Source organism: Oenanthe melanoleuca, unplaced genomic scaffold (genome assembly GCF_029582105.1).
Source record: "Oenanthe melanoleuca isolate GR-GAL-2019-014 unplaced genomic scaffold, OMel1.0 S012, whole genome shotgun sequence".
Taxonomy (NCBI): domain Eukaryota; kingdom Metazoa; phylum Chordata; class Aves; order Passeriformes; family Muscicapidae; genus Oenanthe; species Oenanthe melanoleuca.
Window position 1 is genome coordinate 1 of NW_026612661.1, and position 69,731 is coordinate 69,731.

The window sequence follows — 69,731 nt, forward strand, 5'->3', positions numbered from 1 at the left end:
CAGGCAGGGCCCCTTATTAATACTCCAGATGGCAGTGACAAATAATTACCTTGATTGACCATTACATGCCTACTCTGGAGTACTAATGAAGTAGAGAGTTAACTACTGCCACACCTTGTTAGTTAGTTGGGAAGTTAATTCAATATTTAGCTAACTAGCCAATTTCTCGGTGCACCACCACGCCTGTCACTCACCCAAAGATCCACTTCTCACACAAGCCCAGCCCGTCACAACCCCAGCCCCGGTCCCTCGACACGTGGGTCCCCCCAGGTGTCACCTGCACATCACGGCATCTCCTGTTCCCAAGTGCCTCCGGAGGGACCCTGACCCTGAGGCCATCCCCAGCACTGACCTCTCGTGTCCGTCCCCCTGGGACTCTCCCCCGGCACCGCCCCTGCCCCGCGCTCCAGCCCTGGCTGCGCACCTGCCGCTAACGCCGCCCGCACATCGCCGCCTTGTGGGCACAGCGCGGTACTGCAGCCGCTGCCGAGCACTGCCAGAGCGCCGGCTCGGGGGTGGCTGCAGTACCGCGCTGTGCCCACAAGGCGGCAGCACTGCCGCCCTTCCCGCGCTCGCTGCCGCGGCCGCTCTCGCAGCCCGAGCTCGGCGTCACCCTCCCCTCTATTCACACACACCCCCCGCTCCCCGCTCGATCCGGGCAGCGGCGGGGATGCCGCTGCAATCCGGATCTCCAGCGAGGAGAACAGCATTGCTGCCCTGTCGGATTGAGAAATCCGATTCCTTGCAGAGATTGTGGGGATAGGGAGCTCAGCCTTAGGCTGGGTTTTGGCAGCGGCAATCGGGTGAGGAGGGGAGAGGGGAGATTCCCCCGGATCCGTTAAAGCCAGCTCTGCTGGGTTTGGGTAACCCTCCCCAAAAACTGATCGCACTGAAGGGGGCTTGAGGAAGCAGCGGCATGCCCTGGGGGCTGTGCTGGAACCTCCAGCCCCGGTGAGGAATGCTGGGCAGCGCCGGCTTCGAGGGGCCCCGGAGCCGGGAACAGCCCCGGTTCGGCCCCAGGAGAGGGGGCCGGGCCGCGAGCGATGGTCCCGCCCCAGCCCGGGCAGGTCGGGGCGCCGGGGAGGGAGCGGGCGGGGATTGAGGGGCGGGGCCGAGCGGGGATTGAGGGGCGGGACCGGGCCCGGCTCAGGTGCGCCGGGCCCCAGTGCGGCTGCGCGGGCCGGGGCCTCTTTCAAAGCGGCCGAGCCGCTCCCGGCCCGCTCCATTCGGGAACACTCGTGCTGGGATGCGGCGGGATCCTCGTCCGAGCGCTGTGCTGAGCGCGACCCAGGGACCGCTCCCGGTGCTGCCCAAATGCTGAGGCGGTCAGGTGGGACCAGTGTCGGGTTTGGGTTTTGGCGGTGCTGGCTGGGGGTTCCGGGCGGTGCCGCCTCTCCCCGGGCCGGCAGGGTGCGGGTAGCGGGGCCGGGACCGGGATGGCCGCGGGCAGCAGCAGCAGCCGCCCCGGACGGGCGCTGGGGCTGAGCCCGGCGCTGCCGCTCCCATTCCGTTCCGGCGGCCGCGGCACTCCTGGCACGGTCCCGCTGCGGCCGCGGGGAGCCGGGGCTCTGCCGGTAACCGCGCCCGGAAGAACGGCGGCGGGATCTCCCCGTGTAGACGCTGCATCGCGGCTGGAGCCGGCCGCGGCGCGGGGGGCGCCGTGCCAGCCCTGGAGCCCCAAATCCCGCCGCTCCCGGTGCCCCCGTCCCGCGGAGGCCCCGCAGCCCTGAGCGCGGAGCAGCGCCCGGCTCCCCGTTCCCGTGCGCGCACAGCCCCGGGGCTGCTGCCCGCGCACCCCTGCGGAACGAGCGGGGCTGGGGCGCGGGAGGAGCCGCTCGGCGGGGCCGGGCACGGTTCTGCTCGGGCTGCTTCTCCATCACCTGCCGGCTGGCATGCTCCCCCTCTCCCTTGCTTTGCAACTCCAAAAAGCTCTGCAATAGCAAAACCTCTTTTATTAAAACTCAGCTGCGGCACCAGAACTTAATTTCACTAGTTGGGAAGCATGGTGAGGGGTGCAGGAGGAGCAGGAATAGGGGAGGGAAGCCTTGAGCACTGCAGGCTACAAAGATATGCATTTATCAATTTGATTTAGTCCTGCTGTGTTAAGGATACATAAATAGGCAAAATCCAAGGCACAGGGGAAAGTTCCTGTGACAATGCTACCAAGTGTTTATCTTGAATTACTCAGTGTGCCCCATTTCCCTTTAATAACTGCTCTGATACCCCTGTAGAAACAAACACAACATGGGTGGGACAATGCACCTCACAACTCCACAAAGAGTGGCACCTCTACCTCGTATGGCAATGCCATTTTAGTACAGCCCAACTGTATCACAGCAGAGGGCTGAAGGCCCCTGGGAAAACAATTCTGGCACGACCCTGAGCCCTTCCCCGGCTCTGTGGGGTGACCCTGAGCCCTTCCCTGGCTCTGTGTGCCTCAGCTGCCCTGTCACCTCACCCCATGGACACACTGCTCCCTGCAGCACACACACACTGCTGCCTTCCTGGCAGCTCCCAGGCACCTACCAGCCACGTGTTGGACGGGATCAGGAGGGAAACAGCCCTTCTGCAGCCATTTTCTGGGCAGCTGGCAGTGATTCACGCACAAGGGGCATGGATACCATCAGTGGGTTCCCCTCAAAGTCTGTCCACATCCAGCAGCACACGGTGCTATTCACCATCTGCATCAGTGACACACACAGGGAGTTAGGGAGGAGAACTCCTTAGTTCAGCAGGAAGCAGCAGGGCAGGAGAGGGGAGAGGGGCTCGATGGGATGGGAAGTCACAGTGAGCCTGGCAAATGGCCCCTGCAGTGTGCAGGGAGAGGCTGTGCAAGGAGAATGGCAAAGTGTAACTCAGAATGGCAATTATTAGTAGAGTTTTGGTTGGAAAGGGCATGAAAAATACTCTCACCTGGACAAGAGTTATTTCACTCTGTGATGTATTGACAGGAGTGCCCAAATCCCAGCTGGAGTAACCCTTGTGATGCCATCAGCATTGGGAATGTCTGGCTCTGAGAGTGCTCTATGTGGCAGGGGGTCCCAACTTCAGGGAAATAGTGGGGCCCTTGGAAAGGCAGGAGAGGGAATCCTCAAAGGCCTGAGAGCCTGGTTTCTGACAGAGAACTGTAGTGGTGGGAAGACTCAAAGTTCTGAAACTTTTGAAGGTGTTGAGACTTTTGAAAATACTCTTCAAAAAGAATGAATTTGTTATCCATGTGCACTTGGGATCAGGCAGAGAATCCTGAGCTGCAGTTCCAGGTGGAGTGGTTCATGCCAGACCCTTGTAGCCCTGGAACAGCATTTTTGACGTGAAGTCCCTGTAAGACTCTGAGAAGAAACTCAGACTGAGATTTGTTGGTGTCGCTGCACACTCTGAGGTAGAGAGGGCCAAGAGCTGACCCACTGTCAGTCATTTCCAGCTGTGTTACCTGTGATTTCACACAGAACTGGCGCTGTGATTTGTGGCTGCTGGTGTCAAGGTGACCAAGAACTCTGTAGAAGGGGATTCCAGTGGAGGGGTTGGAAAGGCAAAGGGCTGTGCTGGGTGCCCCACCTTGGCAGCAGCTCTGGGGTCTCAGGCTGGCAGCCCTCCTCAGCTTTTCCACAAGGGATAAATCACTTTAATGTGTGAAGGGAAATAAAGTAGTATTTTACTGTTAAATTAACTAATAGATCAAATGTCTTGCAATGTGCTCGCAGTCCTTCAGAATTTTCTCCAGGTAACATTTGCTGAAGGACACCTTTCAGATCCCAGTCCCCCTTAAAGCAGCTTGGGATGCTCAAACTTAGAGGGCTTTTCCAGTTGTAGGAACAAGGAAAATGCAGTCTGACTGCTGCCCAGCTCCTGACCCAGAGGAGTGTCCGTAGCAGCAGAGGGTGGCAGCCCAGGGTGACCAGCACCTTGCCATTGCAGGTGGCACCCGGGTGGGTCTGGAGCGTTGTCTTCTGGTTGCAACCCCGTTGTTTTGTTGTGATCCCGTGTTCAGGATCCTGGGAGGAGCAGCTGTCTGGAGGCAGGGAAGGGCAGTCCCAGCATGGTCCTGTAGAAGCTTTCCTGTCATCCTCCTGGTGCTCCTCAGAGCTGTAGATGGAAAGAAGTGGGCTGTGCTGTGCCACTGCCAGCATCTCCACTGCTCCTTGCTGGGTGATTCTCTTGCACCAAAACAGGACAGTTCTGCCCCCTTCACCTTCTCATTAAATCAGAGTCTAGGAAAAATGTTACTCCCTCCAGATTTAGAAGTGTGATACCTCAGCTGTCTGTGCAGAATTTCCAGACAGTAACTTGGGGTGTCATTGCCAAAAACTTTGGGTTCCTTTACCCACCAGGCCGTGTCTCCAATCCCAGCCCACGTTCCAATGAACGTGTCACTCACTCCTGCAGACGTTGCCATCAAAGCAGTGCAGATTCCCTGGGTTCTGGGGTGCTTCTGTGTTTTTGAGTGGATGTTTTCAGCTTAACAGTGTGTTGGGGCTGGGGAGGGTGGGGAGACACAAGCCTTTGCTAACCCTGACAGAGCTGAGCAGTGCTAGGGAGAGAAAAACCAAGAGAAATTCACGGTGTGGTAGCAGAGAAGCCGTGGGATCATTTCTTTTGTTATTTGCAGATAAGAAAATGACCCAGTGGGAAGAGCCCAGGCTGCAGAACCCAGCCATCATCACAGGCCCAGTAAGTAGAGCTGTGGGATCCTGCAGGAAATGCCTGACTGGGGCACAGCTGGAGGAGCAGCAGCCCCTGCCTGCTCCTGGGCTCAGGGGTGGGCAGCCTGGGAAGCAGGAGCTCTCTGCCCACATCTAAGGCAGAGGAAGCTGGGGATGTCACAGCAGGCTCTGGGCAGCCTCCCTGCTTGCTCAGGGTTTGGGGATGCCTAAGGGGAAAGTGCCCCTGTTTGCCTTACCTGGGTCATTCCTGGCAGTAGCATTTCACTGGGCTGGCACATTGTTCTATTTATTTGAGCTGTTTGCACTTGGGAGGAGAGAGGTGGGCCCATGTGGATTCAAAGTGGGGAAAAAAAGGCTCTGTGTGTAAATTCACTTTTAGCAGCGTGTCCATGGAGTGTATCTGTAATTAAATTGGTACCTGTACTTGCCTTTGTACACCTTGCTGTCTTTTGCTGTGAATAAAAGCATTCATTCAATAAAGTTAAGTCGCCCCTAGTCAAGATACCCCACGTCTTCCCCTTGGCTCCTGTCTTTCTTTTTCATATTTGCTGTAGCATTAACTCTACTTCTTTTTCTCTCTATTTCTTTTCTTTTTCTCTGGATTTCTTTTTCTCTCTATTTCTGTCTGACTCTATTTCTCTTTCCCTGTTTCTAGTAGTCTCTAACTCTGGTTTTTTTTCTTTTTCACTCTTTCTTTTTCTTTTTTTTTCTCTCTAACCTTTTTCTAACTTTCTTTTCCTTTCTAGCTGTACAATTTAAAAAACAGCAGTACAAATTTTCAGGCTCCTTGCAAGTAAAAAAAAAAAAAAACCAAAACACCAAAAAACCTTATGTTATTATTTAAATAAAATTATTTACACCTCAGGAGCCTGAAATTTTCTACTGCTGCACCAGACATACATATTTTTTTCTCCTTTTTCATGTATGCCAGGTAGGGCCCCTCATTAATACTCCAGATGGCAGTGACTAATAATTACCTTGATTGAACATTACATGCCTACTCTGGAGTACTAATGAAAGTAGTTATTAGTTAGTTGGGCAGTTAATTCAATATTTAGCTAACTAGCCAATTTCTCGGTGCACCACCACGCCTGTCACTCACCCAAAGATCCACTTCTCACACAAGCCCAGCCCGTCACAACCCCAGCCCCGGTCCCTCGACACGTGGGGGCCCCAGGGTGTCACCTGCACATCACGGCATCTCCTGTGCCCGAGCGCCTCCGGAGGGACCCTGAGGCCATCCCCAGCGCTGATCCCGTCCCTCCCGAGGGACCCTGAGGCCATCCCCAGCGCTGACCCTGTCCCTCCCGTGTCCGTCCCCCTGGGACGCTCCCCCAGCCCCGCGCCCCAGCCCTGGCTGCGCACCCGCCGCTAACGCCGCCTTGTGGGCACAGCGCGGTACTGCAGCCGCTGCCGAGCACTGCCAGAGCGCCGGCTCGGGGGTGGCTGCAGTACCGCGCTCTGCCCACAAGGCGGCAGCACTGCCGCCCTTCCCACGCTCGCAGCCGCGGCCGCTCTCGCAGCCCGAACTCGGCGTCACCCTCCCCTCTATTCACACACACCCCCGCTCCCGCTCCATCCGGGCAGCGCCGGCGGGGACGCCGCTGCAATCCGGATCTCCGGCGAGGAGAACAGCATTGCTGCCCTGCCGGATTGAGAAATCCGATTCCTTGCAGAGATTGAGGGGACAGGGAGCTGATCCTCAGGCTGGCTTTTGGCAGCGGCAATTGGGTGAGATGGGGAGAGGGGATATTCCCCCGGATCCGTTAAAGCCAGCTCTGCTGGGTTTGGGTATCTCTCTCCAACAACTGATCCCGCTGAAGGGGGCTTGAGGAAGCAGCGGGATGCCCTGGGGGCTGTGCTGGAACCCCCAGCCCCGGTGAGGAATGCTGGGCAGTGCCGGCTCCGAGGGGACCCGGAACAGGGAGCAGCCCCGCTTCGGCCCCGGGAGAGGGGGCGGGCCGCGAGCGATGGCCCCGCCCCAGCCCGGGCAGGACGAGGCGCCGGGGAGGGAGCGGGCGGGGCCGGGCGGGGATTGAGGGGCGGGGCCGGGCCCGACTCAGGTGCGCGGGGCCCCAGTGCGGCTGCGCGGGCCGGGGCCTATTTCTATGCGGCCGATCCGCTGCCGGCCCGTTCCATTCGGGAACACTCGTGCTGGGATGCGGTGGGATCCTCGTCGGAGCGCTGTGCCAGGGACAGCTCCCGGTTCTGCGCGAATCCTGGGGCGCTCAGGTAGGACCAGGGTCGGGTCTAGGTTTGGCGGTATTGGCTGGGGGTTCCAGGCGGTGCCGCCTCTCCCCGGGCAGGCAGGGTGCGGGTAGCGGGGCCGGGATCGGGATCGCCGCAGGCAGCAGCAGCAGCCGCCCCGGACGGGCGCTGGGGCTGAGCCCGGCGCTGCCGCTCCCATTCCGTTCCGGCGGCCGCGGCACTCTGGACACGGTCCCGCTGTGGCCGCGGGGAGCCGGGGCTCTGCCGGTAACCGCGCCCGGAAGAACGGCGGCGGGATCTCCCCGTGCAGACGCTGCATCGCGGCTGGAGCCGGCCGGGGCGCGGGGAGCGCCGTGCCAGCCCTGGGAGCCCCAAATCCCGGCCGCTCCCGGTGCCCCCGTCCCGCAGAGGCCCCGCTAGCCCTGAGCGCGGAGCAGCGCCCGGCTCCCCGTTCCCGTGCGCGCACAGCCCCGGGGCTGCTGCCCGCGCACCCCTGCGGAACGAGCGGGGCTGGGGCGCGGGACGAGCCGCTCGGCGGGGCCGGGCACGGTTCTGCTCGGGCTGCTTCTCATTCACCTGCCAGATGGGATGCTCCCCCTCTCCCTTGCTTTGCAACTCCAAGAAGCTCTGCAATGGCAAAGCCTCTTTTATTAAAATTTGGCTGCGGCTTTTCCTCTTTGCTTCCAGGACACAGGATATACTGGGATTGAGAGGGTTCCTAAAATCCGACTCTCGAGGACACGGCCCGTGGGAGAATTGAACTTACAACCTTGGCACTACCTGGACTGTGCTCCGACTGACTGAGCCCTCTGCATCACAGGTATGAAACTCCCAAGGATGGGAATCCTTGGCTCCAGCAAGCTGCACAGAGGCCTCAGTGCCTCCCACTCACTGCCAGCAATACTCCTTGGTGTTTCTGTGTGTCCCAGCTGCGAGGGGGCAGGAGGAGGCCAGGAGTCCCCGAAAGGCATCCAGCACCTCTTGTCCATGGGCCCTCGGGGCAGGGGCTGTGCCTGCAGCGTCCTGCCCGTGCCGAGCACACGGCCCGGGATGGGCGCTGGGTGCCCGGCCGGCGCTGGCACGGACACGGCTCAAGGGCTGCCCGTGGCTCCCGGGCCAGGGGCTGCTCTGAGCAGGCTCCTGGAGATGCTTCAGCCTGGATACAGGCCACTGACAGCCCAAAAGCAGCCCAAGGAGCAGCTGGCGTGTCCTGGTGATGGTGGCACGGGCTGCGTGCAGAGGGGCTCAGACAGCAATTCCTGGTTCCAGCCTCCCAGAGCTCCCAGGCAGCTGCCAGGTATGTCCTGTCCACCCCAATTGCCCTTCCCTTCCCTTCCTGCCTGAGGCCTCGTTCAGCAGCAGCAGCACTAAAGCCAAGGCAAGTCTTCCCTCACAGCTATTAAATGCCAACCGACAGCCTGCAGAGATGCCTTCAAATCAAAGGTTCAGGTGGGATGAAGTTTTGTTTGGACGAAGGTGGGAGTTTCCAGGGAGCCAGCTGGAAGTGCAGAAGGGATGGAAAGCTTTCCCAGGTGGGTCCCACTGGAGGTGTGCTGGAGGCAGGGATGTGCAGCCTTTGCTGAGGGAAAAGAACTTGCAGAGGCCACTGCTGAGGCCCTGAAAGGAGCTGAGCTGCTGCAGGGAGAGATGTCCTCCCGTGGGCACGGGGAGCTGCCTTGGCACGGGACGGGAGTGCCCCCTGGCCCGGCCTTCTCCTGCTTGAAAATATCACCTGGAGCCCCGGCTCAGGGGGGCTAAATCAGCTGGACTCCGGGCAGCTCTGTCAGCTGCCCCCCAGGGACATGGGTGGGGCTGGGGGATGAGGGCTTTAAATAGCCAATTCTTTGGAACAGATGCCTGTCCCTGTCCCGATGCTGCTGAGCTTCCTTGGACGCTCTGCCCGTTCCTGGCACAGCTGGCGTTCAAGGGGCAGCTCTGCACGGGAATATCCACCCTCCGTGAGGCACTGTGAGGGTATGGCAGCAGGAACTGAGCAGGGAATTGGGGGCTGTGGGATAATTCACGGGAACTAGCAAAGCTGACAGTGGGCCCCGAGTCTGGGCGCTGCACAGAGAACAATCTTTGTGCTGCCCTGTCACCATTTTCTTCTCGTTCTTTTTTTTTTTTTTTTTTTTTTTTTCTTTCAGGTGCCGGACTTGCCTCTGTGGATGTGTGCTGAGCTCTCACTGCAGGGGACTGTGAGGCCTGACTGGCTGTGAGTTTGTGTTCTTCTCTCAGGGGAATCAGAAATGATCATTAATTAGACCACAGAAATCTTTTCTGAAACCTTTCCCCTTTCCTGCCCTTTGCTGGTAAGTCTTTTCTTTCTGCCTTTAACTCTACAGCTGTTCCCTGATGTGATTTCCCCTGCCTCACTTCTGTGCAGCTCCTAGCTGGGGAAAACCGGGATAACTTAGAGGGGACAGAGGTGAAACTTTTAGCTGGATTTTTCTAAAATTTTCTAATGATGCTGAAATTATTTCCAATTGCCCCAGTGAGGAGAACACCAACTTGCAGGCATCAAAAGCTCCAAACTTGTTTAATTGAGGTAGGTCCAAGGAAAAATCCAGCCATGCCAGGCTGAGGCTGGAGCCTGCTCATAATTCATTATTGGTGTCTGCTGCAGTCTAGGAATAGCTGTCTCATTTGTCACTTGCTTGATCTGCTTTTATATCCCTGATTCAAATGGAGTTAGGCAAACTTCATGTTTGCTATTAGGCTATGAAGAAGCCTATTGTAACCAGCATATGCTTTTCTTAGATGGAAATGTGCATGCAAAATACAAAGAGCTTTGATACTGAGATTTTTTTCCCCCCCCCCCCGAGGTTCAAGTATTTTATCATTTTAATAGCATTCCATTTTCCTGTTGCACTCATTTTTAGAGTGCATCTTTTGTATTAGCTCTGAGTAGCATAATTCCTTCCAAATTCCTGTGGCACTATTACCATAACTATGCAATTAGCTACAGCTGGATGTAGCAGAGGTGAACACTAAATAGTTTTGTTGGCAGGAGGCCCAGTGTCTTTTAACCCAGACACCTTCTTTACTGATGCCTGGTTTGTTACTCTGCTTTAGGGAGTATGGGGAACTTCAGATACAAAGAAGAGAATTTAAAAGTTATAATTGTACAAGTTTGTTATGCAAAAAGGTGCTGAAGGTGCTGTGGATCTGTTTTGGATTGTTATTTGTGTTTTGTTAGGTTTTTTGTTTTGTTCTGTGGTTTTTTTTTTGTTTTTTTTTTTTTGTTTTTTTTTTTTTGTGTGTGTGTGTGTTGGGTTTTTTTTTTTTCCCACCTATCTTTTCCCTAGCTTGAAGAAACTGGAAGAAGGAATTTGGATATATAAAAACAAGCTGAGAAGAGCATCAGTGTGTTCACTGGCAGCACGGGCTGGGATGAGGGCTGAGCAGGACCCAAGCTGCAGCACATCATCCATTCAGCTTTCACCTCATGTTTTATCACGGCCTTTATGAGACAGATGTGAATCGATGAGTCCCAGGCCGAGCCGTGCCCGTGCCCCGTTCTGTTGGAGCTGGTGCTTTCCTGACACATTCACCAGCCACACTCTGTAAAAAATACTCCTGGGTCTGCTGCTGTTCCTCTTCCTGCTTTATATTCAATTTTCCACCCCTTCTCTCCTCTCTGTCCGCTGTGTCTTTGGTGTTCCTTTCTTGGCCTGTGTGCTCCCCATCCCATTCCCTTTCACTGCTTCACTCTCTCTTGTTCTTCTTTTTCTTTTTTGAAATGAATACTCAATATTTATGTAATATCTCTTACTCAATCCCTCTCCCTGTTCTGTCCTACTTTTTGCCTCTGTCTCACTTGCTGCCTGCATCTTTATTTCTCCTTTCTTCCTCTCCTTGTCCCTCTGTCCTGCACCGTGACTGTGTTTCTTTGTCCCTGTCACTGTCCCTTTGCCTGTACCTGTGTGCACCTGCTGCCCAGTGCTCCTCCCTGACCGTCCCCTCTCTTGGTGAGCCTCTGTCCTGCTGGCCGTGCCTCTCTGTCTCCGTCCCTGTGCTGCTCCTTGGCCGCGTTTGCCCGCCCCGGCACGTGCCGCGGTCGATTCCTCTGCGGGTTCTTGTTTCCCTCTTTGCATCCCTCAGTCCTTGCACCGTGTTTCGTTCTGCGTCCTTCTGCGTGCCTCGCTCGTGTTCCTGTTTTATTCTGTGTGGCTCTGTGGAGCTCCCCGTGCCGGTGGTTCCCACGGGTGTGTCCCATTTGCTGTCCCTGTTCTTTTTTAATCCCTCTCTGTGTGCGGCCCATTCACCATCCCAGGTGTTTTTTGGGTTTTTTTCCATTTCATCCTGCGCCTTGATCTTAGTTTTCTTGCTGTGTCCTCTCTGCTGGCGCTTCCTCTTCTGCCCCTTGTTGCCTGTGTCTGCGGGGCTGAGAAGGAACTTCAGCCCTTCTGGGGGCTGTCCCCCACTTCCTTGCGTGAGCAGAGTCCCTTTTTGGGGGGATGGACCGTGGGAAGGGTTCGAATAAAGTGCCGTGCTCCTGCCCGAGGCAGTTGTAGTTGTTCTGTGCCTTCTTTGGAGGGTGAGGAAAAAAGGCTGAGGGGGACAGGGGGTGGAGACTCGGGGGCTCCCGTGTCCTTTGGGGCACCCCAAGGTCCCGAGGAGAGGGAGCCACGCTGCGGTGAAGGAGCAGGGGAGTGGGGAATGGGGGGGCGGTGCCGGGTGCCGTCCCCCAGAGGGACCCAAGAGTGCCAGAACATTCACAGGGAGGGCTGGGTGTAGAAGGCAGGAAAATATAAATATAAAAAATACCTAACTACAGCTTAAATAAATGTTTTATTTGGTTAGAGAAGGGTTTCTTAATAGATAATCTAAATATAAAATAAAAATAATAGAAAAATAAAAATATATTTATATAAATATAAAATATATACAAATAGAAGTAACAACTTTATATTAAATATATAAATAATGCAAATATATAGCGTATGAATATAAATTATATATATATGAGATTAGAAATACGCAAATAATATAGTTTAAAATAAATGGGTTTTTTTGGTTTTATTTGGTAAAGGCAGGTTTTTTTATAATTAATATAAGCAAAATAAATACACAAATGTACAATAAGTTTATAAAGACATAAAAGTAGAAGTATTTGTGCATACATGAATATATGGAAGTAAATACATAAATATATAGATCAATATAAATGTAGGATATAAATAATATATACTTCTGGTATAATATATTTATAATATAGATACATTGATTGCAGACATACAAATGAAAGATATAAATAGAAACATTTAAATATAGTTTAAAATAAAGGGGTTTTTTGTTTGTATTTGGGTAAAGGTGGGGCTTTTAAATAAAATTTGAAACATACACATATATAATATATAAAGATATATGCATAAAATAGAAATGAATTTTAACAATATAAATATTATGTGTACAATAAATAATAAAAATAATATTGTATGTATGTTATAATGCAACCTTAATTGAAAATATAAAATGTGTATAGATTGTGAATGTGAATATAAATTAAATATTAATAGATTTTTATTCAAAGGGGTTTTTTTATTGTTTGCTTTTAGTTTTGGTCAGGGGTGTTTTGGGGGCATTCTTTTAGGAGGATTTTTTGAAGGGATGGGACTCGTTGCTTTTTGCCTTCGCTTCTCTCTCTGTCCCCAAAGCGCCGCAGCCCCGGGCTGAGCTCGGCGCAGTGCTGCCGCCTTGTGGGCACAGCGCGGTACTGCAGCCAGCCCCCGAGCCGGCAATGGCAGTGCTGCCGCCTTGTGGACACAGCGCGGTACTGCAGCCAGCCCCGAGCCGGCAATGGCAGTGCTGCCGCCTTGTGGACACACCGCGGTACTGCAGCCAGCCCCCGAGCCGGCAATGGCAGTGCTGCCGCCTTGTGGACACAGCGCGGTACTGCAGCCAGCCCCCGAGCCGGCAATGGCAGTGCTGCCGCCTTGTGGGCACAGCGCGGTACTGCAGCCAGCCCCCGAGCCGGCAATGGCAGTGCTGCCGCCTTGTGGGCACAGCGCGGTACTGCAGCCAGCCCCCGAGCCGGCAATGGCAGTGCTGCCGCCTTGTGGGCACAGCGCGGTACTGCAGCCAGCCCCCGAGCCGGCAATGGCAGTGCTGCCGCCTTGTGGGCACAGCGCGGTACTGCTGCCAGCCCCGAGCCGGCCCCTGGCAGTGCTGCCGCCTTGTGGGCACAGCGCGGTACTGCAGCCGCCGCCGCTCCGGCGCCCTGGCAGCGCTGCCGTCCTGTGGGCACAGCGCGGTGCTGCGCGCGTGCCCTTCCGATGATGGGAGCGAGCGCGTGCCGGGACGCTGCCCTGTAGGACTGCCGCCACGCTGCGGAAGTGGCCTCTGCCAGTACTAGAGATGGCGGCCGAGAAGGGCGGAAGTGACGTCTTGCCACTCTCAAGATGGCGGTTTGGCCGGCACTCGCTTGACCTTCTATATATGGCGGCAGTTCCGGGTACCACAACAAAGATGGCAGCCGGGCCGGAAGTGGCCTCTGCCAGTACTAGAGATGGCGGCCGAGAAGGGCGGAAGTGACGTCTTGCCACTCTCAAGATGGCGGTTTGGCCGGCACTCGCTTGACCTTCTATATATGGCGGCAGTTCCGGTTACCACAACAAAGATGGCAGCCGGGCCGGAAGTGGCCTCTGCCAGTACTAGAGATGGCGGCCGAGTAGGGCGGAAGTGACGTCTTGCCACTCTCAAGATGGCGGTTTGGCCGGCACTCGTTTGACCTTCTCTATATGGCGGCAGAAAGGGCGGGAAAATCAAGGACCCCAGGCTGTTTTGTGGGCTGCCTGCCCGCGACGCCGACACCGTTCCCGGCGGCGCGATTTTCTGCGGCGTTTCCGAGAGTGCGGACACGGGCTGTGGGCTCAGCGGCGCCGCGGGCGCGCGGGAAACGGGCAGGCGCCGACAGGCGGCTGCGGGCAGACGCCTTTCTCTGCCGGGGTCCTGTACTGCCGGGGGCGGCACCGAAGGCGGTCCCGGGGGCGGTACCAAGGGCGGAACCAGGGGCGGTACCAAGGGCGGCACCGACGGCGGTACCGGGCGGGGATCCAGGTGCGGGGCCGTGAGGTGATCCAGGGGCGGGGCCGGGCCCGGCACAGGTGCGCGGGGTCTCGGTGCGGCTGCGCGGGGCGTGGCCGAGGTGATTGAGCTCCAGGTAATTGGCTCGGCCCCCATTTGCTCAGGCTGAACTCGTTTCGGTCAGTGGCCGCGTTGGAGCTCGGCGCACAGGGACAGGTTGGATTTCTGCTTTCCTTCCTCTCAAACCCTCTCCCCCTCCTCCTCGTGTTCCCCTTCTTTTTCTGCCTTTCCCGCCTTTCTCTCTCCTCCTCAAACCGACTCTTTCCCTCCCCTTTCGGCCTCTCCTCCTGTTTCTCTCTCTACCTTTCCTCCCTCCTCCCCGTGTTCCTTTTCTTTTCTTTTCTTTCTCCGCCCAACCTGTCCCCCCCATTCTCCCTCTCCTGTCCCTACCCCGCTCCCCTCTCCTGTTCCCCTCCTGGGTCCCCCGTCCCTCTCCGCCCCCGGCCTTTCCCTCCCCGTCCCGCTTCCCTCTGCAGCCCGAGCCCTCCCTGCTCCTCTCATCCCTGTGTCCCTCCTCTCTGTCCCTTCTCCCCTGGCTGTTTCCCGCTGTTCCCTCCCTATAGGTGTGTATATACCTATACACACCCTACCCTACCCTGTTCTATTCCTTTCTCCTCCTGCTCCTGCTTCTACCCTTCCTTCCCCACAACCCTGGGCCCCCCGTTCCCTCTCCCTGCTCCCATTCCCCTCATTCAATCCTCCCCTCCCTCTGTCCTGCACCGTGACTGTGTTTCTTTGTCCCTGTCACTGTCCCTTTGCCTGTACCTGTGTGCACCTGCTGCCCAGTGCTCCTCCCTGACCGTCCCCTCTCTTGGTGAGCCTCTGTCCTGCTGGCCGTGCCTCTCTGTCTCCGTCCCTGTGCTGCTCCTTGGCCGCGTTTGCCCGCCCCGGCACGTGCCGCGGTCGATTCCTCTGCGGGTTCTTGTTTCCCTCTTTGCATCCCTCAGTCCTTGCTGCGTGTTTGGCACCGTGTTTCGTTCTGCGTCCTTCTGCGTGCCTCGCTCGTGTTCCTGTTTTATTCTGTGTGGCTCTGTGGAGCTCCCCGTGCCGGTGGTTCCCACGGGTGTGTCCCATTTGCTGTCCCTGTTCTTTTTTAATCCCTCTCTGTGTGCGGCCCATTCACCATCCCAGGTGTTTTTTGGGTTTTTTTCCATTTCATCCTGCGCCTTGATCTTAGTTTTCTTGCTGTGTCCTCTCTGCTGGCGCTTCCTCTTCTGCCCCTTGTTGCCTGTGTCTGCGGGGCTGAGAAGGAACTTCAGCCCTTCTGGGGGCTGTCCCCCACTTCCTTGCGTGAGCAGAGTCCCTTTTTGGGGGGATGGACCGTGGGAAGGGTTCGAATAAAGTGCCGTGCTCCTGCCCGAGGCAGTTGTAGTTGTTCTGTGCCTTCTTTGGAGGGTGAGGAAAAAAGGCTGAGGGGGACAGGGGGTGGAGACTCGGGGGCTCCCGTGTCCTTTGGGGCACCCCAAGGTCCCGAGGAGAGGGAGCCACGCTGCGGTGAAGGAGCAGGGGAGTGGGGAATGGGGGGGCGGTGCCGGGTGCCGTCCCCCAGAGGGACCCAAGAGTGCCAGAACATTCACAGGGAGGGCTGGGTGTAGAAGGCAGGAAAATATAAATATAAAAAATACCTAACTACAGCTTAAATAAATGTTTTATTTGGTTAGAGAAGGGTTTTTTTAATAGATAATCTAAATATAAAATAAAAATAATAGAAAAATAAAAATATATTTATATAAATATAAAATATATACAAATAGAAGTAACAACTTTATATTAAATATATAAATAATGCAAATATATAGCGTATGAATATAAATTATATATATATGAGATTAGAAATACGCAAATAATATAGTTTAAAATAAATGGGTTTTTTTGGTTTTATTTGGTAAAGGCAGGTTTTTTTATAATTAATATAAGCAAAATAAATACACAAATGTACAATAAGTTTATAAAGACATAAAAGTAGAAGTATTTGTGCATACATGAATATATGGAAGTAAATACATAAATATATAGATCAATATAAATGTAGGATATAAATAATATATACTTCTGGTATAATATATTTATAATATAGATACATTGATTGCAGACATAAAAATGAAAAATATAAATAGAAACATTTAAATATAGTTTAAAATAAAGGGGTTTTTTGTTTGTATTTGGGTAAAGGTGGGGCTTTTAAATAAAATTAGAAACATGCACATATATAATATATAAAGATATATGCATAAAATAGAAACGAATTTTAACAGTATAAATATGTGTACAATAAATAATAAAAATAATATTGTGTATATGTTATAATGCAACCTTAATTGAAAATATAAAATGTGTAGAGATTGTAAATCTGAATATAAATTAAATATTAATAGATTTTTATTTAACGGGGTTTTTCTATTATTTGCTTAGAGACAGGGATGCTTTTAGTTTTGGTCGGGGTGTTTTGGGGGCATTCTTTTAGGAGGATTTTTTGAAGGGATGGGACTCGTTGCTTTTTGCCTTCGCTTCTCTCTCTGTCCCCAAAGCGCCGCAGCCCCGGGCTGAGCTCGGCGCAGTGCTGCCGCCTTGTGGGCACAGCGCGGTACTGCAGCCGCCGCCGCTCCGGCGCCCTGGCAGCGCTGCCGTCCTGTGGGCACAGCGCGGTGCTGCGCGCGTGCCCTTCCGATGATGGGAGCGAGCGCGTGCCGGGACGCTGCCCTGTAGGACTGCCGCCACGCGGCGGATGCCGCTTGCGGCAGGAGCCCGGCCGAGGCAAGCATCCCCGCCCGTGCCTGCCGCCGCTCGAGCGTCGGCCGGAGCTCTTTTCGGCGTCGTTGCCGGATTCAGGCAGGCGACTTAGAAATTGAGATGGTGAGGGGCGTTACTGGTACCACAACAAAGATGGCAACCGGGCCGGAAGTGGCCTCTGCCAGTACTAAAGACGGCAGCAGGAAAAGCGGAAGTGACGTCTTGCCACTCTCAAGATGGCGGTTTGGCCGGCACTCGTTTGACCTTCTCTATATGGCGGCAGAAAGGGCGGGAAAATCAAGGACCCCAGGCTGTTTTGTGGGCTGCCTGCCCGCGACGCCGACACCGTTCCCGGCGGCGCGATTTTCTGCGGCGTTTCCGAGAGTGCGGACACGGGCTGTGGGCTCAGCGGCGCCGCGGGCGCGCGGGAAACGGGCAGGCGCAGACAGGCGGCTGCGGGCAGACGCCTTTCTCTGCCGGGGTCCTGTACTGCCGGGGGCGGCACCGAAGGCGGTCCCGGGGGCGGTACCAAGGGCGGTACCAAGGGCGGCAGCGGCGGCGGCAGCGACGGCGGTACCGGGGGCGGTACCGGGCGGGCATCCAGGTGCGGGGCCGTGAGGTGATCCAGGGGCGGGGCCGGGCCCGGCACAGGTGCGCGGGGTCTCGGTGCGGCTGCGCGGGGCGTGGCCGAGGTGATTGAACTCCAGGTAATTGGCTCGGCCCCCATTTGCTCAGGCTGAACTCGTTTCGGTCAGTGGCTGCGTTGGAGCTCGGCGCACAGGGACAGGTTGGATTTCTGCTTTCCTTCCTCTCAAACCCTCTCCCCCTCCTCCTCGTGTTCCCCTTCTTTTTCTGCCTTTCCCGCCTTTCTCTCTCCTCCTCAAACCGACTCTTTCCCTCCCCTTTCGGCCTCTCCTCCTGTTTCTCTCTCTACCTTTCCTCCCTCCTCCCCGTGTTCCTTTTCTTTTCTTTCTCCGCCCAACCTGTCCCCCCCATTCTCCCTCTCCTGTCCCTACCCCGCTCCCCTCTCCTGTTCCCCTCCTGGGTCCCCCGTCCCTCTCCGCCCCCGGCCTTTCCCTCCCCGTCCCGCTTCCCTCCGCAGCCCGAGCCCTCCCTGCTCCTCCCATCCCTGTGTCTCTCCTCTCCGTCCCTTCTCCCCTGGCTGTTTCCCGCTGTTCCCTCCCTATAGGTGTGTATATACCTATACACACCCTACCCTACCCTACCCTGTTCTATTCCTTTCTCCTCCTGCTCCTGCTTCTACCCTTCCTCCCCCAACCCTGTGCCCCCCGTTCCCTCTCCCTGCTCCCATTCCCCTCATTCAATCCTCCCCTCCTTCCTCCACCCTCCCATTCCCTTCCCTTCCCACCACACCTGTCCCTGTTCCCTCTCCCTGCTCCCGTTGGGGCGCCCCCCCCCCCCCCCCCCCCAATTCCGCCTCCCCTCCTTCCTCCGCTCTCCCATTCCCCCCCCCCCAGCGCCCCTTCCCCTGTCCCCGCTGCCCCGCACACCCCGGCGCCCCCCGCCCTCGGTCCTTGGTCACCCACCCCGACCGCCCCGTCTGCCCCCCATTCCCATCCTCCGTGCCCGCTTTTCCTCTTTCCCCCGCCCCGCGGGGGTCGGGGCGCCACATAATAAAGGCCGGAGAGCCGGAGCGGCTGGACCCGGCCGGGCGCGGGGGCCGCCGTGCCAGCCCTGGAGCCCCAAATCCCGGCGCTCCCGGTGCCCCCGTCCCGCGGAGGCCCCGCAGCCCTGAGCGCGGAGCAGCGCCCGGCTCCCCGTTCCCGTGCGCGCACAGCCCCGGGGCTGCTGCCCGCGCACCCCTGCGGAACGAGCGGGGCTGGGGCGCGGGAGGAGCCGCTCGGCGGGGCCGGGCACGGTTCCGCTCGGGCTGTTTCTCATTCACCTGCCAGATGGGATGCTCCCCCTCTCCCTTGCTTTGCAACTCCAAGAAGCTCTGCAATGGCAAAACCTCTTTTATTGAAACTCGGCTGCGGCTTTTCCCCTTTGCTTCCAGGTCACAGGATATACTGGGATTGAGAGGGTTCCTAAAATCCGACTCTCGAGGACACGGTCCGTGGGAGAATTGAACTCACAACCTTGGCACTACCTGGACTGTGCTCCGACTGACTGAGCCCTCTGCATCACAGGTATGAAACTCCCAAGGATGGGAATCATTGGCTGCACAAGAGCAAGCTGCACAGAGGTCTCAGTGCTTCCCACTCACTGCCAGCAATGCTCCTTGTTGTTTCTGTGTGTCCCAGCTGCGGGGAACGGGGGGCAGGAGGAGGCCAGGAGTCCCCGAAAGGCATCCAGCACCTCTTGTCCATGGGCCCTCGGGGCAGGGGCTGTGCCTGCAGCGTCCTGCCCGTGCCGAGCGCACGGCCCGGGATGGGCGCTGGGTGCCCGGCCGGCGCTGGCACGGACACGGCTCAAGGGCTGCCCATGGCTCCCGGGCCAGGGGCTGCTCTGAGCAGGCTCCTGGAGATGCTTCAGCCTGGATACAGCCACTGACAGCCCAAAAGCAGCCCAGGGAGCAGCTGGCGTGTCCTGGTGATGGTGGCACGGGCTGCGTGCAGAGGGGCTCAGACAGCAATTCCTGGTTCCAGCCTCCCAGAGCTCCCAGGCAGCTGCCAGGTATGTCCTGTCCACCCCAATTGCCTTCCCTTCCCTTCCTGCCTGAGGCCTCCTCGTTCAGCAGCAGCAGCACTGAAGCCAAGGCAGTCTTCCCTCACAGCTATTAAATGCCAACCGACAGCCTGCAGAGATGCCTTCAAATCAAAGGTTCAGGTGGGATGAAGTTTTGTTTGGACGAAGGCGGGAGTTTCCAGGGAGCCAGCTGGAAGTGCAGAAGGGATGGAAAGCTTTCCCAGGTGGGTCCCACTGGAGGTGTGCTGGAGGCAGGGATGTGCACCCTTTGCTGAGGGAAAAGAACTTGCTGAGGCTCTGAAAGGAGCTGAGCTGCTGCAGGGAGAGATGTCCTCCCGTGGGCACGGGGAGCTGCCTTGGCACGGGACGGGAGCGCCCCCGGCCCTGCCTTCTCCTGCTTGAAAATATCACCTGGAGCCCCGGCTCAGGGGGGCTAAATCAGCTGGACTCCAGGCAGCTCTGTCAGCTGCCCCCCAGGGACATGGGTGGGGCTGGGGGATGAGGGCTTTAAATAGCCAATTCTTTGGAACAGATGCCTGTCCCTGTCCCGATGCTGCTGAGCTTCCTTGCACGCTCTGCCCGTTCCTGGCACAGCTGGCGTTCAAGGGGCAGCTCTGCACGGGAATATCCACCCTCCGTGAGGCACCGTGAGGGTATGGCAGCAGGAACTGAGCAGGGAATTGGGGGCTGTGGGATAATTCACGGGAACTAGCAAAGCTGACAGTGAGCCCCGAGTCTGGGCCCTGCACAGAGAACAATCTTTGTGCTGCCCTGTCAGCTCAACCCCCGGGCTGGGAAGTTTTGGGAGTCAAATGTATGGAATTGTACAAATCACAGCAACTGGGCTGTGATCACCCAGAGGGACAATCCAAGTCCCAGATGATTCCTCCACAATCCAATCTGGGGATTTTAAAGCCCTCATGGTGGCCCTGTGCCTGCCAGGAGCTCTGACTGTGCTTTTCCTTTCCTACCAGCTCCTGAGCAGTGTCAGGGCCACCATGAGGGCTTTGAAATCCAGACAGACCCCAAATCCCACACAGTGACTAATACGAATGAAGAACTGCACTGTTCTCATCAGAAGCTCAAAACTCTTGTTTGTGAATTTTATGACAGCAATGTAATGGAATCCCACGAGCCTCATTAATGCTTTTCGTTTCATTCTTACGTATTTTTAATCCCTCATTTGGCAGCTGGTGAAACTTATCCTGGAATTCAGAAGCAGGGCTGGCTCTGACCTTCACCTCTGGTCCCACTTTGTGCAAACACCACTTGTGCCAGGGTGAACAGATGGCGTGGCCCGTGCCCACTGCCTGGGATTCACCCAACCAAAACCAAGAGCAAATGCTGGTAAGGGCTTTAAGAACTGGAAATAACTTGGAAACAAAATAATTCACCTTTTTCTTCTGGTTCTTTTTTTTTTCTTCCAGGTGCTGGACTTGCCTCTGTGGATGTGTGCTGAGCTCTCACTACAGGGGACTGTGAGGCCTGACTGGCTGTGAGTTTGTGTTCTTCTCACTGGGAATCAGAAATGATCATTAATTAGACCACCGAAATCTTTTCTGAAACCTTTCCCCTTTCCTGATAAGTCTTGTCTTTCTGCCTTTAACTCTACAGCTGTTCCCTGACGTGATTTCCCCTGCCTCACTTCTGTGCAGCTCCTAGCTGGGGAAAACTGGGATAACTTAGAGGGGACAGAGGTGAAACTTTTAGCTGGATTTTTCTAAAATTTTCTAATGATACTGAAATTATTTCCAATTGCCCCAGTGAGAAGAACACCAACTTGCAGGCATCAAAAGCTCCAAACTCGTTTAATTGAGGCAGGTCCAAGGAAAAAACCCAGCCATGCCAGGCTGAGGCTGGAGCCTGCTCATAATTCATTGTTGGTGTCTGCTGCAGTCTAGGAATAGCTGTCTCATTTGTCACTTGCTTGATCTGCTTTTATATCCCTGATTCAAATGGAGTTAGGCAAACTTCATGTTTGCTATTAGGCTATGAAGAAGCCTATTGTAACCAGCATATGCTTTTCTTAGATGGAAATGTGCATGCAAAATACAAAGAGCTTTGATACTGAGCTTTTTTTTTTTCCCCCTCCTGAGGTTCAAGTATTTGATCATTTTAATAGCATTCCATTTTCCTGTTGCACCCATTTTTAGAGTGCATCTTTTGTATTAGCTCTGAGTACCATAATTCCTTCCAAATTCCTGTGGCACTATTACCATAACTACACAATTAGCTACAGCTGGATGTAGCAGAGGTGAACACTAAATAGTTTTGTGGGCAGAAGGCCCAGTGTCTTTTAACCCAGACACCTTCTTACTGACGCCTGGTTTGTTACTCTGCTTTAGGGAGTATGGGGAACTTCAGATACAAAGAAGAGAATTTAAAAGTTATAATTGTACAAGTTTGTTATGCAAAAAGGTGCTGAAGGTGCTGTGGATTTGTTTTGGATTGTTATTGTGGGTTTTTTGTTTGTTTTCTTTTGGGTTTCTTTGTGGTTGTTTTTGGTGGGGTGTTTCTTTTTTTTTTTTTTCCTAGAGTTTTTTTTTTTTCCCTTCCCTTCCCTTCCCTTCCCTTCCCTTCCCTGAAACTTCCCTTCCCTTCCCTTCCCTTCCCTTCCCTTCCCTTCCCTTCCCTTCCCTTCCCTTCCCTTCCCTTCCCTTCCCTTCCCTTCCCTTCCCTTCCCTTCCCTTCCCTTCCCATCCCCTAGCTTGAAGAAACTGGAAGAAGGAATTTGGATGTATAAAAACAAGCTGAGAAGAGCATCAGTGTGTTCACTGGCAGCACGGGCTGGGATGAGGGCTGAGCAGGACCCAAGCTGCAGCACTTCAACCATTCAGCTTTCACCTCCTGTTTTATCACGGCCTTTATGAGACAGATGTGAATCGATGAGTCCCAGGCCGAGCCGTGCCCGTGCCCTGTTCTGTCGGTGCCCTACTCCCGGGAGTTCAAGCACAAGTACGACTACTTCCGCAAGAAGCTGAAGAAACCTGTGAGTAGAGCCTGCAGGACACGGCTGCTCCTCCCTCCCTGTGCTCTCCTGTTTTCTTTGATACATTTCTCGTCGTTTTCATCAAATATTTACCACAGAAGTCTGCAGCACTGTTTTGGAGCTGGCCCAGTTCCCCTCATGTTCCCAACACGTGCACTGAGAGAGCACTGGGGAATGAAAACATGGGGAGCTGAACACGAGGTGTCTGACCTGTCACTGAGCTGTTAGCAGCCAGGAATTTGCCCTAAGGCTTATTTCTTGAGACTAACAAGGATGATCTAATCTTCTTTGGCACAGGCTGACATACCCAACAGATTTGAGATGAAATTACACAGCAATAACATTTTTGAGGAGTCCTACAGAAGAATCATGTCTGTGAAGAGACCTGATGTATTAAAAGCCAGGCTGTGGATTGAATTTGAGTGAGAAAAAGGACTTGACTATGGAGGTGTGGCCCGAGAATGTTTTTTTTCTCTTGTCCAAGGAGATGTTTAACCCTTACTATGGTCTCTTTGAATACTCAGCAACGTAAGTTGTATTTCTATTCTCAAGGGCTCTATACATGACATTTTGCATAAGAGGGAAGGTTGCTTAGGCAGAAGTCGCACCCCTTTCCAGGGTGCCCTGGGGAGCCCCAGTGCCCTGCTCCTCCTGCTCTTCAGAGAGCCTCTGGAATGGTCCTTGAGAAGCCAGGAAACATTTCCATAGCTCAGGCAATATCCAGGGCAGCAGAGCTGCAGCTTTTGAGGGCAGTGTCACAGCAAAGCTGCTTTCCTCTGCCCAGACTCTGCCCAGAGTGGCAGTGCTGCTGTAGGGTGAGCTCAGAATGCAGCTGCTCGTCCCCACTGCAGTGGCCTCCAGAGCTTCAGGCTGGGGCTGCCCAGCTGTAAAGGCAGAGAGGGCATTCTTGCTGCCAGGGCTTGGGTTTGCTGCTGTGCCCACCCTTCAGCTCCCGTGGCTGCGTGGGGGACATGCTGGAAAGGCCTTGGAGGGAGATGCCCCTAGGCACAAGCTATGTGTGAACATGTCTGAGTGTCTGCTTATTTAAAGGCTTGCTTCTTGAGCTGGTTTTTTTTTTCTTTCCCCAGAAAAGAGACAACTACACACTTCAGATGAATCCTAATTCAGGTCTCTGTAACGAAGATCACCTGTTGTACTTCACCTTCATTGGCCGGGGTGGCCGGCCTGGCTGTGTACCACGGGAAGCTGCTGGACGGTGAGTGCTGCTGCCAGGGGCTGGGGAGGGGCTGCAGTGCCTGAGAGCCCATTCTGGGACAGGCTGGGGCTGTCAGGGGCTGGGGAGGGGCTGCAGTGCCTGAGAGCCCATTCTGGGACAGGCTGGGGCTGCCAGGGGCTGGGGAGGGGCTGCAGTGCCTGAGAGCCCATTCTGGGACAGGCTGGGGCTGCCAGGGGCTGTTTGAATGGGATTCATTCAGTCACAGTGCCTTTCTTTCTCTGCTCAAGGGAAAGCTCCAGAACCAGCAGGAGCATTGTCCCTAGAGGAAAAGCATGGAATTTTTATCAGTATTTCCATGCAAGCCTGCAGCCAAACTAGGGGGGTCAACTGCAGCGTATTTTCATATGTAAAATTATAGCTGAATGATTTAATGACAAATTCTGCTGCATTTTGAAATCTCACACCTGGCAGACATCACTGAGCTGATTTTCCTGAGCCTTGGTGCAGCAGAGGAAGCAAAGGAGTCCTGAGCAGAGGAAGGTCACTAGCCTGATTTTCAGGCAACTCCTTGGAGAGGGAAGTAGTGATTTTAAATGGGATAGAGTACCCTGGGCTTAATTCCCCAGCTTTTGTCTCTCTCTGCCATTAATGTTAGGGTGGTCAGTGGAGTATGGCAGTTAGTGGATAATTGTTGAAACTGAAAAATTGGACTTTCTGTGCCATAATAAAATAAAGCTGAGCTGCTCTGATGCCGTTGCAGCTGCAGGACTGTTACAGTCAGGAGGTAACAGGAAATGCCAGGGGTGGTGCCCTCAAGCATTCCACCTTTCTGGAATGTGCAGGGGCAGGGCAGGTAATCTGTCCTCTCTCTCCCAGGCTTCTTCATCAGACCTTTCTACAAGATGATGCTGGGGAAGCCCATAACCCTGAAGGACATGGAGTCAGTGGTAAGAGCCCATTGAACCTGTGCCAGTGCTCACAGGCCCCTGGCTTTCCACAGCTCTGCACTAATTGCCCATTTTCAAACTGCCTAACTGTGATCTGCCCTAGGACAGTGAATACTACAACTCTCTGAAGTGGATCCTGGAAAATGACCCCACCGAGCTGGATTTTGCATAGATGAGGAAAACTTTGGGCAGGTACGTAAAGGTTACTTGCATCTTAGGACTGGTGGTTGCCAACAAGTAGCTCAGTGCTGACAGTCTGGTGGTGGTGAAAGCAGCTGGGAGCTCAGCTGGCCGTGTTCCCAGCTGGGAGCGGGGCTGCCAGCTCCTGTCAGGGAGCTGTGGCACCTCTGGGACAAGCTGGAGATGCAGCTGAGTGAAATACTTGCAGTGAGGAGGGATGAAGGTGTCCCACAGTCCAGCTGGGACATGCTCAGGGACTCTCTGGTTCCTGAAGCTGAAGGTGCTGTCAGGGGAGAGCAGCAGAAGGACACCAGGTCCTCTCTGTAGTGCCTGTCACAGCTGGTGCGCCAGGGGGAAGCTGCCAGGTTGAAAAGGGTCACAGCCTATGGGGCTCTTTCTCCATTACAAATGAAAGTGTTGTAGACATTAAATTAAATTAGTTTGCTTAGAGGTTTTTATGACCTTTTTTTTGCATTTTCCCTTTGTTTACTTCTGAGCCCTAGATCCTGGCTCCAGATAGAACTGGAGCTGGGGACTGTAGGGCCTTTTATAAAAACTGACTTCAGCATTTCAAACCATGCATTCAGTGTCCTGTCAAAAATATTCTGATCCACTTTCCAGTGCTGCCTTTTTCCTGAAGCACCATAAGGTTATGGATTTCATGGAGAACTAGGAGCCACAGAATAGAGAGGTTTTGTAACACACTGGTTGGCTTTGGGCAGTTCCAGTATGTGATTTATCTTCTTGTATTACAGATAATAGCTATTATAATTTTGTGTATATAAAGTACCTATTTTGTGGTTCTATTTTATATAAATATATAATTTCATTATTATAAATAATAATTGTAATAAAATGATCAGTAAATAGCCAGCCCCTCTCTGCCAGTTTTCCCTTCTGTCAGCGGAGGTTTGTTCAAAAGTGTAAATCAATTTGCTCATGATTGCCTGATCCTGCTTGTGAAACACTGCTCAGGGAGAGTGGGTTCTGGGAGAAAGATGTCCTCAAATAACAGCCTTTGGTCTTTTGAAATGCAGACATATCAAGTGGACCTGAAGCCCAACGGGTCCGAAATCATGGTAACAAATGAAAACAAGCGGGAATACATTGAGTAAGTACCGTGATGGAATGTGCCTGGGGGGAAGAAAGAGCAGCTGGGTTAGAATTGACCCTGCTGCAATCCCTGGAGCTTGTACTGCACAAGAGCATCCGGGATCATTGGGGGAAAACCTTACTGTTAACATTGGTTATATCCCGTCAGGTACAAGAACAAGGAGTAAATTAAATGACGTGCTTTGATCTCCTGAAATTCCCCCCATGGAAACGTCCTTCTCCAACACCTGGCTCAAGCCGAGATGAGCCAGAAGGTGCTCTCCAGCCTGGCCCTCATCCCAGTGTCCTCCTCTGCCAGTCACAGACCAGAGCCAGGAGTCCAGTGCCAGCAATCCTACCAAAACTGGCCAGATCTGAAATTAGGTTTCATTTTCAGATTTCTCAGTTCTTCTACCTACCAGGATGTAAAATGCTGAATTCATTAATACCTGCTGGCATTTTAAATCAGGGCCTTTTCCAAAGTGAAAGATGTTACAATTGCTACATTCGTGTAAACTGGGAATTCATTTCCAGTGCCTGGACCTGGAGCAATTCCATGCCTGGAATTGACTTTTGATGCCTGCACCTGTGAGGTGTTTGTGGTGCGGGTGGCTGGTGCTGAAAGCAAGGTGTCCCTTTGATGCTGCAGTTTATTTCTTTATTTATAGGCGAGGTGCTGTGTCCTGACAGCTCTCCTCAGAGCTTGCAGACTTTGCTGGGAATTTTTAATTGCTCATTGCTCTGGAAGAATAAAATGTCTGCTCACGTAGGTACCTACAGGAGTGAAAAAATTCCCACTGTAATTTGGTCAAAGTCACTGGGCTTTTTGGTTTGTCTCTTCAAAATTCCATCAGTCACCAGCCAATAAATTGGAGTAGCTGGTGGAAGCTGCTTAGTTACCTGAACTTGCTGAAGTTGTAAATGACAAACTTGAAAGCATTTGGGGTTGCTGAAACCTTTGAGCCCTTGGCTGAGACCTGCTAATGAGTTTGTTTTTCTGGTGGGGTTTTGTTTCTTTCTGCAGCTTGGTCGTCCAGTGGCGATTTGTCAACAGAGTGCAGAAAGAAATGAATGCCTTTCTGGAGGCGAGGCTCTTTAGCTCCTTTCTTTCCCAAAACCAGGGATTGTTTTTAACACAGATTTCTTACCCACTGGTGTCTGTGTAAAGGGAGTGGGGAGCTTGGCAGGGAATGCAAATAGAATACATGATGTTTTGTGATTTGACAGTTTTATCTTGTGTAAGAATATATCATCTTTCCCTTATGGGAATAAGGTCGTTCTCGTTCAAGTTTAATTATTTGAGCTTGAAGTAATTTGGTCATTGATTTTTTTAATTAGGATTTATGTGGGATGAGAGTTTTAACTTTGCTCTTCTTTTTAGGGATTTACAGAACTGCTTCCTATCGACCTGATTAAAATTTTTGATGAAAATGAGCTGGAGGTGAGTCAATTTGGTGCCCCAAGCTGGCAGCTCTCTGACAGATGTGCCACGTTCTGGGCTTTTCAGTCATCTGTCTCTCTCCCTGGGGGAACGTGCGGACACGGCTGGAAATCAGATGTTTCTTCCTAATTAATAAATCTGTTCATGACATGAGAAGAGCTGCACTCAGGAGGGTGGTGGGGGGGTGTGCCTCTGAAAGCCTGGAAGCAGCCTAGTGGATCAGTGCCACCCTCTGCCAGTCCTATCTGAGCCAAAGACGTGGAAGTTGTGTCACACTGTGGCAGTGTGCAGCCCTTCTGCAGCAGCTGGGATACTCTGGGGGTGCTCGGACTCTCCCCTGGGTGTGCATAAGTGCCTGAAGGTCAGAGCCCTGAGGGGCAGTGGCACCTTGTACCCTGTGAGGTCAGGGACACATCCCACCCTTCTGCTTGCCTGCAGTTACTGATGTGTGGCCTTGGTGACGTGGATGTCAGCGGCTGGAGACAACACACCATCTACAAAAATGGTTACTGCCCAAATCACCCTGTTATCCGCTGGTTCTGGAAGGTAAGACTGGGCACCAGCCCTCGCTGGTCCTGTAGGTGAAAGTCCCTGCCCTTTTTTGCAATCATTTTTCTGTATGAGAACTGCTCAGGGTGGGTGGTTGTGCTGGGGCCGGAGCTGTTCCTCCTGGCTCAGGTGAGGGCAGGTGCAGCTCCTGCTCAGATGGAGCAGAGGGGCTCCTGCAGTGCTGAGGGTGTCTCTGCCCCCAGGCTGTGCTGCTGATGGACGCTGAGAAGTGGATCCGGCTGCTGCAGTTTGTGACCGGGACGTCCCGCGTGCCCATGAACGGGGCGGGACAGGGGCGGGACCGGGCAGTCCCAGAAGGCAGAGCCCGGGAGGAGCCGGGATGAAGCGGGGCGGGCCCGGGGCTGGGGCCGAGGTGATTTAACGCCTGGAAACCACCCGGCCGCCGTTTGCTGACGCCAAGCGGGGTGAGAGGAGGAGCTGCTTGTTCGGGCTCCCAGGTGAGCTGTGGGGTTCGGCTTCTGCCCCTCTCCCCCGCTCTAGCCCTCCTTCCTTCACTGCGTATTCCTCTTCTTTCCCCCCTTGTGCCTCCCAAAACCTCCCCTCCTCTCCCCCCTGCCCCTCCTTCCTTCTCCCTGAACTCCTTTACTTTTTCCCCTTTCTCTCCCCATCTCAAGGGATACAGCCCAGGATATCTCAGGGCCCAGATGATTTCTGTTCCTTCTGCTTGTTTCACTTGCAGGTGTTTCCCAGTCCAGCTCGCTGAGCCTCCAGCTCTGACTGTGGCAAGTTCTTCATTCCAGCTCTGGCTCTGAGATGCTGCACTTGATGGCTGCTCCAGTTCCTTCCAGCTCTGGGTAAATAACTGGTGTCTCTTGTGTAATCTGTGTCCTTGTTCTGTCCTTTGTGTCCATCTGTGTTACCTTTGTCACATCTGCATGCTTTATCAGCATCCTTCCAAGCCATGGTAGCCAGACTCTACTCGTGTACTTTCCTGCATTGTGCTTATTCCAGCACATTTACCTTTTTGCTTTCTGAGACGGAAAGAAGTACACAAGGATCTTCTCATCCATCTTCCTTCTCAGCTTTGGTAGTGCCTGCTTTTCACGTGCCATTCTCTTGGCCTTCTGTAGGGAGTGTGTTAGACCCTCCTTATGTGCCCTCACTAGTTCCATAGGTTCTATCTTGGGCTTGAGACTTAATCCTCCAGAGAGTTATCTCCAGTCCTCATCCATGGTGTACGTACCTACCTTGGCTTATACTGTATGTAGCTGTCTTGGTTTATGTTGCATGTACCTTTACTGTGTGCATCTCTACTGTATGGGCCTTTATTGTGCCCCTTAGGTCGGAGCTGCCCTGCCCTGGCACCCGCTTGGGTAGAATAGTTACAGAACTTTATTGTTCCTCTCTTTTCTGTGGGGTTTTGGGTAGGAAATGTGTGGGGATAACCTCTACCTGACCAGCTCCTGCTGTCTCTCAGGTCCCTGAGGTGGATTCCCATCTCTGCAGTCACCAATTATGCCGATTTCCCTGGAATCTCCCGTTGGGTGTTGAAGAGCAGCAGCCGGGGGATGTGTTGAAGCATCCTCTTCATGCAGCATTCCAAGTGAGGGTTGCAGTCAGCCTGTCAGCTGCAGAGTGTGACAGGGGGAGCGTGTGTCTGTCTGGGAGAGTCTGTGTCTGTCTGGAGAGTCTGTGTCTGTGTCTGTCTGCTTATGTCTGCCTGTGCCACTGTGTGTGCTGACTGCTTCTAACCTTGTGCATATGGTTTTTACCTTTTACCTTTCTCAACTCATTTTTAAATTTAGAATAAAAAGTCCCCAGCCAGGAGTTTGGGTTTTTTTCCCCCCAGCTGGATTTTTTTCCTTGGTCCCAGCCAACAAGATGACGTTCATCCCCAGAGGTTGGGCATGGACAGTCCCAGTACCAGGGTTTTGTCAGCAGGATGGTTTTTGGGGCATGGACAGTCCCAGTACCACGGTTTACTGAACACGATGGTTTTTGAGGCATGGACAGTCCCAGTACCAGGGTTTTGTCAGCAGGATGGGTTTTGAGGCATGGACAGTCCCAGTACCAGGGTTTTGTCCGCAGGGATGCCCGTGGCTCCCGGGCCAGGGGCTGCTCTGAGCAGGCTCCTGGAGATGCTTCAGCCTGGATACAGGCCACTGACAGCCCAAAAGCAGCCCAGGGAGCAGCTGGCGTGTCCTGGTGATGGTGGCGCGGGCTGCGTGCAGAGGGGCTCAGACAGCAATTCCTGGTTCCAGCCTCCCAGAGCTCCCAGGCAGCTGCCAGGTATGTCCTGTCCACCCCAATTGCCTTCCCTTCCCTTCCTGCCTGAGGCCTCGTTCAGCAGCCGCAGCAGCACTAAAGCCAAGGCAGTCTTCCCTCACAGCTATTAAATGCCAACCGACAGCCTGCAGAGATGCCTTCAAATCAAAGGTTCAGGTGGGATGAAGTTTTGTTTGGACGAAGGTGGGAGTTTCCAGGGAGCCAGCTGGAAGTGCAGAAGGGATGGAAAGCTTTCCCAGGTGGGTCCCACTGGAGGTGTGCTGAAGGCAGGGATGTGCGCCCTTTGCTGAGGGAAAAGAACTTGCAGAGGCTCTGAAAGGAGCTGAGCTGCTGCAGGGAGAGATGTCCTCCCGTGGGCACGGGGAGCTGCCTTGGCACGGGACGGGAGCACCCCCGGCCCTGCCTTCTCCTGCTTGAAAATATCACCTGGAGCCCCGGCTCAGGGGGGGGCTAAATCAGCTGGACTCCAGGCAGCTCTGTCAGCTGCCCCCCAGGGACATGGGTGGGGCTGGGGGGTGAGGGCTTTAAATAGCCAATTCTTTGGAACAGATGCCTGTCCCTGTCCCGATGCTGCTGAGCTTCCTTGGACGCTCTGCCCGTTCCTGGCACAGCTGGCATTCAAGGGGCAGCTCTGCATGGAAATATCCACCCTCCATGAGGCACTGTGAGGGTATGGCAGCAGGAACTGAGCAGGGAATTGGGGGCTGTGGGATAATTCACGGGAACTAGCAAAGCTGACAGCGAGCCCTGAGTCTGGGCCCTGCACAGAGAACAATCTTTGTGCTGCCCTGTCACCTTTTTCTTCTGGTTATTTTTTCTTTTTTTTTTTTTTTTTTTTTTTTTTCCTTCCAGGTGCTGGACTTGCCTCTGTGGATGTGCGCTGAGCTCTCACTGCAGGGGACTGTCAGTTCTGACTGGCTGTGAGTTTGTGTTCTTCTCACTGGCGAATCAGAAATGATCATTAATTAGACCACAGAAATCTTTTCTGAAACCTTTCCCCTTTCCTGATAAGTCTTCTCTTTCTGCCTTTAACTCTACAGCTGTTCCCTGATGTCATTTCCCCTGCCTCACTTCTGTGCAGCTCCTAGCTGGGGAAAACTGGGATAACTTAGAGGGGACAGAGGTGAAACTTTTAGCTGGATTTTTCTAAAATTTTCTAATGATACTGAAATTATTTCCAATTGCCCCAGTGAGAAGAACACCAACTTGCAGGCATCAAAAGCTCCAAACTCGTTTAATTGAGGTAGGTCCAAGGAAAAACCCAGCCATGCCAGGCTGAGGCTGGAACCCGCTCATAATTCATTGTTGGTGTCTGCTGCAGTCTAGGAATAGCTCTCTCATTTTTCACTTGCTTGATCTGCTTTTATATCCCTGATTCAAATGGAGTTAGGCAAACTTCATGTTTGCTATTAGGCTATGAAGAAGCCTATTGTAACCAGCATATGCTTTTCTTAGATGGAAATGTGCATGCAAATACAAAGAGCTTGAATACGGAGATTTTTTTTTTCCCCCCCCTGAGGTTCAAGTATTTGATCATTTTAATAGCATTCCATTTTCCTGTTGCACTCATTTTTAGAGTGCATCATTTGTATTAGCTCTGAGTAGCATAATTCCTTCCAAATTCCTATGGCGGGCACTATAACCATAAGTATACAATTAGCTACAGCTGGATGTAGCAGAGGTGAACACTAAATAGTTTTGTTGGCAGGAGGCTCAGTGTCTTTTAACCCAGACAGCTTCTTTACAGATGCCTGGTTTGTTACTCTGCTTTAGGGAATATGGGGAACTTCAGATACAAAGAAGAGAATTTAAAAGTTATAATTGTACAAGTTTATTATGCAAAAAGGTGCTGAAGGTGCTGTGGATTTGTTTTGGATTGTTATTTGTGGGTTTTTTGTTTGTTTTCTTTTGGGTTTCTTTGTGGTTGTTTTTGGTGTTTGTTTTTTTTTTTTTTTTTTCTAGGGTTTTTTTTTTTTTCCTTCCCTTCCCTTCCCTTCCCCTAGCTTGAAGAAACTGGAAGAAGGAATTTGGATGTATAAAAACAAGCTGAGAAGAGCGTCAGTGTGTTCACTGGCAGCACGGACTGGGATGAGGGCTGAGCAGGACCCAAGCTGCAGCACTTCAACCATTCAGCTTTCACCTCCTGTTTTATCACGGCCTTTATGAGACAGATGTGAATCGATGAGTCCCAGGCCGAGCCGTGCCCGTGCCCTGTTCTGTCGGAGCTGGTGCTTTCCTGACAGGTTCAGCAGCCACACTCTGTAATAAATAGTCCTGGGTCTGCTGCTGTTCCTCTTCCAGCTTTATATTCAATTTTCCACCCCTTCTCTCCTCTCTGTCCGCTGGTCTTTTGTGTTCCTTTCTTGGCCTGTGTGCTCCACATCCCATTCCCTTTCACTGCTTCTCTCTCTTGTTCTTCTTTTTCTTTTTTGAAATGAATACTCAATATTTATGTAATATCTCTTACTCAATCCCTCTCCCTGTTCTGTCCTACTTTTTGCCTCTCTCTCTGTCTCGCTTGCTGCCTGCATCTTTATTTCTCCTTTCTTCCTCTCCTTGTCCCTCAGTCCTGCACCGTGACTGTGTTTCTTTGTCCCTGTCACTGTCCCTTTGCCTGTACCTGTGTGCACCTGCTGCCCAGTGCTCCTCCCTGACCGTCCCCTCTCTTGGTGAGCCTCTGTCCTGCTGGCCGTGCCTCTCTGTCTCCGTCCCTGTGCTGCTCCTTGGCCGCGTTTGCCCGCCCCGGCACGTGCCGCGGTCGATTCCTCTGCGGGTTCTTGTTTCCCTCTTTGTATCCCTCAGTCCTTGCTGCGTGTTTGGCACCGTGTTTCGTTCTGCGTCCTTCTGCGTGCCTCGCTCGTGTTCCTGTTTTATTCTGTGTGGCTCTGTGGAGCTCCCCGTGCCGGTGGTTCCCACGGGTGTGTCCCATTTGCTGTCCCTGTTCTTTTTTAATCCCTCTCTGTGTGCGGCCCATTCACCATCCCAGGTGTTTTTTGGGTTTTTTTCCATTTCATCCTGGGCCTTGATCTTAGTTTTCTTGCTGTGTCCTCTCTGCTGGCGCTTCCTCTTCTGCCCCTTGTTGCCTGTGTCTGCGGGGCTGAGAAGGAACTTCAGCCCTTCTGGGGGCTGTCCCCCACTTCCTTGCGTGAGCAGAGTCCCTTTTTGGGGGGATGGACCGTGGGAAGGGTTCGAATAAAGTGCCGTGCTCCTGCCCGAGGCAGTTGTAGTTGTTCTGTGCCTTCTTTGGAGGGTGAGGAAAAAAGGCTGAGGGGGACAGGGGGTGGAGACTCGGGGGCTCCCGTGTCCTTTGGGGCACCCCAAGGTCCCGAGGAGAGGGAGCCACGCTGCGGTGAAGGAGCAGGGGAGTGGGGAATGGGGGGGCGGTGCCGGGTGCCGTCCCCCAGAGGGACCCAAGAGTGCCAGAACATTCACAGGGAGGGCTGGGTGTAGAAGGCAGGAAAATATAAATATAAAAAATACCTAACTACAGCTTAAATAAATGTTTTATTTGGTTAGAGAAGGGTTTTTTAATAGATAATCTAAATATAAAATAAAAATAATAGAAAAATAAAAATATATTTATATAAATATAAAATATATACAAATAGAAGTAACAACTTTATATTACACTATATATTTGCATTATTTATATAGTGTATGAATATAAGTTATATATATGAGATTAGAAATACGCAAATAATATAGTTTAAAATAAATGTTTTTTTTTTTTTTTGTTTTATTTGGTAAAGGCAGGTTTTTTTATAATTAATATAAGCAAAATAAATACACAAATGTACAATAAGTTTATAAAGACATAAAAGTAGAAGTATTTGTGCATACATGAATGTATGGAAGTAAATACATAAATATATAGATCAATATAAATGTAGGATATAAATAATATATACTTCTGGTATAATATATTTATAATATAGATACATTGATTGCAGACATAAAAATGAAAAATATAAATAGAAACATTTAAATATAGTTTAAAATAAAGGGGTTTTTTGTTTGTATTTGGGTAAAGGTGGGGCTTTTAAATAAAATTAGAAACATGCACATATATAATATATAAAGATATATGCATAAAATAGAAACGAATTTTAACAGTATAAATATGTGTACAATAAATAATAAAAATAATATTGTGTATATGTTATAATGCAACCTTAATTGAAAATATAAAATGTGTAGAGATTGTAAATCTGAATATAAATTAAATATTAATAGATTTTTATTTAACGGGGTTTTTCTATTATTTGCTTAGAGACAGGGATGCTTTTAGTTTTGGTCGGGGTGTTTTGGGGGCATTCTTTTAGGAGGATTTTTTGAAGGGATGGGACTCGTTGCTTTTTGCCTTCGCTTCTCTCTCTGTCCCCAAAGCGCCGCAGCCCCGGGCTGAGCTCGGCGCAGTGCTGCCGCCTTGTGGGCACAGCGCGGTACTGCAGCCGCCGCCGCTCCGGCGCCCTGGCAGCGCTGCCGTCCTGTGGGCACAGCGCGGTGCTGCGCGCGTGCCCTTCCGATGATGGGAGCGAGCGCGTGCCGGGACGCTGCCCTGTAGGACTGCCGCCACGCGGCGGATGCCGCTTGCGGCAGGAGCCCGGCCGAGGCAAGCATCCCCGCCCGTGCCTGCCGCCGCTCGAGCGTCGGCCGGAGCTCTTTTCGGCGTCGTTGCCGGATTCAGGCAGGCGACTTAGAAATTGAGATGGTGAGGGGCGTTACTGGTACCACAACAAAGATGGCAACCGGGCCGGAAGTGGCCTCTGCCAGTACTAAAGACGGCAGCAGGAAAAGCGGAAGTGACGTCTTGCCACTCTCAAGATGGCGGTTTGGCCGGCACTCGTTTGACCTTCTCTATATGGCGGCAGAAAGGGCGGGAAAATCAAGGACCCCAGGCTGTTTTGTGGGCTGCCTGCCCGCGACGCCGACACCGTTCCCGGCGGCGCGATTTTCTGCGGCGTTTCCGAGAGTGCGGGCACGGGCTGTGGGCTCAGCGGCGCCGCGGGCGCGCGGGAAACGGGCAGGCGCAGACAGGCGGCTGCGGGCAGACGCCTTTCTCTGCCGGGGTCCTGTACTGCCGGGGGCGGCACCGAAGGCGGTCCCGGGGGCGGTACCAAGGGCGGTACCAAGGGCGGCAGCGGCGGCGGCAGCGACGGCGGTACCGGGGGCGGTACCGGGCGGGCATCCAGGTGCGGGGCCGTGAGGTGATCCAGGGGCGGGGCCGGGCCCGGCACAGGTGCGCGGGGTCTCGGTGCGGCTGCGCGGGGCGTGGCCGAGGTGATTGAACTCCAGGTAATTGGCTCGGCCCCCATTTGCTCAGGCTGAACTCGTTTCGGTCAGTGGCTGCGTTGGAGCTCGGCGCACAGGGACAGGTTGGATTTCTGCTTTCCTTCCTCTCAAACCCTCTCCCCCTCCTCCTCGTGTTCCCCTTCTTTTTCTGCCTTTCCCGCCTTTCTCTCTCCTCCTCAAACCGACTCTTTCCCTCCCCTTTCGGCCTCTCCTCCTGTTTCTCTCTCTACCTTTCCTCCCTCCTCCCCGTGTTCCTTTTCTTTCTTTCTCCGCCCAACCTGTCCCCCCCATTCTCCCTCTCCTGTCCCTACCCCGCTCCCCTCTCCTGTTCCCCTCCTGGGTCCCCCGTCCCTCTCCGCCCCCGGCCTTTCCCTCCCCGTCCCGCTTCCCTCCGCAGCCCGAGCCCTCCCTGCTCCTCCCATCCCTGTGTCTCTCCTCTCCGTCCCTTCTCCCCTGGCTGTTTCCCGCTGTTCCCTCCCTATAGGTGTGTATATACCTATACACACCCTACCCTACCCTACCCTGTTCTATTCCTTTCTCCTCCTGCTCCTGCTTCTACCCTTCTCCCCCAACCCTGTGCCCCCCGTTCCCTCTCCCTGCTCCCATTCCCCTCATTCAATCCTCCCCTCCTTCCTCCACCCTCCCATTCCCTTCCCTTCCCACCACACCTGTCCCTGTTCCCTCTCCCTGCTCCCGTTCACCACCCCCCCCCCCCCCCCCCCCAATTCCGCCTCCCCTCCTTCCTCCGCTCTCCCATTCCCCCCCCCCCCCAGCGCCCCTCCCCTGTCCCCGCTGCCCCGCACACCCCGGCGCCCCCCGCCCTCGGTCCTTGGTCACCCACCCCGACCGCCCCGTCTGCCCCCCATTCCCATCCTCCGTGCCCGCTTTTCCTCTTTCCCCCGCCCCGCGGGGGTCGGGGCGCCACATAATAAAGGCCGGAGAGCCGGAGCGGCTGGACCCGGCCGGGCGCGGGGGCCGCCGTGCCAGCCCTGGAGCCCCAAATCCCGGCGCTCCCGGTGCCCCCGTCCCGCGGAGGCCCCGCAGCCCTGAGCGCGGAGCAGCGCCCGGCTCCCCGTTCCCGTGCGCGCACAGCCCCGGGGCTGCTGCCCGCGCACCCCTGCGGAACGAGCGGGGCTGGGGCGCGGGAGGAGCCGCTCGGCGGGGCCGGGCACGGTTCCGCTCGGGCTGTTTCTCATTCACCTGCCAGATGGGATGCTCCCCCTCTCCCTTGCTTTGCAACTCCAAGAAGCTCTGCAATGGCAAAACCTCTTTTATTGAAACTCGGCTGCGGCTTTTCCCCTTTGCTTCCAGGTCACAGGATATACTGGGATTGAGAGGGTTCCTAAAATCCGACTCTCGAGGACACGGTCCGTGGGAGAATTGAACTCACAACCTTGGCACTACCTGGACTGTGCTCCGACTGACTGAGCCCTCTGCATCACAGGTATGAAACTCCCAAGGATGGGAATCATTGGCTGCACAAGAGCAAGCTGCACAGAGGTCTCAGTGCTTCCCACTCACTGCCAGCAATGCTCCTTGTTGTTTCTGTGTGTCCCAGCTGCGGGGAACGGGGGGCAGGAGGAGGCCAGGAGTCCCCGAAAGGCATCCAGCACCTCTTGTCCATGGGCCCTCGGGGCAGGGGCTGTGCCTGCAGCGTCCTGCCCGTGCCGAGCGCACGGCCCGGGATGGGCGCTGGGTGCCCGGCCGGCGCTGGCACGGACACGGCTCAAGGGCTGCCCATGGCTCCCGGGCCAGGGGCTGCTCTGAGCAGGCTCCTGGAGATGCTTCAGCCTGGATACAGGCCACTGACAGCCCAAAAGCAGCCCAGGGAGCAGCTGGCGTGTCCTGGTGATGGTGGCACGGGCTGCGTGCAGAGGGGCTCAGACAGCAATTCCTGGTTCCAGCCTCCCAGAGCTCCCAGGCAGCTGCCAGGTATGTCCTGTCCACCCCAATTGCCTTCCCTTCCCTTCCTGCCTGAGGCCTCCTCGTTCAGCAGCAGCAGCACTGAAGCCAAGGCAGTCTTCCCTCACAGCTATTAAATGCCAACCGACAGCCTGCAGAGATGCCTTCAAATCAAAGGTTCAGGTGGGATGAAGTTTTGTTTGGACGAAGGCGGGAGTTTCCAGGGAGCCAGCTGGAAGTGCAGAAGGGATGGAAAGCTTTCCCAGGTGGGTCCCACTGGAGGTGTGCTGGAGGCAGGGATGTGCACCCTTTGCTGAGGGAAAAGAACTTGCTGAGGCTCTGAAAGGAGCTGAGCTGCTGCAGGGAGAGATGTCCTCCCGTGGGCACGGGGAGCTGCCTTGGCACGGGACGGGAGCGCCCCCGGCCCTGCCTTCTCCTGCTTGAAAATATCACCTGGAGCCCCGGCTCAGGGGGGCTAAATCAGCTGGACTCCAGGCAGCTCTGTCAGCTGCCCCCCAGGGACATGGGTGGGGCTGGGGGATGAGGGCTTTAAATAGCCAATTCTTTGGAACAGATGCCTGTCCCTGTCCCGATGCTGCTGAGCTTCCTTGCACGCTCTGCCCGTTCCTGGCACAGCTGGCGTTCAAGGGGCAGCTCTGCACGGGAATATCCACCCTCCGTGAGGCACCGTGAGGGTATGGCAGCAGGAACTGAGCAGGGAATTGGGGGCTGTGGGATAATTCACGGGAACTAGCAAAGCTGACAGTGAGCCCCGAGTCTGGGCCCTGCACAGAGAACAATCTTTGTGCTGCCCTGTCAGCTCAACCCCCGGGCTGGGAAGTTTTGGGAGTCAAATGTATGGAATTGTACAAATCACAGCAACTGGGCTGTGATCACCCAGAGGGACAATCCAAGTCCCAGATGATTCCTCCACAATCCAATCTGGGGATTTTAAAGCCCTCATGGTGGCCCTGTGCCTGCCAGGAGCTCTGACTGTGCTTTTCCTTTCCTACCAGCTCCTGAGCAGTGTCAGGGCCACCATGAGGGCTTTGAAATCCAGACAGACCCCAAATCCCACACAGTGACTAATACGAATGAAGAACTGCACTGTTCTCATCAGAAGCTCAAAACTCTTGTTTGTGAATTTTATGACAGCAATGTAATGGAATCCCACGAGCCTCATTAATGCTTTTCGTTTCATTCTTACGTATTTTTAATCCCTCATTTGGCAGCTGGTGAAACTTATCCTGGAATTCAGAAGCAGGGCTGGCTCTGACCTTCACCTCTGGTCCCACTTTGTGCAAACACCACTTGTGCCAGGGTGAACAGATGGCGTGGCCCGTGCCCACTGCCTGGGATTCACCCAACCAAAACCAAGAGCAAATGCTGGTAAGGGCTTTAAGAACTGGAAATAACTTGGAAACAAAATAATTCACCTTTTTCTTCTGGTTCTTTTTTTTTCTTCCAGGTGCTGGACTTGCCTCTGTGGATGTGTGCTGAGCTCTCACTACAGGGGACTGTGAGGCCTGACTGGCTGTGAGTTTGTGTTCTTCTCACTGGGAATCAGAAATGATCATTAATTAGACCACCGAAATCTTTTCTGAAACCTTTCCCCTTTCCTGATAAGTCTTGTCTTTCTGCCTTTAACTCTACAGCTGTTCCCTGACGTGATTTCCCCTGCCTCACTTCTGTGCAGCTCCTAGCTGGGGAAAACTGGGATAACTTAGAGGGGACAGAGGTGAAACTTTTAGCTGGATTTTTCTAAAATTTTCTAATGATACTGAAATTATTTCCAATTGCCCCAGTGAGAAGAACACCAACTTGCAGGCATCAAAAGCTCCAAACTCGTTTAATTGAGGCAGGTCCAAGGAAAAACCCAGCCATGCCAGGCTGAGGCTGGAGCCTGCTCATAATTCATTGTTGGTGTCTGCTGCAGTCTAGGAATAGCTGTCTCATTTGTCACTTGCTTGATCTGCTTTTATATCCCTGATTCAAATGGAGTTAGGCAAACTTCATGTTTGCTATTAGGCTATGAAGAAGCCTATTGTAACCAGCATATGCTTTTCTTAGATGGAAATGTGCATGCAAAATACAAAGAGCTTTGATACTGAGCTTTTTTTTTTCCCCCTCCTGAGGTTCAAGTATTTGATCATTTTAATAGCATTCCATTTTCCTGTTGTACCCATTTTTAGAGTGCATCTTTTGTATTAGCTCTGAGTACCATAATTCCTTCCAAATTCCTGTGGCACTATTACCATAACTACACAATTAGCTACAGCTGGATGTAGCAGAGGTGAACACTAAATAGTTTTGTGGGCAGAAGGCCCAGTGTCTTTTAACCCAGACACCTTCTTTACTGACGCCTGGTTTGTTACTCTGCTTTAGGGAGTATGGGGAACTTCAGATACAAAGAAGAGAATTTAAAAGTTATAATTGTACAAGTTTGTTATGCAAAAAGGTGCTGAAGGTGCTGTGGATTTGTTTTGGATTGGTATTTGTGGGTTTTTTGTTTGTTTTCTTTTGGGTTTCTTTGTGGTTGTTTTTGGTGGTGTTTCTTTTTTTTTTTTTTTTTCCTAGAGTTTTTTTTTTTTCCCTTCCCTTCCCTTCCCCTAGCTTGAAGAAACTGGAAGAAGGAATTTGGATGTATAAAAACAAGCCGAGAAGAGCATCAGTGTGTTCACTGGCAGCACGGGCTGGGATGAGGGCTGAGCAGGACCCAAGCTGCAGCACTTCAACCATTCAGCTTTCACCTCCTGTTTTATCACGGCCTTTATGAGACAGATGTGAATCGATGAGTCCCAGGCTGAGCCGTGCCCGTGCCCTGTTCTGTCGGTGCCCTACTCCCGGGAGTTCAAGCACAAGTACGACTACTTCCGCAAGAAGCTGAAGAAACCTGTGAGTAGAGCCTGCAGGACACGGCTGCTCCTCCCTCCCTGTGCTCTCCTGTTTTCTTTGATACATTTCTCGTCGTTTTCATCAAATATTTACCACAGAAGTCTGCAGCACTGTTTTGGAGCTGGCCCAGTTCCCCTCATGTTCCCAACACGTGCACTGAGAGAGCACTGGGGAATGAAAACATGGGGAGCTGAACACGAGGTGTCTGACCTGTCACTGAGCTGTTAGCAGCCAGGAATTTGCCCTAAGGCTTATTTCTTGAGACTAACAAGGATGATCTAATCTTCTTTGGCACAGGCTGACATACCCAACAGATTTGAGATGAAATTACACAGCAATAACATTTTTGAGGAGTCCTACAGAAGAATCATGTCTGTGAAGAGACCTGATGTATTAAAAGCCAGGCTGTGGATTGAATTTGAGTGAGAAAAAGGACTTGACTATGGAGGTGTGGCCCGAGAATGTTTTTTTTCTCTTGTCCAAGGAGATGTTTAACCCTTACTATGGTTCTCTTTGAATACTCAGCAACGTAAGTTGTATTTCTATTCTCAAGGGCTCTATACATGACATTTTGCATAAGAGGGAAGGTTGCTTAGGCAGAAGTCGCACCCCTTTCCAGGGTGCCCTGGGGAGCCCCAGTGCCCTGCTCCTCCTGCTCTTCAGAGAGCCTCTGGAATGGTCCTTGAGAAGCCAGGAAACATTTCCATAGCTCAGGCAATATCCAGGGCAGCAGAGCTGCAGCTTTTGAGGGCAGTGTCACAGCAAAGCTGCTTTCCTCTGCCCAGACTCTGCCCAGAGTGGCAGTGCTGCTGTAGGGTGAGCTCAGAATGCAGCTGCTCGTCCCCACTGCAGTGGCCTCCAGAGCTTCAGGCTGGGGCTGCCCAGCTGTAAAGGCAGAGAGGGCATTCTTGCTGCCAGGGCTTGGGTTTGCTGCTGTGCCCACCCTTCAGCTCCCGTGGCTGCGTGGGGGACATGCTGGAAAGGCCTTGGAGGGAGATGCCCCTAGGCACAAGCTATGTGTGAACATGTCTGAGTGTCTGCTTATTTAAAGGCTTGCTTCTTGAGCTGGTTTTTTTTTCTTTCCCCAGAAAAGAGACAACTACACACTTCAGATGAATCCTAATTCAGGTCTCTGTAACGAAGATCACCTGTTGTACTTCACCTTCATTGGCCGGGGTGGCCGGCCTGGCTGTGTACCACGGGAAGCTGCTGGACGGTGAGTGCTGCTGCCAGGGGCTGGGGAGGGGCTGCAGTGCCTGAGAGCCCATTCTGGGACAGGCTGGGGCTGCCAGGGGCTGGGGAGGGGCTGCAGTGCCTGAGAGCCCATTCTGGACAGGCTGGGGCTGCCAGGGGCTGTTTGAATGGGATTCATTCAGTCACAGTGCCTTTCTTTCTCTGCTCAAGGGAAAGCTCCAGAACCAGCAGGAGCATTGTCCCTAGAGGAAAAGCATGGAATTTTTATCAGTATTTCCATGCAAGCCTGCAGCCAAACTAGGGGGGTCAACTGCAGCATATTTTCATATGTAAAATTATAGCTGAATGATTTAATGACAAATTCTGCTGCATTTTGAAATCTCACACCTGGCAGACATCACTGAGCTGATTTTCCTGAGCCTTGGTGCAGCAGAGGAAGCAAAGGAGTCCTGAGCAGAGGAAGGTCACTAGCCTGATTTTCAGGCAACTCCTTGGAGAGGGAAGTAGTGATTTTAAATGGGATAGAGTACCCTGGGCTTAATTCCCCAGCTTTTGTCTCTCTCTGCCATTAATGTTAGGGTGGTCAGTGGAGTATGGCAGTTAGTGGATAATTGTTGAAACTGAAAAATTGGACTTTCTGTGCCATAATAAAATAAAGCTGAGCTGCTCTGATGCCGTTGCAGCTGCAGGACTGTTACAGTCAGGAGGTAACAGGAAATGCCAGGGGTGGTGCCCTCAAGCATTCCACCTTTCTGGAATGTGCAGGGGCAGGGCAGGTAATCTGTCCTCTCTCTCCCAGGCTTCTTCATCAGACCTTTCTACAAGATGATGCTGGGGAAGCCCATAACCCTGAAGGACATGGAGTCAGTGGTAAGAGCCCATTGAACCTGTGCCAGTGCTCACAGGCCCCTGGCTTTCCACAGCTCTGCACTAATTGCCCATTTTCAAACTGCCTAACTGTGATCTGCCCTAGGACAGTGAATACTACAACTCTCTGAAGTGGATCCTGGAAAATGACCCCACCGAGCTGGATTTTGCATAGATGAGGAAAACTTTGGGCAGGTACGTAAAGGTTACTTGCATCTTAGGACTGGTGGTTGCCAACAAGTAGCTCAGTGCTGACAGTCTGGTGGTGGTGAAAGCAGCTGGGAGCTCAGCTGGCCGTGTTCCCAGCTGGGAGCGGGGCTGCCAGCTCCTGTCAGGGAGCTGTGGCACCTCTGGGACAAGCTGGAGATGCAGCTGAGTGAAATACTTGCAGTGAGGAGGGATGAAGGTGTCCCACAGTCCAGCTGGGACATGCTCAGGGACTCTCTGGTTCCTGAAGCTGAAGGTGCTGTCAGGGGAGAGCAGCAGAAGGACACCAGTAGTGCCTGTCACAGCTGGTGCGCCAGGGGGAAGCTGCCAGATTGAAAAGGGTCACAGCCTATGGGGCTCTTTCTCCATTACAAATGAAAGTGTTGTAGACATTAAATTAAATTAGTTTGCTTAGAGGTTTTTATGACCTTTTTTTTGCATTTTCCCTTTGTTTACTTCTGAGCCCTAGATCCTGGCTCCAGATAGAACTGGAGCTGGGGACTGTAGGGCCTTTTATAAAAACTGACTTCAGCATTTCAAACCATGCATTCAGTGTCCTGTCAAAAATATTCTGATCCACTTTCCAGTGCTGCCTTTTTCCTGAAGCACCATAAGGTTATGGATTTCATGGAGAACTAGGAGCCACAGAATAGAGAGGTTTTGTAACACACTGGTTGGCTTTGGGCAGTTCCAGTATGTGATTTATCTTCTTGTATTACAGATAATAGCTATTATAATTTTGTGTATATAAAGTACCTATTTTGTGGTTCTATTTTATATAAATATATAATTTCATTATTATAAATAATAATTGTAATAAAATGATCAGTAAATAGCCAGCCCCTCTCTGCCAGTTTTCCCTTCTGTCAGCGGAGGTTTGTTCAAAAGTGTAAATCAATTTGCTCATGATTGCCTGATCCTGCTTGTGAAACACTGCTCAGGGAGAGTGGGTTCTGGGAGAAAGATGTCCTCAAATAACAGCCTTTGGTCTTTTGAAATGCAGACATATCAAGTGGACCTGAAGCCCAACGGGTCCGAAATCATGGTAACAAATGAAAACAAGCGGGAATACATTGAGTAAGTACCGTGATGGAATGTGCCTGGGGGGAAGAAAGAGCAGCTGGGTTAGAATTGACCCTGCTGCAATCCCTGGAGCTTGTACTGCACAAGAGCATCCGGGATCATTGGGGGAAAACCTTACTGTTAACATTGGTTATATCCCGTCAGGTACAAGAACAAGGAGTAAATTAAATGACGTGCTTTGATCTCCTGAAATTCCCCCCATGGAAACGTCCTTCTCCAACACCTGGCTCAAGCCGAGATGAGCCAGAAGGTGCTCTCCAGCCTGGCCCTCATCCCAGTGTCCTCCTCTGCCAGTCACAGACCAGAGCCAGGAGTCCAGTGCCAGCAATCCTACCAAAACTGGCCAGATCTGAAATTAGGTTTCATTTTCAGATTTCTCAGTTCTTCTACCTACCAGGATGTAAAATGCTGAATTCATTAATACCTGCTGGCATTTTAAATCAGGGCCTTTTCCAAAGTGAAAGATGTTACAATTGCTACATTCGTGTAAACTGGGAATTCATTTCCAGTGCCTGGACCTGGAGCAATTCCATGCCTGGAATTGACTTTTGATGCCTGCACCTGTGAGGTGTTTGTGGTGCGGGTGGCTGGTGCTGAAGCAAGGTGTCCCTTTGATGCTGCAGTTTATTTCTTTATTTATAGGCGAGGTGCTGTGTCCTGACAGCTCTCCTCAGAGCTTGCAGACTTTGCTGGGAATTTTTAATTGCTCATTGCTCTGGAAGAATAAAATGTCTGCTCACGTAGGTACCTACAGGAGTGAAAAAATTCCCACTGTAATTTGGTCAAAGTCACTGGGCTTTTGGTTTGTCTCTTCAAAATTCCATCAGTCACCAGCCAATAAATTGGAGTAGCTGGTGGAAGCTGCTTAGTTACCTGAACTTGCTGAAGTTGTAAATGACAAACTTGAAAGCATTTGGGGTTGCTGAAACCTTTGAGCCCTTGGCTGAGACCTGCTAATGAGTTTGTTTTTCTGGTGGGGTTTTGTTTCTTTCTGCAGCTTGGTCGTCCAGTGGCGATTTGTCAACAGAGTGCAGAAAGAAATGAATGCCTTTCTGGAGGCGAGGCTCTTTAGCTCCTTTCTTTCCCAAAACCAGGGATTGTTTTAACACAGATTTCTTACCCACTGGTGTCTGTGTAAAGGGAGTGGGGAGCTTGGCAGGGAATGCAAATAGAATACATGATGTTTTGTGATTTGACAGTTTTATCTTGTGTAAGAATATATCATCTTTCCCTTATGGGAATAAGGTCGTTCTCGTTCAAGTTTAATTATTTGAGCTTGAAGTAATTTGGTCATTGATTTTTTTAATTAGGATTTATGTGGGATGAGAGTTTTAACTTTGCTCTTCTTTTTAGGGATTTACAGAACTGCTTCCTATCGACCTGATTAAAATTTTTGATGAAAATGAGCTGGAGGTGAGTCAATTTGGTGCCCCAAGCTGGCAGCTCTCTGACAGATGTGCCACGTTCTGGGCTTTTCAGTCATCTGTCTCTCTCCCTGGGGGAACGTGCGGACACGGCTGGAAATCAGATGTTTCTTCCTAATTAATAAATCTGTTCATGACATGAGAAGAGCTGCACTCAGGAGGGTGGTGGGGGGGTGTGCCTCTGAAAGCCTGGAAGCAGCCTAGTGGATCAGTGCCACCCTCTGCCAGTCCTATCTGAGCCAAAGACGTGGAAGTTGTGTCACACTGTGGCAGTGTGCAGCCCTTCTGCAGCAGCTGGGATACTCTGGGGGTGCTCGGACTCTCCCCTGGGTGTGCATAAGTGCCTGAAGGTCAGAGCCCTGAGGGGCAGTGGCACCTTGTACCCTGTGAGGTCAGGGACACATCCCACCCTTCTGCTTGCCTGCAGTTACTGATGTGTGGCCTTGGTGACGTGGATGTCAGCGGCTGGAGACAACACACCATCTACAAAAAATGGTTACTGCCCAAATCACCCTGTTATCCGCTGGTTCTGGAAGGTAAGACTGGGCACCAGCCCTCGCTGGTCCTGTAGGTGAAAGTCCCTGCCCTTTTTTGCAATCATTTTTCTGTATGAGAACTGCTCAGGGTGGGTGGTTGTGCTGGGGCCGGAGCTGTTCCCTCCTGGCTCAGGTGAGGGCAGGTGCAGCTCCTGCTCAGATGGAGCAGAGGCAGCTCGCAGTGCCCTGAGGCTGCTGGCACAGAGGGGCTCCTGCAGTGCTGAGGGTGTCTCTGCCCCCCAGGCTGTGCTGCAGTTTGTGACCGGGACGTCCCGCGTGCCCATGAACGGGGCGGGACAGGGGCGGGACCGGGCAGTCCCAGAAGGCAGAGCCCGGGAGGAGCCGGGATGAAGCGGGGCGGGCCCGGGGCTGGGGCCGAGGTGATTTAACGCCTGGAAACCACCCGGCCGCCGTTTGCTGACGCCAAGCGGGGTGAGAGGAGGAGCTGCTTGTTCGGGCTCCCAGGTGAGCTGTGGGGTTCGGCTTCTGCCCCTCTCCCCCGCTCTAGCCCTCCTTCCTTCACTGCGTATTCCTCTTCTTTCCCCCCTTGTGCCTCCCAAAACCTCCCCTCCTCTCCCCCCCCTGCCCCTCCTTCCTTCTCCCTGAACTCCTTTACTTTTTCCCCTTTCTCTCCCCATCTCAAGGGATACAGCCCAGGATATCTCAGGGCCCAGATGATTTCTGTTCCTTCTGCTTGTTTCACTTGCAGGTGTTTCCCAGTCCAGCTCGCTGAGCCTCCAGCTCTGACTGTGGCAAGTTCTTCATTCCAGCTCTGGCTCTGAGATGCTGCACTTGATGGCTGCTCCAGTTCCTTCCAGCTCTGGGTAAATAACTGGTGTCTCTTGTGTAATCTGTGTCCTTGTTCTGTCCTTTGTGTCCATCTGTGTTACCTTTGTCACATCTGCATGCTTTATCAGCATCCTTCCAAGCCATGGTAGCCAGACTCTACTCGTGTACTTTCCTGCATTGTGCTTATTCCAGCACATTTACCTTTTTGCTTTCTGAGACGGAAAGAAGTACACAAGGTCTTCTCATCCATCTTCCTTCTCAGCTTTGGTAGTGCCTGCTTTTCACGTGCCATTCTCTTGGCCTTCTGTAGGGAGTGTGTTAGACCCTCCTTATGTGCCCTCACTAGTTCCATAGGTTCTATCTTGGGCTTGAGACTTAATCCTCCAGAGAGTTATCTCCAGTCCTCATCCATGGTGTACGTACCTACCTTGGCTTATACTGTATGTAGCTGTCTTGGTTTATGTTGCATGTACCTTTACTGTGTGCATCTCTACTGTATGGGCCTTTATTGTGCCCCTTAGGTCGGAGCTGCCCTGCCCTGGCACCCGCTTGGGTAGAATAGTTACAGAACTTTATTGTTCCTCTCTTTTCTGTGGGGTTTTGGGTAGGAAATGTGTGGGGATAACCTCTACCTGACCAGCTCCTGCTGTCTCTCAGGTCCCTGAGGTGGATTCCCATCTCTGCAGTCACCAATTATGCCGATTTCCCTGGAATCTCCCGTTGGGTGTTGAAGAGCAGCAGCCGGGGGATGTGTTGAAGCATCCTCTTCATGCAGCATTCCAAGTGAGGGTTGCAGTCAGCCTGTCAGCTGCAGAGTGTGACAGGGGGAGCGTGTGTCTGTCTGGGAGAGTCTGTGTCTGTCTGGAGAGTCTGTGTCTGTGTCTGTCTGCTTATGTCTGCCTGTGCCACTGTGTGTGCTGACTGCTTCTAACCTTGTGCATATGGTTTTTACCTTTTACCTTTCTCAACTCATTTTTAAATTTAGAATAAAAAGTCCCCAGCCAGGAGTTTGGGTTTTTTTCCCCCCAGCTGGATTTTTTTCCTTGGTCCCAGCCAACAAGATGACGTTCATCCCCAGAGGTTGGGCATGGACAGTCCCAGTACCAGGGTTTTGTCAGCAGGATGGTTTTTGGGGCATGGACAGTCCCAGTACCACGGTTTACTGAACACGATGGTTTTTGAGGCATGGACAGTCCCAGTACCAGGGTTTTGTCAGCAGGATGGGTTTTGAGGCATGGACAGTCCCAGTACCAGGGTTTTGTCCGCAGGGATGCCCGTGGCTCCCGGGCCAGGGGCTGCTCTGAGCAGGCTCCTGGAGATGCTTCAGCCTGGATACAGGCCACTGACAGCCCAAAAGCAGCCCAGGGAGCAGCTGGCGTGTCCTGGTGATGGTGGCGCGGGCTGCGTGCAGAGGGGCTCAGACAGCAATTCCTGGTTCCAGCCTCCCAGAGCTCCCAGGCAGCTGCCAGGTATGTCCTGTCCACCCCAATTGCCTTCCCTTCCCTTCCTGCCTGAGGCCTCGTTCAGCAGCAGCAGCACTAAAGCCAAGGCAGTCTTCCCTCACAGCTATTAAATGCCAACCGACAGCCTGCAGAGATGCCTTCAAATCAAAGGTTCAGGTGGGATGAAGTTTTGTTTGGACGAAGGCGGGAGTTTCCAGGGAGCCAGCTGGAAGTGCAGAAGGGATGGAAAGCTTTCCCAGGTGGGTCCCACTGGAGGTGTGCTGGAGGCAGGGATGTGCGCCCTTTGCTGGGGAAAAGAACTTGCAGAGGCTCTGAAAGGAGCTGAGCTGCTGCAGGGAGAGATGTCCTCCCGTGGGCACGGGGAGCTGCCTTGGCACGGGACGGGAGCGCCCCCGGCCCTGCCTTCTCCTGCTTGAAAATATCACCTGGAGCCCCGGCTCAGGGGGGCTAAATCAGCTGGACTCCAGGCAGCTCTGTCAGCTGCCCCCCAGGGACATGGGTGGGGCTGGGGGGTGAGGGCTTTAAATAGCCAATTCTTTGGAACAGATGCCTGTCCCTGTCCCAATGCTGCTGAGCTTCCTTGGACGCTCTGCCCGTTCCTGGCACAGCTGGCATTCAAGGGGCAGCTCTGCATGGAAATATCCACCCTCCATGAGGCACTGTGAGGGTATGGCAGCAGGAACTGAGCAGGGAATTGGGGGCTGTGGGATAATTCACGGGAACTAGCAAAGCTGACAGCGAGCCCTGAGTCTGGGCCCTGCACAGAGAACAATCTTTGTGCTGCCCTGTCACCTTTTTCTTCTGGTTATTTTTTTTTTTTTTTTTTTTTCCTTCCAGGTGCTGGACTTGCCTCTGTGGATGTGCGCTGAGCTCTCACTGCAGGGGACTGTCAGTTCTGACTGGCTGTGAGTTTGTGTTCTTCTCACTGGCGAATCAGAAATGATCATTAATTAGACCACAGAAATCTTTTCTGAAACCTTTCCCCTTTCCTGATAAGTCTTCTCTTTCTGCCTTTAACTCTACAGCTGTTCCCTGATGTCATTTCCCCTGCCTCACTTCTGTGCAGCTCCTAGCTGGGGAAAACTGGGATAACTTAGAGGGGACAGAGGTGAAACTTTTAGCTGGATTTTTCTAAAATTTTCTAATGATACTGAAATTATTTCCAATTGCCCCAGTGAGAAGAACACCAACTTGCAGGCATCAAAAGCTCCAAACTCGTTTAATTGAGGTAGGTCCAAGGAAAAACCCAGCCATGCCAGGCTGAGGCTGGAACCCGCTCATAATTCATTGTTGGTGTCTGCTGCAGTCTAGGAATAGCTCTCCCATTTTTCACTTGCTTGATCTGCTTTTATATCCCTGATTCAAATGGAATTAGGCAAACTTCATGTTTGCTATTAGGCTATGAAGAAGCCTATTGTAACCAGCATATGCTTTTCTTAGATGGAAATGTGCATGCAAATACAAAGAGCTTGAATACGGAGATTTTTTTTTCCCCCCTGAGGTTCAAGTATTTGATCATTTTAATAGCATTCCATTTTCCTGTTGCACTCATTTTTAGAGTGCATCATTTGTATTAGCTCTGAGTAGCATAATTCCTTCCAAATTCCTATGGCGGGCACTATAACCATAAGTATACAATTAGCTACAGCTGGATGTAGCAGAGGTGAACACTAAATAGTTTTGTTGGCAGGAGGCTCAGTGTCTTTTAACCCAGACAGCTTCTTTACAGATGCCTGGTTTGTTACTCTGCTTTAGGGAATATGGGGAACTTCAGATACAAAGAAGAGAATTTAAAAGTTATAATTGTACAAGTTTATTATGCAAAAAGGTGCTGAAGGTGCTGTGGATTTGTTTTGGATTGTTATTTGTGGGTTTTTTGTTTGTTTTCTTTTGGGTTTCTTTGTGGTTGTTTTTGGTGTTTGTTTTTTTTTTTTTTTTTCTAGGGTTTTTTTTTTTCCTTCCCTTCCCTTCCCTTCCCCTAGCTTGAAGAAACTGGAAGAAGGAATTTGGATGTATAAAAACAAGCTGAGAAGAGCGTCAGTGTGTTCACTGGCAGCACGGACTGGGATGAGGGCTGAGCAGGACCCAAGCTGCAGCACTTCAACCATTCAGCTTTCACCTCCTGTTTTATCACGGCCTTTATGAGACAGATGTGAATCGATGAGTCCCAGGCCGAGCCGTGCCCGTGCCCTGTTCTGTCGGAGCTGGTGCTTTCCTGACAGGTTCAGCAGCCACACTCTGTAATAAATAGTCCTGGGTCTGCTGCTGTTCCTCTTCCAGCTTTATATTCAATTTTCCACCCCTTCTCTCCTCTCTGTCCGCTGTGTCTTTTGTGTTCCTTTCTTGGCCTGTGTGCTCCACATCCCATTCCCTTTCACTGCTTCTCTCTCTCTTGTTCTTCTTTTTCTTTTTTGAAATGAATACTCAATATTTATGTAATATCTCTTACTCAATCCCTCTCCCTGTTCTGTCCTACTTTTTGCCTCTCTCTCTGTCTCGCTTGCTGCCTGCATCTTTATTTCTCCTTTCTTCCTCTCCTTGTCCCTCAGTCCTGCACCGTGACTGTGTTTCTTTGTCCCTGTCACTGTCCCTTTGCCTGTACCTGTGTGCACCTGCTGCCCAGTGCTCCTCCCTGACCGTCCCCTCTCTTGGTGAGCCTCTGTCCTGCTGGCCGTGCCTCTCTGTCTCCGTCCCTGTGCTGCTCCTTGGCCGCGTTTGCCCGCCCCGGCACGTGCCGCCGTCGATTCCTCTGCGGGTTCTTGTTTCCCTCTTTGTATCCCTCAGTCCTTGCTGCGTGTTTGGCACCGTGTTTCGTTCTGCGTCCTTCTGCGTGCCTCGCTCGTGTTCCTGTTTTATTCTGTGTGGCTCTGTGGAGCTCCCCGTGCCGGTGGTTCCCACGGGTGTGTCCCATTTGCTGTCCCTGTTCTTTTTTAATCCCTCTCTGTGTGCGGCCCATTCACCATCCCAGGTGTTTTTTGGGTTTTTTTCCATTTCATCCTGCGCCTTGATCTTAATTTTCTTGCTGTGTCCTCTCTGCTGGCGCTTCCTCTTCTGCCCCTTGTTGCCTGTGTCTGCGGGGCTGAGAAGGAACTTCAGCCCTTCTGGGGGCTGTCCCCCACTTCCTTGCGTGAGCAGAGTCCCTTTTTGGGGGGATGGACCGTGGGAAGGGTTCGAATAAAGTGCCGTGCTCCTGCCCGAGGCAGTTGTAGTTGTTCTGTGCCTTCTTTGGAGGGTGAGGAAAAAAGGCTGAGGGGGACAGGGGGTGGAGACTCGGGGGCTCCCGTGTCCTTTGGGGCACCCCAAGGTCCCGAGGAGAGGGAGCCACGCTGCGGTGAAGGAGCAGGGGAGTGGGGAATGGGGGGGCGGTGCCGGGTGCCGTCCCCCAGAGGGACCCAAGAGTGCCAGAACATTCACAGGGAGGGCTGGGTGTAGAAGGCAGGAAAATATAAATATAAAAAATACCTAACTACAGCTTAAATAAATGTTTTATTTGGTTAGAGAAGGGTTTTTTAATAGATAATCTAAATATAAAATAAAAATAATAGAAAAATAAAAATATATTTATATAAATATAAAATATATACAAATAGAAGTAACAACTTTATATTAAATATATAAATAATGCAAATATATAGCGTATGAATATAAGTTATATATATGAGATTAGAAATACGCAAATAATATAGTTTAAAATAAATGTGTTTTTTTTTTTTTTGTTTTATTTGGTAAAGGCAGGTTTTTTTATAATTAATATAAGCAAAATAAATACACAAATGTACAATAAGTTTATAAAGACATAAAAGTAGAAGTATTTGTGCATACATGAATGTATGGAAGTAAATACATAAATATATAGATCAATATAAATGTAGGATATAAATAATATATACTTCTGGTATAATATATTTATAATATAGATACATTGATTGCAGACATAAAAATGAAAAATATAAATAGAAACATTTAAATATAGTTTAAAATAAAGGGGTTTTTTGTTTGTATTTGGGTAAAGGTGGGGCTTTTAAATAAAATTAGAAACATGCACATATATAATATATAAAGATATATGCATAAAATAGAAACGAATTTTAACAGTATAAATATGTGTACAATAAATAATAAAAATAATATTGTGTATATGTTATAATGCAACCTTAATTGAAAATATAAAATGTGTAGAGATTGTAAATCTGAATATAAATTAAATATTAATAGATTTTTATTTAACGGGGTTTTTCTATTATTTGCTTAGAGACAGGGATGCTTTTAGTTTTGGTCGGGGTGTTTTGGGGGCATTCTTTTAGGAGGATTTTTTGAAGGGATGGGACTCGTTGCTTTTTGCCTTCGCTTCTCTCTCTGTCCCCAAAGCGCCGCAGCCCCGGGCTGAGCTCGGCGCAGTGCTGCCGCCTTGTGGGCACAGCGCGGTACTGCAGCCGCCGCCGCTCCGGCGCCCTGGCAGCGCTGCCGTCCTGTGGGCACAGCGCGGTGCTGCGCGCGTGCCCTTCCGATGATGGGAGCGAGCGCGTGCCGGGACGCTGCCCTGTAGGACTGCCGCCACGCGGCGGATGCCGCTTGCGGCAGGAGCCCGGCCGAGGCAAGCATCCCCGCCCGTGCCTGCCGCCGCTCGAGCGTCGGCCGGAGCTCTTTTCGGCGTCGTTGCCGGATTCAGGCAGGCGACTTAGAAATTGAGATGGTGAGGGGCGTTACTGGTACCACAACAAAGATGGCAACCGGGCCGGAAGTGGCCTCTGCCAGTACTAAAGACGGCAGCAGGAAAAGCGGAAGTGACGTCTTGCCACTCTCAAGATGGCGGTTTGGCCGGCACTCGTTTGACCTTCTCTATATGGCGGCAGAAAGGGCGGGAAAATCAAGGACCCCAGGCTGTTTTGTGGGCTGCCTGCCCGCGACGCCGACACCGTTCCCGGCGGCGCGATTTTCTGCGGCGTTTCCGAGAGTGCGGGCACGGGCTGTGGGCTCAGCGGCGCCGCGGGCGCGCGGGAAACGGGCAGGCGCAGACAGGCGGCTGCGGGCAGACGCCTTTCTCTGCCGGGGTCCTGTACTGCCGGGGGCGGCACCGAAGGCGGTCCCGGGGGTGGTACCAAGGGCGGAACCAGGGGCGGTACCAAGGGCGGCACCGACGGCGGTACCGGGCGGGGATCCAGGTGCGGGGCCGTGAGGTGATCCAGGGGCGGGGCCGGGCCCGGCACAGGTGCGCGGGGTCTCGGTGCGGCTGCGCGGGGCGTGGCCGAGGTGATTGAGCTCCAGGTAATTGGCTCGGCCCCCATTTGCTCAGGCTGAACTCGTTTCGGTCAGTGGCCGCGTTGGAGCTCGGCGCACAGGGACAGGTTGGATTTCTGCTTTCCTTCCTCTCAAACCCTCTCCCCCTCCTCCTCGTGTTCCCCTTCTTTTTCTGCCTTTCTCTCTCCTCCTCAAACCGACTCTTTCCCTCCCCTTTCGGCCTCTCCTCCTGTTTCTCTCTCTACCTTTCCTCCCTCCTCCCCGTGTTCCTTTTCTTTTCTTTTCTTTCTCCCCCCAACCTGTCCCCCCCATTCTCCCTCTCCTGTCCCTACCCCGCTCCCCTCTCCTGTTCCCCTCCTGGGTCCCCCGTCCCTCTCCGCCCCCGGCCTTTCCCTCCCCGTCCCGCTTCCCTCTGCAGCCCGAGCCCTCCCTGCTCCTCTCATCCCTGTGTCCCTCCTCTCTGTCCCTTCTCCCCTGGCTGTTTCCCGCTGTTCCCTCCCTATAGGTGTGTATATACCTATACACACCCTACCCTACCCTGTTCTATTCCTTTCTCCTCCTGCTCCTGCTTCTACCCTTCCTTCCCCCCAACCCTGGGCCCCCCGTTCCCTCTCCCTGCTCCCATTCCCCTCATTCAATCCTCCCCTCCCTCTGTCCTGCACCGTGACTGTGTTTCTTTGTCCCTGTCATTGTCCCTTTGCCTGTACCTGTGTGCACCTGCTGCCCAGTGCTCCTCCCTGACCGTCCCCTCTCTTGGTGAGCCTCTGTCCTGCTGGCCGTGCCTCTCTGTCTCCGTCCCTGTGCTGCTCCTTGGCCGCGTTTGCCCGCCCCGGCACGTGCCGCCGTCGATTCCTCTGCGGGTTCTTGTTTCCCTCTTTGTATCCCTCAGTCCTTGCTGCGTGTTTGGCACCGTGTTTCGTTCTGCGTCCTTCTGCGTGCCTCGCTCGTGTTCCTGTTTTATTCTGTGTGGCTCTGTGGAGCTCCCCGTGCCGGTGGTTCCCACGGGTGTGTCCCATTTGCTGTCCCTGTTCTTTTTTAATCCCTCTCTGTGTGCGGCCCATTCACCATCCCAGGTGTTTTTTGGGTTTTTTTCCATTTCATCCTGCGCCTTGATCTTAATTTTCTTGCTGTGTCCTCTCTGCTGGCGCTTCCTCTTCTGCCCCTTGTTGCCTGTGTCTGCGGGGCTGAGAAGGAACTTCAGCCCTTCTGGGGGCTGTCCCCCACTTCCTTGCGTGAGCAGAGTCCCTTTTTGGGGGGATGGACCGTGGGAAGGGTTCGAATAAAGTGCCGTGCTCCTGCCCGAGGCAGTTGTAGTTGTTCTGTGCCTTCTTTGGAGGGTGAGGAAAAAAGGCTGAGGGGGACAGGGGGTGGAGACTCGGGGGCTCCCGTGTCCTTTGGGGCACCCCAAGGTCCCGAGGAGAGGGAGCCACGCTGCGGTGAAGGAGCAGGGGAGTGGGGAATGGGGGGGCGGTGCCGGGTGCCGTCCCCCAGAGGGACCCAAGAGTGCCAGAACATTCACAGGGAGGGCTGGGTGTAGAAGGCAGGAAAATATAAATATAAAAAATACCTAACTACAGCTTAAATAAATGTTTTATTTGGTTAGAGAAGGGTTTTTTAATAGATAATCTAAATATAAAATAAAAATAATAGAAAAATAAAAATATATTTATATAAATATAAAATATATACAAATAGAAGTAACAACTTTATATTAAATATATAAATAATGCAAATATATAGCGTATGAATATAAGTTATATATATGAGATTAGAAATACGCAAATAATATAGTTTAAAATAAATGTGTTTTTTTTTTTTTTGTTTTATTTGGTAAAGGCAGGTTTTTTTATAATTAATATAAGCAAAATAAATACACAAATGTACAATAAGTTTATAAAGACATAAAAGTAGAAGTATTTGTGCATACATGAATGTATGGAAGTAAATACATAAATATATAGATCAATATAAATGTAGGATATAAATAATATATACTTCTGGTATAATATATTTATAATATAGATACATTGATTGCAGACATAAAAATGAAAAATATAAATAGAAACATTTAAATATAGTTTAAAATAAAGGGGTTTTTTGTTTGTATTTGGGTAAAGGTGGGGCTTTTAAATAAAATTAGAAACATGCACATATATAATATATAAAGATATATGCATAAAATAGAAACGAATTTTAACAGTATAAATATGTGTACAATAAATAATAAAAATAATATTGTGTATATGTTATAATGCAACCTTAATTGAAAATATAAAATGTGTAGAGATTGTAAATCTGAATATAAATTAAATATTAATAGATTTTTATTTAACGGGGTTTTTCTATTATTTGCTTAGAGACAGGGATGCTTTTAGTTTTGGTCGGGGTGTTTTGGGGGCATTCTTTTAGGAGGATTTTTTGAAGGGATGGGACTCGTTGCTTTTTGCCTTCGCTTCTCTCTCTGTCCCCAAAGCGCCGCAGCCCCGGGCTGAGCTCGGCGCAGTGCTGCCGCCTTGTGGGCACAGCGCGGTACTGCAGCCGCCGCCGCTCCGGCGCCCTGGCAGCGCTGCCGTCCTGTGGGCACAGCGCGGTGCTGCGCGCGTGCCCTTCCGATGATGGGAGCGAGCGCGTGCCGGGACGCTGCCCTGTAGGACTGCCGCCACGCGGCGGATGCCGCTTGCGGCAGGAGCCCGGCCGAGGCAAGCATCCCCGCCCGTGCCTGCCGCCGCTCGAGCGTCGGCCGGAGCTCTTTTCGGCGTCGTTGCCGGATTCAGGCAGGCGACTTAGAAATTGAGATGGTGAGGGGCGTTACTGGTACCACAACAAAGATGGCAACCGGGCCGGAAGTGGCCTCTGCCAGTACTAAAGACGGCAGCAGGAAAAGCGGAAGTGACGTCTTGCCACTCTCAAGATGGCGGTTTGGCCGGCACTCGTTTGACCTTCTCTATATGGCGGCAGAAAGGGCGGGAAAATCAAGGACCCCAGGCTGTTTTGTGGGCTGCCTGCCCGCGACGCCGACACCGTTCCCGGCGGCGCGATTTTCTGCGGCGTTTCCGAGAGTGCGGGCACGGGCTGTGGGCTCAGCGGCGCCGCGGGCGCGCGGGAAACGGGCAGGCGCAGACAGGCGGCTGCGGGCAGACGCCTTTCTCTGCCGGGGTCCTGTACTGCCGGGGGCGGTACCGAAGGCGGTCCCGGGGGCGGTACCAAGGGCGGTACCAAGGGCGGCAGCGGCGGCGGCAGCGACGGCGGTACCGGGGGCGGTACCGGGCGGGCATCCAGGTGCGGGGCCGTGAGGTGATCCAGGGGCGGGGCCGGGCCCGGCACAGGTGCGCGGGGTCTCGGTGCGGCTGCGCGGGGCGTGGCCGAGGTGATTGAACTCCAGGTAATTGGCTCGGCCCCCATTTGCTCAGGCTGAACTCGTTTCGGTCAGTGGCCGCGTTGGAGCTCGGCGCACAGGGACAGGTTGGATTTCTGCTTTCCTTCCTCTCAAACCCTCTCCCCCTCCTCCTCGTGTTCCCCTTCTTTTTCTGCCTTTCCCGCCTTTCTCTCTCCTCCTCAAACCGACTCTTTCCCTCCCCTTTCGGCCTCTCCTCCTGTTTCTCTCTCTACCTTTCCTCCCTCCTCCCCGTGTTCCTTTTCTTTTCTTTCTCCGCCCACCTGTCCCCCCCATTCTCCCTCTCCTGTCCCTACCCCGCTCCCCTCTCCTGTTCCCCTCCTGGGTCCCCCGTCCCTCTCCGCCCCCGGCCTTTCCCTCCCCGTCCCGCTTCCCTCCGCAGCCCGAGCCCTCCCTGCTCCTCTCATCCCTGTGTCTCTCCTCTCCGTCCCTTCTCCCCTGGCTGTTTCCCGCTGTTCCCTCCCTATAGGTGTGTATATACCTATACACACCCTACCTACCCTACCCTGTTCTATTCCTTTCTCCTCCTGCTCCTGCTTCTACCCTTCCCCCCCAACCCTGTGCCCCCCGTTCCCTCTCCCTGCTCCCATTCCCCTCATTCAATCCTCCCCTCCTTCCTCCACCCTCCCATTCCCTTCCCTTCCCACCACACCTGTCCCTGTTCCCTCTCCCTGCTCCCGTTTCCCCCCCCCCCCCCCCAATTCCGCCTCCCCTCCTTCCTCCGCTCTCCCATTTCCCCCCCCCCCAGCGCCCCTTCCCCTGTCCCCGCTGCCCCGCACACCCCGGCGCCCCCCGCCCTCGGTCCTTGGTCACCCACCCCGACCGCCCCGTCTGCCCCCCATTCCCATCCTCCGTGCCCGCTTTTCCTCTTTCCCCCGCCCCGCGGGGTCGGGGCGCCACATAATAAAGGCCGGAGAGCCGGAGCGGCTGGACCCGGCCGGGCGCGGGGGCCGCCGTGCCAGCCCTGGAGCCCCAAATCCCGGCGCTCCCGGTGCCCCCGTCCCGCGGAGGCCCCGCAGCCCTGAGCGCGGAGCAGCGCCCGGCTCCCCGTTCCCGTGCGCGCACAGCCCCGGGGCTGCTGCCCGCGCACCCCTGCGGAACGAGCGGGGCTGGGGCGCGGGAGGAGCCGCTCGGCGGGGCCGGGCACGGTTCCGCTCGGGCTGTTTCTCATTCACCTGCCAGATGGGATGCTCCCCCTCTCCCTTGCTTTGCAACTCCAAGAAGCTCTGCAATGGCAAAACCTCTTTTATTGAAACTCGGCTGCGGCTTTTCCCCTTTGCTTCCAGGTCACAGGATATACTGGGATTGAGAGGGTTCCTAAAATCCGACTCTCGAGGACACGGTCCGTGGGAGAATTGAACTCACAACCTTGGCACTACCTGGACTGTGCTCCGACTGACTGAGCCCTCTGCATCACAGGTATGAAACTCCCAAGGATGGGAATCATTGGCTGCACAAGAGCAAGCTGCACAGAGGTCTCAGTGCTTCCCACTCACTGCCAGCAATGCTCCTTGTTGTTTCTGTGTGTCCCAGCTGCGGGGAACGGGGGGCAGGAGGAGGCCAGGAGTCCCCGAAAGGCATCCAGCATCTCTTGTCCATGGGCCCTCGGGGCAGGGGCTGTGCCTGCAGCGTCCTGCCCGTGCCGAGCGCACGGCCCGGGATGGGCGCTGGGTGCCCGGCCGGCGCTGGCACGGACACGGCTCAAGGGCTGCCCATGGCTCCCGGGCCAGGGGCTGCTCTGAGCAGGCTCCTGGAGATGCTTCAGCCTGGATACAGGCCACTGACAGCCCAAAAGCAGCCCAGGGAGCAGCTGGCGTGTCCTGGTGATGGTGGCACGGGCTGCGTGCAGAGGGGCTCAGACAGCAATTCCTGGTTCCAGCCTCCCAGAGCTCCCAGGCAGCTGCCAGGTATGTCCTGTCCACCCCAATTGCCTTCCCTTCCCTTCCTGCCTGAGGCCTCCTCGTTCAGCAGCAGCAGCACTGAAGCCAAGGCAGTCTTCCCTCACAGCTATTAAATGCCAACCGACAGCCTGCAGAGATGCCTTCAAATCAAAGGTTCAGGTGGGATGAAGTTTTGTTTGGACGAAGGCGGGAGTTTCCAGGGAGCCAGCTGGAAGTGCAGAAGGGATGGAAAGCTTTCCCAGGTGGGTCCCACTGGAGGTGTGCTGGAGGCAGGGATGTGCACCCTTTGCTGAGGGAAAAGAACTTGCTGAGGCTCTGAAAGGAGCTGAGCTGCTGCAGGGAGAGATGTCCTCCCGTGGGCACGGGGAGCTGCCTTGGCACGGGACGGGAGCGCCCCCGGCCCTGCCTTCTCCTGCTTGAAAATATCACCTGGAGCCCCGGCTCAGGGGGGCTAAATCAGCTGGACTCCAGGCAGCTCTGTCAGCTGCCCCCCAGGGACATGGGTGGGGCTGGGGGATGAGGGCTTTAAATAGCCAATTCTTTGGAACAGATGCCTGTCCCTGTCCCGATGCTGCTGAGCTTCCTTGCACGCTCTGCCCGTTCCTGGCACAGCTGGCGTTCAAGGGGCAGCTCTGCACGGGAATATCCACCCTCCGTGAGGCACCGTGAGGGTATGGCAGCAGGAACTGAGCAGGGAATTGGGGGCTGTGGGATAATTCACGGGAACTAGCAAAGCTGACAGTGAGCCCCGAGTCTGGGCCCTGCACAGAGAACAATCTTTGTGCTGCCCTGTCAGCTCAACCCCCGGGCTGGGAAGTTTTGGGAGTCAAATGTATGGAATTGTACAAATCACAGCAACTGGGCTGTGATCACCCAGAGGGACAATCCAAGTCCCAGATGATTCCTCCACAATCCAATCTGGGGATTTTAAAGCCCTCATGGTGGCCCTGTGCCTGCCAGGAGCTCTGACTGTGCTTTTCCTTTCCTACCAGCTCCTGAGCAGTGTCAGGGCCACCATGAGGGCTTTGAAATCCAGACAGACCCCAAATCCCACACAGTGACTAATACGAATGAAGAACTGCACTGTTCTCATCAGAAGCTCAAAACTCTTGTTTGTGAATTTTATGACAGCAATGTAATGGAATCCCACGAGCCTCATTAATGCTTTTCGTTTCATTCTTACGTATTTTTAATCCCTCATTTGGCAGCTGGTGAAACTTATCCTGGAATTCAGAAGCAGGGCTGGCTCTGACCTTCACCTCTGGTCCCACTTTGTGCAAACACCACTTGTGCCAGGGTGAACAGATGGCGTGGCCCGTGCCCACTGCCTGGGATTCACCCAACCAAAACCAAGAGCAAATGCTGGTAGGGCTTTAAGAACTGGAAATAACTTGGAAACAAAATAATTCACCTTTTTCTTCTGGTTCTTTTTTTTTTTCTTCCAGGTGCTGGACTTGCCTCTGTGGATGTGTGCTGAGCTCTCACTACAGGGGACTGTGAGGCCTGACTGGCTGTGAGTTTGTGTTCTTCTCACTGGGAATCAGAAATGATCATTAATTAGACCACCGAAATCTTTTCTGAAACCTTTCCCCTTTCCTGATAAGTCTTGTCTTTCTGCCTTTAACTCTACAGCTGTTCCCTGACGTGATTTCCCCTGCCTCACTTCTGTGCAGCTCCTAGCTGGGGAAAACTGGGATAACTTAGAGGGGACAGAGGTGAAACTTTTAGCTGGATTTTTCTAAAATTTTCTAATGATACTGAAATTATTTCCAATTGCCCCAGTGAGAAGAACACCAACTTGCAGGCATCAAAAGCTCCAAACTCGTTTAATTGAGGCAGGTCCAAGGAAAAACCCAGCCATGCCAGGCTGAGGCTGGAGCCTGCTCATAATTCATTGTTGGTGTCTGCTGCAGTCTAGGAATAGCTGTCTCATTTGTCACTTGCTTGATCTGCTTTTATATCCCTGATTCAAATGGAGTTAGGCAAACTTCATGTTTGCTATTAGGCTATGAAGAAGCCTATTGTAACCAGCATATGCTTTTCTTAGATGGAAATGTGCATGCAAAATACAAAGAGCTTTGATACTGAGCTTTTTTTTTTCCCCCTCCTGAGGTTCAAGTATTTGATCATTTTAATAGCATTCCATTTTCCTGTTGCACCCATTTTTAGAGTGCATCTTTTGTATTAGCTCTGAGTACCATAATTCCTTCCAAATTCCTGTGGCACTATTACCATAACTACACAATTAGCTACAGCTGGATGTAGCAGAGGTGAACACTAAATAGTTTTGTGGGCAGAAGGCCCAGTGTCTTTTAACCCAGACACCTTCTTTACTGACGCCTGGTTTGTTACTCTGCTTTAGGGAGTATGGGGAACTTCAGATACAAAGAAGAGAATTTAAAAGTTATAATTGTACAAGTTTGTTATGCAAAAAGGTGCTGAAGGTGCTGTGGATTTGTTTTGGATTGTTATTTGTGGGTTTTTTGTTTGTTTTCTTTTGGGTTTCTTTGTGGTGTTTCTTTTTTTTTTTTTCCTAGAGTTTTTTTTTTTTCCCTTCCCTTCCCTTCCCTTCCCTTCCCTTCCCTTCCCTTCCCTTCCCTTCCCTTCCCTTCCCTTCCCTTCCCTTCCCTTCCCTTCCCTTCCCTTCCCTTCCCTTCCCTTCCCTTCCCTTCCCTTCCCTTCCCTTCCCTTCCCCTAGCTTGAAGAAACTGGAAGAAGGAATTTGGATGTATAAAAACAAGCTGAGAAGAGCATCAGTGTGTTCACTGGCAGCACGGGCTGGGATGAGGGCTGAGCAGGACCCAAGCTGCAGCACTTCAACCATCAGCTTTCACCTCCTGTTTTATCACGGCCTTTATGAGACAGATGTGAATCGATGAGTCCCAGGCCGAGCCGTGCCCGTGCCCTGTTTCTGTCGGTGCCCTACTCCCGGGAGTTCAAGCACAAGTACGACTACTTCCGCAAGAAGCTGAAGAAACCTGTGAGTAGAGCCTGCAGGACACGGCTGCTCCTCCCTCCCTGTGCTCTCCTGTTTTCTTTGATACATTTCTCGTCGTTTTCATCAAATATTTACCACAGAAGTCTGCAGCACTGTTTTGGAGCTGGCCCAGTTCCCCTCATGTTCCCAACACGTGCACTGAGAGAGCACTGGGGAATGAAAACATGGGGAGCTGAACACGAGGTGTCTGACTGACTGATCACTGAGCTGTTAGCAGCCAGGAATTTGCCCTAAGGCTTATTTCTTGAGACTAACAAGGATGATCTAATCTTCTTTGGCACAGGCTGACATACCCAACAGATTTGAGATGAAATTACACAGCAATAACATTTTTGAGGAGTCCTACAGAAGAATCATGTCTGTGAAGAGACCTGATGTATTAAAAGCCAGGCTGTGGATTGAATTTGAGTGAGAAAAAGGACTTGACTATGGAGGTGTGGCCCGAGAATGTTTTTTTTTCTCTTGTCCAAGGAGATGTTTAACCCTTACTATGGTCTCTTTGAATACTCAGCAACGTAAGTTGTATTTCTATTCTCAAGGGCTCTATACATGACATTTTGCATAAGAGGAAGGTTGCTTAGGCAGAAGTCGCACCCCTCACTTTCCAGGGTGCCCTGGGGAGCCCCAGTGCCCTGCTCCTCCTGCTCTTCAGAGAGCCTCTGGAATGGTCCTTGAGAAGCCAGGAAACATTTCCATAGCTCAGGCAATATCCAGGGCACAGAGCTGCAGCTTTTGAGGCAGTGTCACAGCAAAGCTGCTTTCCTCTGCCCAGACTCTGCCCAGAGTGGCAGTGCTGCTGTAGGGTGAGCTCAGAATGCAGCTGCTCGTCCCCACTGCAGTGGCCTCCAGAGCTTCAGGCTGGGGCTGCCCAGCTGTAAAGGCAGAGAGGCATTCTTGCTGCCAGGGCTTGGGTTTGCTGCTGTGCCCACCCTTCAGCTCCCGTGGCTGCGTGGGGGACATGCTGGAAAGGCCTTGGAGGGAGATGCCCCTAGGCACAAGCTATGTGTGAACATGTCTGAGTGTCTGCTTATTTAAAGGCTTGCTTCTTGAGCTGGTTTTTTTTTTCTTTCCCCAGAAAAAGAGACAACTACACACTTCAGATGAATCCTAATTCAGGTCTCTGTAACGAAGATCACCTGTTGTACTTCACCTTCATTGGCCGGGGTGGCCGGCCTGGCTGTGTACCACGGAAGCTGCTGGACGGTGAGTGCTGCTGCCAGGGGCTGGGGAGGGGCTGCAGTGCCTGAGAGCCCATTCTGGGACAGGCTGGGGCTGTCAGGGGCTGGGGAGGGGCTGCAGTGCCTGAGAGCCCATTCTGGGACAGGCTGGGGCTGCCAGGGGCTGGGGAGGGGCTGCAGTGCCTGAGAGCCCATTCTGGACAGGCTGGGGCTGCCAGGGGCTGTTTGAATGGGATTCATTCAGTCACAGTGCCTTTCTTTCTCTGCTCAAGGGAAAGCTCCAGAACCAGCAGGAGCATTGTCCCTAGAGGAAAAGCATGGAATTTTTATCAGTATTTCCATGCAAGCCTGCAGCCAAACTAGGGGGGTCAACTGCAGCGTATTTTCATATGTAAAATTATAGCTGAATGATTTAATGACAATTCTGCTGCATTTTGAAATCTCACACCTGGCAGACATCACTGAGCTGATTTTCCTGAGCCTTGGTGCAGCAGAGGAAGCAAAGGAGTCCTGAGCAGAGGAAGGTCACTAGCCTGATTTTCAGGCAACTCCTTGGAGAGGGAAGTAGTGATTTTAAATGGGATAGAGTACCTGGGCTTAATTCCCCAGCTTTTGTCTCTCTCTGCCATTAATGTTAGGGTGGTCATGGAGTATGGCAGTTAGTGGATAATTGTTGAAACTGAAAAATTGGACTTTCTGTGCCAAATAAAATAAAGCTGAGCTGCTCTGATGCCGTTGCAGCTGCAGGACTGTTACAGTCAGGAGGTAACAGGAAATGCCAGGGGTGGGCCCTCAAGCATTCCACCTTTCTGGAATGTGCAGGGCAGGGCAGGTAATCTGTCCTCTCTCTCCCAGGCTTCTTCATCAGACCTTTCTACAAGATGATGCTGGGGAAGCCCATAACCCTGAAGGACATGGAGTCAGTGGTAAGAGCCCATTGAACCTGTGCCAGTGCTCACAGGCCCCTGGCTTTCCACAGCTCTGCACTAATTGCCCATTTTCAAACTGCCTAACTGTGATCTGCCCTAGGACAGTGAATACTACAACTCTCTGAAGTGGATCCTGGAAAATGACCCCACCGAGCTGGATTTTGCATAGATGAGGAAAACTTTGGGCAGGTACGTAAAGGTTACTTGCATCTTAGGACTGGTGGTTGCCAACAAGTAGCTCAGTGCTGACAGTCTGGTGGTGGTGAAAGCAGCTGGGAGCTCAGCTGGCCGTGTTCCCAGCTGGGAGCGGGGCTGCCAGCTCCTGTCAGGGAGCTGTGGCACCTCTGGGACAAGCTGGAGATGCAGCTGAGTGAAATACTTGCAGTGAGGAGGGATGAAGGTGTCCCACAGTCCAGCTGGGACATGCTCAGGGACTCTCTGGTTCCTGAAGCTGAAGGTGCTGTCAGGGGAGAGCAGCAGAAGGACACCAGGTCCTCTCTGTAGTGCCTGTCACAGCTGGTGCGCCAGGGGGAAGCTGCCAGGTTGAAAAGGGTCACAGCCTATGGGGCTCTTTCTCCATTACAAATGAAAGTGTTGTAGACATTAAATTAAATTAGTTTGCTTAGAGGTTTTTATGACCTTTTTTTTTATGCATTTTCCCTTTGTTTACTTCTGAGCCCTAGATCCTGGCTCCAGATAGAACTGGAGCTGGGGACTGTAGGGCCTTTTATAAAAACTGACTTCAGCATTTCAAACCATGCATTCAGTGTCCTGTCAAAAATATTCTGATCCACTTTCCAGTGCTGCCTTTTTCCTGAAGCACCATAAGGTTATGGATTTCATGGAGAACTAGGAGCCACAGAATAGAGAGGTTTTGTAACACACTGGTTGGCTTTGGGCAGTTCCAGTATGTGATTTATCTTCTTGTATTACAGATAATAGCTATTATAATTTTGTGTATATAAAGTACCTATTTTGTGGTTCTATTTTATATAAATATATAATTTCATTATTATAAATAATAATTGTAATAAAATGATCAGTAAATAGCCAGCCCCTCTCTGCCAGTTTTCCCTTCTGTCAGCGGAGGTTTGTTCAAAAGTGTAAATCAATTTGCTCATGATTGCCTGATCCTGCTTGTGAAACACTGCTCAGGGAGAGTGGGTTCTGGGAGAAAGATGTCCTCAAATAACAGCCTTTGGTCTTTTGAAATGCAGACATATCAAGTGGACCTGAAGCCCAACGGGTCCGAAATCATGGTAACAAATGAAAACAAGCGGGAATACATTGAGTAAGTACCGTGATGGAATGTGCCTGGGGGAAGAAAGAGCAGCTGGGTTAGAATTGACCCTGCTGCAATCCCTGGAGCTTGTACTGCACAAGAGCATCCGGGATCATTGGGGGAAAACCTTACTGTTAACATTGGTTATATCCCGTCAGGTACAAGAACAAGGAGTAAATTAAATGACGTGCTTTGATCTCCTGAAATTCCCCCCATGGAAACGTCCTTCTCCAACACCTGGCTCAAGCCGAGATGAGCCAGAAGGTGCTCTCCAGCCTGGCCCTCATCCCAGTGTCCTCCTCTGCCAGTCACAGACCAGAGCCAGGAGTCCAGTGCCAGCAATCCTACCAAAACTGGCCAGATCTGAAATTAGGTTTCATTTTCAGATTTCTCAGTTCTTCTACCTACCAGGATGTAAAATGCTGAATTCATTAATACCTGCTGGCATTTTAAATCAGGGCCTTTTCCAAAGTGAAAGATGTTACAATTGCTACATTCGTGTAAACTGGGAATTCATTTCCAGTGCCTGGACCTGGAGCAATTCCATGCCTGGAATTGACTTTTGATGCCTGCACCTGTGAGGTGTTTGTGGTGCGGGTGGCTGGTGCTGAAAGCAAGGTGTCCCTTTGATGCTGCAGTTTATTTCTTTATTTATAGGCGAGGTGCTGTGTCCTGACAGCTCTCCTCAGAGCTTGCAGACTTTGCTGGGAATTTTTAATTGCTCATTGCTCTGGAAGAATAAAATGTCTGCTCACGTAGGTACCTACAGGAGTGAAAAAATTCCCACTGTAATTTGGTCAAAGTCACTGGGCTTTTTGGTTTGTCTCTTCAAAATTCCATCAGTCACCAGCCAATAAATTGGAGTAGCTGGTGGAAGCTGCTTAGTTACCTGAACTTGCTGAAGTTGTAAATGACAAACTTGAAAGCATTTGGGGTTGCTGAAACCTTTGAGCCCTTGGCTGAGACCTGCTAATGAGTTTGTTTTTCTGGTGGGGTTTTGTTTCTTTCTGCAGCTTGGTCGTCCAGTGGCGATTTGTCAACAGAGTGCAGAAAGAAATGAATGCCTTTCTGGAGGCGAGGCTCTTTAGCTCCTTTCTTTCCCAAAACCAGGGATTGTTTTTAACACAGATTTCTTACCCACTGGTGTCTGTGTAAAGGGAGTGGGGAGCTTGGCAGGGAATGCAAATAGAATACATGATGTTTTGTGATTTGACAGTTTTATCTTGTGTAAGAATATATCATCTTTCCCTTATGGGAATAAGGTCGTTCTCGTTCAAGTTTAATTATTTGAGCTTGAAGTAATTTGGTCATTGATTTTTTTAATTAGGATTTATGTGGGATGAGAGTTTTAACTTTGCTCTTCTTTTTAGGGATTTACAGAACTGCTTCCTATCGACCTGATTAAAATTTTTGATGAAAATGAGCTGGAGGTGAGTCAATTTGGTGCCCCAAGCTGGCAGCTCTCTGACAGATGTGCCACGTTCTGGGCTTTTCAGTCATCTGTCTCTCTCCCTGGGGGAACGTGCGGACACGGCTGGAAATCAGATGTTTCTTCCTAATTAATAAATCTGTTCATGACATGAGAAGAGCTGCACTCAGGAGGGTGGTGGGGGGTGTGCCTCTGAAAGCCTGGAAGCAGCCTAGTGGATCAGTGCCACCCTCTGCCAGTCCTATCTGAGCCAAAGACGTGGAAGTTGTGTCACACTGTGGCAGTGTGCAGCCCTTCTGCAGCAGCTGGGATACTCTGGGGGTGCTCGGACTCTCCCCTGGGTGTGCATAAGTGCCTGAAGGTCAGAGCCCTGAGGGGCAGTGGCACCTTGTACCCTGTGAGGTCAGGGACACATCCCACCCTTCTGCTTGCCTGCAGTTACTGATGTGTGGCCTTGGTGACGTGGATGTCAGCGGCTGGAGACAACACACCATCTACAAAAATGGTTACTGCCCAAATCACCCTGTTATCCGCTGGTTCTGGAAGGTAAGACTGGGCACCAGCCCTCGCTGGTCCTGTAGGTGAAAGTCCCTGCCCTTTTTTGCAATCATTTTTCTGTATGAGAACTGCTCAGGGTGGGTGGTTGTGCTGGGGCCGGAGCTGTTCCCTCCTGGCTCAGGTGAGGGCAGGTGCAGCTCCTGCTCAGATGGAGCAGAGGCAGCTCGCAGTGCCCTGAGGCTGCTGGCACAGAGGGGCTCCTGCAGTGCTGAGGGTGTCTCTGCCCCCAGGCTGTGCTGCTGATGGACGCTGAGAAGTGGATCCGGCTGCTGCAGTTTGTGACCGGGACGTCCCGCGTGCCCATGAACGGGGCGGGACAGGGGCGGGACCGGGCAGTCCCAGAAGGCAGAGCCCGGGAGGAGCCGGGATGAAGCGGGGCGGGCCCGGGGCTGGGGCCGAGGTGATTTAACGCCTGGAAACCACCCGGCCGCCGTTTGCTGACGCCAAGCGGGGTGAGAGGAGGAGCTGCTTGTTCGGGCTCCCAGGTGAGCTGTGGGGTTCGGCTTCTGCCCCTCTCCCCCGCTCTAGCCCTCCTTCCTTCACTGCGTATTCCTCTTCTTTCCCCCCTTGTGCCTCCCAAAACCTCCCCTCCTCTCCCCCCTGCCCCTCCTTCCTTCTCCCTGAACTCCTTTACTTTTTCCCCTTTCTCTCCCCATCTCAAGGGATACAGCCCAGGATATCTCAGGGCCCAGATGATTTCTGTTCCTTCTGCTTGTTTCACTTGCAGGTGTTTCCCAGTCCAGCTCGCTGAGCCTCCAGCTCTGACTGTGGCAAGTTCTTCATTCCAGCTCTGGCTCTGAGATGCTGCACTTGATGGCTGCTCCAGTTCCTTCCAGCTCTGGGTAAATAACTGGTGTCTCTTGTGTAATCTGTGTCCTTGTTCTGTCCTTTGTGTCCATCTGTGTTACCTTTGTCACATCTGCATGCTTTATCAGCATCCTTCCAAGCCATGGTAGCCAGACTCTACTCGTGTACTTTCCTGCATTGTGCTTATTCCAGCACATTTACCTTTTTGCTTTCTGAGACGGAAAGAAGTACACAAGGTCTTCTCATCCATCTTCCTTCTCAGCTTTGGTAGTGCCTGCTTTTCACGTGCCATTCTCTTGGCCTTCTGTAGGGAGTGTGTTAGACCCTCCTTATGTGCCCTCACTAGTTCCATAGGTTCTATCTTGGGCTTGAGACTTAATCCTCCAGAGAGTTATCTCCAGTCCTCATCCATGGTGTACGTACCTACCTTGGCTTATACTGTATGTAGCTGTCTTGGTTTATGTTGCATGTACCTTTACTGTGTGCATCTCTACTGTATGGGCCTTTATTGTGCCCCTTAGGTCGGAGCTGCCCTGCCCTGGCACCCGCTTGGGTAGAATAGTTACAGAACTTTATTGTTCCTCTCTTTTCTGTGGGGTTTTGGGTAGGAAATGTGTGGGGATAACCTCTACCTGACCAGCTCCTGCTGTCTCTCAGGTCCCTGAGGTGGATTCCCATCTCTGCAGTCACCAATTATGCCGATTTCCCTGGAATCTCCCGTTGGGTGTTGAAGAGCAGCAGCCGGGGGATGTGTTGAAGCATCCTCTTCATGCAGCATTCCAAGTGAGGGTTGCAGTCAGCCTGTCAGCTGCAGAGTGTGACAGGGGGAGCGTGTGTCTGTCTGGGAGAGTCTGTGTCTGTCTGGAGAGTCTGTGTCTGTGTCTGTCTGCTTATGTCTGCCTGTGCCACTGTGTGTGCTGACTGCTTCTAACCTTGTGCATATGGTTTTTACCTTTTACCTTTCTCAACTCATTTTTAAATTTAGAATAAAAAGTCCCCAGCCAGGAGTTTGGGTTTTTTTCCCCCCAGCTGGATTTTTTTCCTTGGTCCCAGCCAACAAGATGACGTTCATCCCCAGAGGTTGGGCATGGACAGTCCCAGTACCAGGGTTTTGTCAGCAGGATGGTTTTTGGGGCATGGACAGTCCCAGTACCACGGTTTACTGAACACGATGGTTTTTGAGGCATGGACAGTCCCAGTACCAGGGTTTTGTCAGCAGGATGGGTTTTGAGGCATGGACAGTCCCAGTACCAGGGTTTTGTCCGCAGGGATGCCCATGGCTCCCGGGCCAGGGGCTGCTCTGAGCAGGCTCCTGGAGATGCTTCAGCCTGGATACAGGCCACTGACAGCCCAAAAGCAGCCCAGGGAGCAGCTGGCGTGTCCTGGTGATGGTGGCGCGGGCTGCGTGCAGAGGGGCTCAGACAGCAATTCCTGGTTCCAGCCTCCCAGAGCTCCCAGGCAGCTGCCAGGTATGTCCTGTCCACCCCAATTGCCTTCCCTTCCCTTCCTGCCTGAGGCCTCGTTCAGCAGCAGCAGCACTAAAGCCAAGGCAGTCTTCCCTCACAGCTATTAAATGCCAACCGACAGCCTGCAGAGATGCCTTCAAATCAAAGGTTCAGGTGGGATGAAGTTTTGTTTGGACGAAGGTGGGAGTTTCCAGGGAGCCAGCTGGAAGTGCAGAAGGGATGGAAAGCTTTCCCAGGTGGGTCCCACTGGAGGTGTGCTGGAGGCAGGGATGTGCGCCCTTTGCTGAGGGAAAAGAACTTGCAGAGGCTCTGAAAGGAGCTGAGCTGCTGCAGGGAGAGATGTCCTCCCGTGGGCACGGGGAGCTGCCTTGGCACGGGACGGGAGCACCCCCGGCCCTGCCTTCTCCTGCTTGAAAATATCACCTGGAGCCCCGGCTCAGGGGGGCTAAATCAGCTGGACTCCAGGCAGCTCTGTCAAGTGCCCCCAGGGACATGGGTGGGGCTGGGGGGTGAGGGCTTTAAATAGCCAATTCTTTGGAACAGATGCCTGTCCCTGTCCCGATGCTGCTGAGCTTCCTTGGACGCTCTGCCCGTTCCTGGCACAGCTGGCATTCAAGGGGCAGCTCTGCATGGAAATATCCACCCTCCATGAGGCACTGTGAGGGTATGGCAGCAGGAACTGAGCAGGGAATTGGGGGCTGTGGGATAATTCACGGGAACTAGCAAAGCTGACAGCGAGCCCTGAGTCTGGGCCCTGCACAGAGAACAATCTTTGTGCTGCCCTGTCACCTTTTTCTTCTGGTTATTTTTTCTTTTTTTTTTTTTTTTTTTTTTTTTTCCTTCCAGGTGCTGGACTTGCCTCTGTGGATGTGCGCTGAGCTCTCACTGCAGGGGACTGTCAGTTCTGACTGGCTGTGAGTTTGTGTTCTTCTCACTGGCG

General features: G+C 52.4%; 1 long non-coding RNA gene and 3 pseudogenes across 1 annotated transcript in view; all 4 read left to right on the forward strand.

Annotated features, from left to right (window-relative positions):
* The first annotated feature begins 22,254 nt into the window (after positions 1-22,254).
* Positions 22,255-28,711, forward strand: LOC130266310 (E3 ubiquitin-protein ligase NEDD4-like; annotated as a pseudogene).
* Positions 28,712-40,565: 11,854 nt separating this feature from the next.
* Positions 40,566-46,270, forward strand: LOC130266311 (E3 ubiquitin-protein ligase NEDD4-like; annotated as a pseudogene).
* A 288-nt stretch (positions 46,271-46,558) lies between these two features.
* Positions 46,559-62,834, forward strand: LOC130266302 (E3 ubiquitin-protein ligase NEDD4-like; annotated as a pseudogene).
* A 6,060-nt stretch (positions 62,835-68,894) lies between these two features.
* The window catches only part of LOC130266309 (uncharacterized), a 2,071-nt gene continuing 1,234 nt past the window's right edge, over positions 68,895-69,731 (forward strand). Inside the window, exons 1-2 of the long non-coding RNA XR_008842818.1 lie at positions 68,895-69,027; positions 69,638-69,705. This is a non-coding gene — a long non-coding RNA (uncharacterized LOC130266309). The remainder of the gene's footprint in view (positions 69,028-69,637; positions 69,706-69,731) is intronic.